This window comes from Schistosoma haematobium, chromosome 3 (genome assembly GCF_000699445.3).
Source record: "Schistosoma haematobium chromosome 3, whole genome shotgun sequence".
NCBI lineage: Eukaryota > Metazoa > Platyhelminthes > Trematoda > Strigeidida > Schistosomatidae > Schistosoma > Schistosoma haematobium.
In genome coordinates this window covers 22,090,366-22,162,454 of record NC_067198.1, presented here as the reverse complement: position 1 = coordinate 22,162,454, position 72,089 = coordinate 22,090,366, and the positions used below count along the sequence as shown (strand labels likewise).

At 34.8% G+C, this 72,089-nt stretch overlaps 4 protein-coding genes across 5 annotated transcripts in view; 3 read left to right on the top strand and 1 right to left on the bottom strand.

Annotated features, from left to right (window-relative positions):
- THOC1_1 (THO complex subunit 1) overlaps positions 1 to 12,268 on the top strand; it is a 13,026-nt gene extending 758 nt beyond the window's left edge. The window contains exons 5-12 of one of the 2 annotated variants that reach the window (XM_051219617.1): positions 1 to 314; positions 1,322 to 1,422; positions 4,972 to 5,193; positions 5,274 to 5,483; positions 6,371 to 6,515; positions 8,008 to 8,289; positions 9,240 to 9,272; positions 11,961 to 12,268. The exon at positions 1 to 314 is cut by the window's left edge and continues 150 nt beyond it. In XM_051219617.1, coding sequence (XP_051069247.1) covers positions 1 to 314; positions 1,322 to 1,422; positions 4,972 to 5,193; positions 5,274 to 5,483; positions 6,371 to 6,515; positions 8,008 to 8,289; positions 9,240 to 9,251 — 1,286 coding nt within the window. In that variant the 3' untranslated portion in view covers positions 9,252 to 9,272; positions 11,961 to 12,268. The remainder of the gene's footprint in view (positions 315 to 1,321; positions 1,423 to 4,971; positions 5,194 to 5,273; positions 5,484 to 6,370; positions 6,516 to 8,007; positions 8,290 to 9,239; positions 9,273 to 11,960) is intronic. The other variant, XM_051219618.1, reaches the window with a different exon arrangement.
- An 8,968-nt stretch (positions 12,269 to 21,236) lies between these two features.
- MS3_00005256 (uncharacterized protein) lies at positions 21,237 to 46,284 on the top strand. Its single transcript, XM_051213284.1, has 8 exons — positions 21,237 to 22,290; positions 25,896 to 25,993; positions 26,732 to 26,845; positions 31,068 to 31,223; positions 34,160 to 34,361; positions 35,066 to 35,151; positions 37,892 to 38,077; positions 41,795 to 46,284. The coding sequence occupies exons 1-8, from the start codon at positions 22,158 to 22,160 to the stop codon at positions 41,870 to 41,872; spliced, it is 1,053 nt and encodes a 350-aa protein (XP_051069246.1). The 5' UTR covers positions 21,237 to 22,157; the 3' UTR covers positions 41,873 to 46,284.
- Positions 46,285 to 50,353: 4,069 nt separating this feature from the next.
- On the bottom strand, positions 50,354 to 63,208 carry YEATS2 (YEATS domain-containing protein 2). The gene is made up of 3 exons (XM_051213283.1): positions 62,840 to 63,208; positions 53,762 to 58,480; positions 50,354 to 50,420 (listed from the first exon to the last, which is right to left on the bottom strand). The coding sequence occupies exon 2, from the start codon at positions 58,478 to 58,480 to the stop codon at positions 57,809 to 57,811; it is 672 nt and encodes a 223-aa protein (XP_051069245.1). The 5' UTR covers positions 62,840 to 63,208; the 3' UTR covers positions 50,354 to 50,420; positions 53,762 to 57,808.
- On the top strand, positions 51,271 to 51,849 carry UFC1 (Ubiquitin-fold modifier-conjugating enzyme 1; the record flags this gene model as incomplete). Its single annotated transcript, XM_012940891.3, has 2 exons — positions 51,271 to 51,528; positions 51,561 to 51,849. The coding sequence occupies exons 1-2, from the start codon at positions 51,320 to 51,322 to the stop codon at positions 51,847 to 51,849; spliced, it is 498 nt and encodes a 165-aa protein (XP_012796345.1). The 5' UTR covers positions 51,271 to 51,319.
- Positions 63,209 to 72,089: the final 8,881 nt, after the last annotated feature.

Sequence of the window (72,089 nt, the reverse complement as noted above, 5' to 3'; positions counted from 1 at the left end):
ATCCCGACCCAAGTGCTTTCAAGCATCAGGTTTCTCACGATCATACATCTGATGATTTGGAAGAGGGGGAAATGACTGATTCATCTACTCCCTTAGAAGTGGATGCCGGTCTTTATGTCAAATTTTGGTCTCTTCAGGAGTTCTTTAAGTCTCCGGCTTTGTGTTACGAGAAAGCTAAGTGGATGCGTTTCACAAGTAGCACAGACACAGTGTTAGATGTGTTTTCGAGTATTAAACTAATGGCAATAGAAGAAGGCGATATTTGCTCTCAGAGTAGCAGCGGAACGTTTTCCAAGTACCTTACAAGCGAGAAAGTAAGTGTTCTATGCATATGATTCACTGTATCAGTAAGCTAGTAACAAAGACTTTGTTTCACAGTTACTACTTTTTAATGATTGTATAACGTTTTCTCGCAAATAAATGAGATGTATTATTTCGTTAATATAGTGCAGCTTCCAAAATTTAAAAACGTTGAGTGCAAAATTGAGCATCTGAACTCAGATTATCTCAACGACAATGAATTCTAAACGTCTTTTATTTTTTGTACTTACCAGATACTAGACTTGAGAAAGATTCAATAAATATTTCTTACGCTCCTGGTCATCGTTCTCACCGTAACTAACAAACTAATAGTTTTTTATCAGATGGTACCAGTGGGTTAGTACGTTTTCATCATGAATCATTAATTAGTCTATCAGATCTTGTTGGTTGTCTTGAAAGTCTTGATCGAGTACATAGGTCTCAGCTACAACCAAGCTCAATATATAGATGTCCCAGAAATAGCTCCTGAAAACATGTATGTAATGTTTTGTTATTCTTGAAAACAACATAGCCACACTAGCCTGCTCAGTGATATATTATTAGTTTATGTAACATAGGTATCTTTAATACTTACAAAGCTCTCCGTTACAGACCGTAGGGTTTTTTGAAGAGCGATCGAAACTTCTATAGCGTTCATATCGAAGAGCTATGTCATACAGTACGTGAATTCGACTAATCCATGTTAATGTATCATTTCCATCTGAAATCGATGCGATATTGGAAATATTTGCGTAGTCAGTCGCAGTGACACAAATGTAGTTTCTTGCTGTCCACCCCTAGATCTTGATATGAAAAGTCATCCTGTACTTGCCGCTCTGGTGCATTGTGACGAAATCCCCCGATGCACACTTATTTCTGGTCCTTACGTTGCTAATGATATTGTCTAATCACTTACCTGCTTTTTATCTGGTCAGTAAGCAGTGAGTTTATATTTTATGCTGTTCGTGACTAATTCATTCTGACGGTGTCTGAACTTTCGTAATAATTTTATTTATTCTAGCTGCTGGATTTGCAACTTATGGATCCTAGTTTCCGGCGGTATATACTTGTTCAGCTACTAATCCTGTTTCAATATTTAACAACTACAGTTAAATTTAAAACGTAAGTCGAATAGTTTTCCTTCTCTTTTCCACGGTGTTTTGTGACATCCTTCAGTTTTTTAGTCAATTTTCAATGCTATATTAAAAATTCCCATATTGTAAATCTAAACACTCAGTTAGTCAGCTACAACGTAGGACCAGGAACATATATGCGTCGGTCCAAGTTCCCACACCTCACTAGTACAACAAGATGGACAAATTCATAGTAGTCAATTCAATGGTAGTAATGTATTAAAAAAACTGTGTATAAGGATATAGTACAGGAAGAAAGAATTAGTTCGTAGAAAAGAGCCTACACAAGGTTTGTATACTTCTAAGGTACACTTTTCAATGACAGACATTGTCACAGAACCTCTTGGCCTACAGAGTCAAATGCTGCTTTTAAGTCAAGAAAAACTATCATTGTTGGACGCCGATAAGCATGCCTGTGTTCTAAAATCTGACGAATGGTGAATATGTGATCGATACAGCCACGATCAGGTCTGAAGCCAGCCTGATTTCCTCGTGTTTGCAGTTCACGAGTCTGATAATTATTGAGGCTTATATTCTAAACACTATACTAGTCAAACTAATCCCCCTATAGTTACCATGGCATGATTTTAAGCCCTTCTTATACATTGGGACAATCAGTGGTTGTGATCAGTCAGATGGGACTACATCCAACTCCCAGATTTGAGCTTAAATATTAGTCAAACTAATCGTTGAAATTGAACCACCATACTTAAAGACCTCTGAAGCCAATCCATCTGGACCAGCTGCTCTTCCTCGTTTTAGATTAGCTATAGCTTTTTGAACTTCAACTAGAATGGGGAACCTACTTCAATGTTCCATTCACACTGTTTGGAAATGGTGGGTAGTTGCAGAGTAGCTGAACTGCTCCTTAAAATTTTCCTCCCATCGTTCTAAACGTCTGGGCTGGGGGCGCAGATAAGTGTCGTCTTTTTCCAAGATAGTTTCACTTACACTTGACTTCTTAATTGCATTTTCTTTTGTTAGTATGAAAATCTGTCTAGTGTTACCTACAGCCGTTGTTTTTTCCATCTCTTTTGCTTTCATTGTCCACCACTGCTCACTGTCATTCCTTAGACTTTTGGTTAATCTAGATCCGACTTGTTTTCGTTCTTCATTGTGTTCATAGCCTGATGAGATGAGTTTACGAGAATCTATCAGTGGAATAGACTTAGTGGAAATTCACTGGTTTTTCGTGACCCTTTGATTTGAATCACTAATAGATGTGTCTGCTGTTTCCACAGCTGTTCGTATATCTTTCCAAGTAACATTTGGGTCAGCCTTGTTTTCAGAAGTACCTAGGTGTGACCTCAGTTGTTCCGTTAATCTACTTGTCAATCTAAACAACACGTAAATAGATAATATTGTTTGCAATTACATCATCAGGCTTGACTGTTATGTAGTACTATATATATGCATATATAAATATACTAGACCGACCAAGTCAGTGATAACATTGAGAGAGATCATGTAAATAAACGCAACAATTAAAGATAAGAAATTGGTAGTGCGATGAATGGCGTACTATTTGCGATAAGAATATAAAAAGCTTTAATCAATACCTCACAATACAAAGTCAAAGACGTTGAAATAAGACTAATCAAAAATTACTGAGATTACGTGATGAGAATTGTCCAAATAATTCAGTGAATCAACCAGTTTCAACATAGAACCTGGTACGTATGTGCATCAGTTCAAGCTGTCATACTTTATTACACAGAGATGAAATTGTCAAGCCGAATCCTAGAGTAGTAGAGTTATTAGCAGTATCAGTGGTAATAGAGAAGATTAGGCATCGAAGATACGATTCAAGAAAATATGAATTCGTAAAATAAAAACCCTGTTCACGTTTACTGTAATTCTTTGGTACACCTTTTAATGTCAAACATTGCCGCAGAACCTCACTATCGACCGAGTCGAACTCCGCCTTTGTGTCGATGAATAGAACTGTCGTCAAACGCCGAAAAGTTTGTCTATATTCCAGAAATTGCCTAAGGTGAATATTTGGTCTGTACATCTACGTTCAGGTCTAAAACCAGCCTGGTTTTCTCGGGTCCTCTCTTCATGGGTTCTAGTTAGACGTTAAAATGTTATTGAGGTTAGCATTTTATACACCATATTAGGTAAACTGATTCTTCTGTGATTGTAAAAAAGGATTTTTGTCCTTCATAAACTGGGACGATCAGCGACCGTGACCAATCAAACGGGATCATGTCCAGTTCCCAGATTTTGGCTGAGATTTCAGTTAATCTAACTGTTAAAACTGGGTCAGTGTCTCTAAAAGCCTCAGAGGTCAGTCCATCAGACCTTGCTGCTCTCTCTCGCTTTAGATTACTTATGGCCTTTTCAAACTCGCTAAGAGTTGGGAGACTTACGTTAATTTGCCACTCAAGTTGCTTGGAGATAATGGGTAACTCAAGTGTGGCTGAAAACCAGTTGAAATGTTTTCTAAAGTGTTCTACTTATCGGTCTGATTTTCTGGAGTGTGAAAGGTAACCCTATTTTTTCCGAGGTGGGTCTTTGTAAAGTATATCAATTTATCTTTGTCCGTTGTTCTACATAGAGATCGCTACTTTAAGTGATTTTATTTGTTTTACAAAAACGCTTTCCAGATATTGAATGGTTTCCTGGAACGGCGAAAATTTTCTTTAACGTTGTTTTTCATATGTATTATGTCTTGTGAGTTTGTCTTCATCTAAATGGTGTACGGGGTTCCTCAATTAAGATCGTTAGGTTTGTTTTCATCCCGAGTATTTCAGTACATTTGTTATCTACCAACTAAAGTTGTCTTATCTTTACAACAGTCCTCCCTGGTTTATGTAATTGGCTAGTGTCAATAGAATAGGCGTATGAGTGTCCTAACTTATTTTTCGTTTCAAAATCCAAGAAAACTTTTCCCACAGTCTAGATGCTTGATTTTTGGTATCACGACCCGTCACTATGGTCGATTCTTTTGTTTGTTATGTTTTATTTCATAGGTATTTTATTTCTTGTTAGTTTAATTCACTATAAAAGGCATCCTTTATAATAGAATACACTCTGATATCAGGTTTGGGTAATGTCTAGTTCGTATCTTAGTAATAATTAACGGTGAAAAACATTTACAAAGCCGTAACTCGTTTGCGATTGTGTTCTAGTTGATATCCATTGTTCACAGAAATGTATTTCTTAATGATCAATCATTAGTTGTCAGGATTTTTTTTCACTTATTAGGAATGAAAACAATTCTTATGAGTTTATTAAGCTGTTTGGTTACGATTTGACAATATGCTAGCGCCAGTTTTTAGATGGACATTTTCCCCAGCATAGAGTTGGTATAGTGTAAAATGAATTGTCAGTCGAAATCATATTAAACTCCTTTGCCAATTCATTTTTGTCCCTGAAAGGGTAACTTTGAAATCGTTACGCTACTGGCTGTTCTAAAGCGAACAATTGCTAAGGTCGATTTTGAACAAACTTTCTTGTTATTATACATTTGTTTACCTTCAGTGAGCATTTAATGTAATCATTTAGTAGCTGGTATTTTTCCCGTTTCCCCTAGAATTGACCAAGTACTTAGTGAGGATCAGTGCGCTTGGGTTAATCAAAGACATGAAGTAGTGTTACGACTGTTATCCTCTAATAGTCCAAACAGTTCTTCGGGTGGTACGTTTGTTTCTACAGTAGAACGCATTCTGGAACGTGAAAGTTATTGGAATAGATGGAAGAACGATGGATGCCCTTCATTCGTACGAAATCCTGAAAAATCTAGGTTATCTGTTAGGCAAGTTCTACTTTTTGCGAGAAGTTATTTTATTTGGGAAAGACGTTTGACTTATGGTAACTTCATGTTTGTTCTTGTAGGAAAAGGCATATAAACCCTTTAGTTACTCGTACTGGTCAGAAAGTTTATCGTTTTGGGAATCGAGAGCTAGATAAATTATGGAATGTATGTCCGGATAATTTAGCTGCTTGTCGGGACAAACGGCGAGTTTTCAATCCGGATCTTCATTCCTATTTTCAAGATGCTATCATGGAAATGGACCCTGCGGAAAAAGTCGAAGAGGAATACAAGTAATTTATTCATGATATATCCTCAGTTTTTGAACTGATAATCTATCGTTCACTATTTATACTTTATGTATTTAAATATTTCACGGTTATTTACACCAACAAAGCGGTGTTGGACTTGGTGGCAGTTTAATTTAGAAGAGGCATCAAAGAGAAGTTAATAAATTATGAGAATAAAAACCAATAATAGTAATTATTGGTAGTAAAGCACTAGAAACGCAAAGTCTGAGATCGGAGATAGAGAAGGTTCACATGACATTATCCACTATTTGTGGTATATGTGCCGGTGGGGTACATTCCAAAAAATATTTTCTTACCTGTGTTTTCAGAGTGCTTAGCTTTTAAACAAACATACAAACTATTATTAAGTCTGATGAAAGTAATTAAGTTTTCCTAAAATATCTAGAGCTCATAACCATATTCAAAGCTTTCATGATGATCCCAAGGGTAAAATGTACCGCTGCAATTTGGATTGAATGTTCTACAACCATAGGATATTAGTCTCAATGACTTATGGAGCCAGAGTTGTTCGGATATATTTGCAAACGCTGACGGTAGCACGTAAAAAAAAACTAATTGATTTGACTTCTTAATTTTACTGTAAGGACTTCTGTGAATATTTCATTTTGATCTTCACAGCCCCTTTAAAAATTTAAGAGACAGATTATGTTGCATAAAAAGAACGTAGTTTCAATAATTATTCAGCCTTCCAACATACTAACAGGGCATATATATATAAGCAATGTATTTCTGTTGTTAGTGAAATTTTCTCAATAAATTAATGAAGTTAAGAAAATGCCAAACATTTTGTGTTTAGCTACCTTTTTACACTTACCTGAAGATGTACGAGATTTATTTCCTAGCAATTGTACGTTTTATGCATGTTTCAGATCGATTAATAAAGATGAATGGAGCTGGCGCGCTCTTCGTTTTCTTTCAAGAAAGTGTCCACATTTTTACATCAACTGGAACCCACCTGGACGACCTGTAAAGGACTATTTATCAGTTATTCTCACTGAGAAAATTCAATCTGAGGTTAGTTACCTTCAAACTACGTTTTAAGGAAAAAATTCCCTTTTTGAAACTAATAGATGACTATATAATTCATGACTGATATAATCCCCCCAAAGGTTAGTAGTTACAGTTATTTCCGTGATGAAGTTTATGCTTTTCATCTGATTTTCATTGCCCTATTCAATGTGGATTGTTGTCTGTTTTTAAAAGACAATAAATTTTGAAGGACTAAAATGTGGGTTAGTTCGCTATATCCATGGAAGAATATTGAACATCTGTGAGTGAACTGGTTTATCTAACGTGTTTGTATTCATGTTTTCACACATTCATCATGTTCGTATTAAGTTTGTCTATAAAATTGATTTAAAGAGATATAACTTTCTAAATCTATAGACTAAATTTCTTCTGACTTTGGTGTTTTACAATTTTAAAGTAAACTATCCAAACATTTTGATTGTCTCTTACTTCAAGAATACATTTATAGGTTGAAAGGGAAACTATCCTAGAACTATATTTTCCTATTGATCCTTGCAGTTTTTGTGATATTCTTGTAACCCAAAGTCATACACTGTTCCAACTCAGTTGACATGTTCAGTGTTGAACTGCATCTCCTGAAACACCAGTTTTTCATAAGCATTTTTCAGAAAGGTTCGAGCTCATCAGTCTTCTGTACTTACATTGATATCTCATCACTAACCAATCATTTATGTTCATTCGATCAACATGATTTTTGAGTTTAATATCCTTATATCTACATTGATTTTCTCTTACAGTACCATTAAAAAGTGTGGTGATATGAACATATAAACGTTTGTCCCATGACCTACCTCAATACTGTTTTAAATGTGACTCATGCGTCAGGTACTGGTTTATGTACTTTGATCTACATTATTTGCGCAATAGCTTGTGATACCACTCGACTGATCAAACCAAAATTGGTGGAACTAGGGTTCGAATCTGTGACCTATTGACTGAATGCGTTCTAAATCCCGACTGTTGCTGTTACTTTGACGTGGTGGTCGAGTTTGCCTATCGTGATGAAGCAATCGGACTATACTGGCTGAAACGATTGTTCCTCAAGGTCCTACCATGTCAGATAGATGCAGGTCCAGTTGCCTAACAGAGGGCATTGTTGTCAATATTTGATTAAATTGTAAGGTCACGAAAACCTCTCAGGTTTAGACATTAATTATACATGTAAACGTGTTTGAACTGAAATAGTTTTAATTGTTCTCTTATCAGAAGAATCTCAACCTCAAGAAAACAACAAGATTTATCAAAAGTTTATCACGAAATAAAACTGACTCTTTTTTCAATAAAAACCATTTACATTATTTGAAATTGTATAATTGCATTTCTTTAAATATAAACTACGTTTTTAACGTGACCTCAGTAAAATTTAATGTTGTTTCACCATAATGGATGACTTCCGGTGACTAGCGGTAACATTTTTTTTATTTGGTCACCCATTATTAAAATAATTTATCTTCTTTACCGGTCTTTTTGTTTTTAGGAGGATAAAAAGGGTCCCACTATTAATGTTTCTGATTATGACAATCGTCGTGGCTCTGATGGCAGTACTGGCGACTCCATACCCAATAAACAACCTAAACTGGAAGAATCAGTTGATTCAGCAATACTAGATTCTACTGTAAAGTCTTCCAGCTTGTCACGCACCCGATCAGTTCCGAATACCAAGCAGTTACAGGAACATACCTTAACTAAAGGTCAAACAAATGCCAAGTCATATGGTAGCCCAATGAGAACTCGGTACCGTGATACATTAACAGCAAATGTTAGTTATCTGTTATATTTACTAACCATTCTCAATTTAATTAATACAGCATATTATATAAGTTTATTAATTCATGAAATCTATTGAGTTCGTGACATTGTGAATTGACTCTTCCTGGAGCCTTTGCTCTTTTATGTGATTTATTACACAAACTATTCTATGGTAACTATTAAAAATTTGTAATCCTAAGGTTATGCTTGAATTTCAAGTGCAAATATGCGATTTTAAAGGACATGTTTTAAGATGGTAGAAATTTCATTTTTAATATACAAGTAACTGGTAAAAATTGTCAATATGCATTACACGACATCGTTATATAGCCTCGAGTAACCGATTGTGACGTTCTGTGAAAATGTTTTCGTATTGATCCCTCATCAGTCAAATAGGCATATGTTTTCTCATTATGTATTTTGAATGACTTAAAATTCAATCCTCAAATCTCTTATTACATATTTCACTTTTGACTCCATTGACTTGGTTTCTAGTAACTGATATTTTAGAACTATTTCAAATCAGCCTTACTGGAATCCAACAAGGATTAAAAACTGGTTATCCATAATTCACTAATTACATCTGAATTGCTTAAGTCGATACTCAACACAAATTTAAATTTATGAACACTAAATAGTTGTTTCAAATGTTTCCTAAGGCAATTTAGCATTATACATTCGTGATCATTTACAGAGTTTATTTTCTGTATGCATACGTTGAAGACCGAAATTTCAATCTAAGTTGACTGATAATTTAACTGTGTTTATACCTTATTATGTGTATTAATCAGACTTCGAGGCATTTAAGTAATTTGGAGATGCGTTTCTGTCATATCAGGTCTCATTCAGACTGAACTCTTTTACCACGTATAATTTCTTTTATGATCGAAATCTGCAAATATATTCTCTATAGTTAGTAGCAACTAGATACGTTGTATTATCCTTTCACTCTTTATGTAGATTACTCGCTAACTGGTCGGAGAAATCACAGTGGTACGATAATAGTTGTTTTAAGATAAAGTATTGTGTTTATGTGATTATTTAATTATTTGGTGCCTTTGTGTGTGTTTTTAACACTAACATTTAAGATTTTTTATGTTTAGTAAATAACAAATAGCATATATTAGTAAAACTTGCTAAATAGTGTAATAATAGTAGTAGTATTACGCCTTGTTTTTATAGCGCTAAAATTCTTCAAGAATTTATTTTGTTACTTTTCACATTAATCTATAAAATCCTGACCGTAAAGAAAAAAAAACAAGCATTTCTGTTACTGTATTAAAAATACCACTTTCATGTTTTGTGATAAACAAACGTCAGTTTATTGTATCTGGGAATGTTTGCATAACATTAAGTTATTTTGAATGTAATATTATAGAGGCTTATAAAAAAGAACTTTAATAATAATAAAAATATTATTATTCATCATCTATATATTAGTCGACTTTTAATGAAAATTATTTCGTGGTTACGAATTTCTTTATTCCTCATGCTGTACGCTTAATTGTTACTTTAAATCAGTGTGACTGAAAACTTGATCAGTCGATCAATTAAGTGGCGATATTTTTTTATAAGGCATTTAATATGTCCAAAAATCAATGGTTTATTGATTGTATAACTTTGTAGTAGTAGTAGTAGTTTCACAGTAATTTTTCCAGAGATATTGTTGGCCTGTGCTTTAACTACCGTAAGAATCTGTGATTAAGAAAGTAATGAATTTTTTACGCTTGATTTTCATAAGATTATGTATTACATAAATAAATTTGTTCAGTTGTCTTCGGATTTCATGAAAACCTTCCTTAGTGTATAATTATAAATAATTCACGTGTTTAACCAGAAGTGGTTTGGTCTTATTTGGTCCTCTCCTGTATATGGAATTTTCTTGTGTTCTGGTATATTTTCCGATTATATGTGCGCAGCCAAGGTTCATAAGAAACGATAGTGCTTCATCCATCATAAATTAAAAATATAGATTTATCACACTTGTGTTAACGTTTGTCAAATTAATCCCTTACAATTTAACTTTAACTTGTCTAATATATGTTAAGGAAATATCGGTTCTTAATTTCACCTGGCTAACTGCACCGTAGATCATTTACGATCAGATGACTAGTGACTATTTTAAGTGTAGATCTTGCAATCTAAATGATGAAAATAACTCTGAGTGCTTAATTTGAAGTGCATATACCAAAACTATCAGTTTGATATTTTCAGTGTAAAATTAAGTGCAATAATTAACTAATTATAAGTAAGCTAGCAAGTAGCCAAAAAGAAACAGACACCGAAGCGTGTGAAAAATTATTAGGTGTCAATGAAAAATGTATCCAGATAACATGGCATACCCACCATAGAAACATTATAATTCTCTATGACTAAGATTGTACTTTGCTCATTTTCCGTTTCATCTGTTGTGAAAATCAATTATATATATATAACTTGAGCTACTTGATCATGAGTATGTTATATCTCAGATTCAGTGGTAATAAGATTGATTTTCCACATTTTTTCTTACTTTGGTTCGATAATGATAGTTCATTGAACAATGTCTTTCTGTTTGTAAGTAATATCTGCTTTGTCCATTCCCCGAGAATTATTACCATTTAGCGTTCGAGTGATATCTCTTATAGATAATGATAGATGTCGTTATTTCTTCGTTGTTGTCGTTCAAATTCTTGCATTAATTAGCTGCAGTAGAGTTAAAAAGATCAACGTTCAATTACTACTATGAAATTACTGTTTACCTCAAAATAAAACGAAATGCCTATCTAGACTATAGTTTTACAACTGGACAAATTTCTTAGCTTTTTCGTGTAGTCTATATGCACAACTAGTTATAGTCTACTGGAACTGAAGGTAGACAATAAAATTTAAAACCATTTGCTTCATGTAAAGTTTCTAGTTGATTCTTCTTAGAGTATAGTCCTTTCTGATACGAGTATTACTTAAAATCTTACTTTTTTAGTCTTTTCATGAAATATGCATAGCGGTTAACTGACTAGTTACTTTAAGCTCAACAACAATAAAGAAACCTTGTCAATTATTTGAAGCTACATCATCATACAATATTCGGATAATTATTCTTCGATAATCAATATCGATTACACAGTGATAATTGAAAGTGTTCTTAAAGTACAACTCTTATGAATATTCTTGTTTTTATAACAGCAAACGTTTACTTACGCGCTTTATTTGTAAAAAGACATTAAGATCTTGATATGATATCAGGCGAATCGATCATTTAACCTAATTAGTATGCTTCATGTGCTATCCGCTAATTTTTAGACTAACCTAATGGAATTTACTAAATCACACATAAAATAACTAGTTAAATGTCTACTAGTTTTACGTACTATGTTGAGTCACTATTCTTTCAATTGTTGATTTGTGTCAGCTTTATTCAGTTCACGGAAAAAAAAGCATAGTGAGTACTAATCTCTGAGTTTACATTTGATTCAAAGCCATATTAACTAATGTTTTCTAAGCAAGATACATAATATATTCTAGTCGAATGAACTAAAAATACTCAAAAAGACGTGATATAGGTGTACTCTTATTTTATTTATTCTTTTTTAAGTTACGAATTGATGAAAGCGTATTTTAATCGTTTATTTTCAGTTCTACATAATTTAATGACATATTCTCATGTATATTTCTTGTCTCTTTGTCAAAACAATTTTTCAGGATGGAGTTGATACAGCCTCAGGGAGTGATAATGATGCCAACGGTGAAAATGATAGTGAATCTGATTCCATTACTGAATAACTGTGTGTATCAGAACATTGTGTTTGTAATTATAGATCAAAATTTTGTTTCATCATTTATGAGTAGTATATGTAGCTATGCAAAAATAAATTTTTTGTTTCGCTTCTCTTTTTTTAATTCCCTCGTGTTTTTATAAACTTGTGTCTTTATTTTTCCATCTATTCACGCCTAGAAACAGCCATTGTGAATATTTTTCATGTTTGTGAATAAATGTGTATATTTATCAACAATGTTTTAATTTGCTTGTTTGTTTTCAAGACATGTTATGGTTGGTTATAATTCTTTTTCATTGCATAATTTTTACAAACATTAACAGTTCATACTTAATTATATACATCATATCAGTACCACTTATGAAAGATAAGGACAAAAAAATCAGATCAATTCGCTTCTGCGATGAGCTGTTACATGATTTCTTTCAGAAGTACCATCATGCAATTCAACCTGATGCGATATGTACAAGTAATTCTAATCAGTTTGTGACTCACATAAGTGTATTTAATTTATTATTTGAACTGTTCGCTACTAGTGTTTTAATCTTTCTTTGATTGATTAAAATACTTGTGTGCTGCACACGTTACACCTGGTTATAAGTATTACCCCAACCAGCACAAGGCTATCTTTTTCGTTAAATTATTCAGCCTATCTACATTGAAAGGCTTGTTGTTCGACATTCTGTACCATTTAAAGAACTGGTTAGGTATCGTTGAGATTGGAAGTAGGCACTTTTCCGTTGTCACAATTCATAGTATATTAATTACTTGGCGGTGAATTTATACAGTGGATTCGACTGGTGGTTGGTAGCTCTTACTTACTTTACTTACGCCTGTTACTCATAATGGAGCATAGGCCGCCGACCAGCATTCTCCAACCCACTCTGTCCTGGGCCTTCTTTTCTAGTTCCACCCAATTCTTGTTCATTTTTCTCATGTCTAATTCCATTTTGCGGCGTAATGTGTTCTTTGGTCTTCCTCTCTTCCTTTGGACTTGAGGATTGCATGTGAGGGCTTGTCTTGTGACGCAGTTGGATGCTTTCCTCAATGTGTGTCCTATCGACTTCCAGCTCTGGGATCTGGTTTGTTCTATCCTACAGGAGGTTGTTGCTAATAGTGTCTGGCCAACGGATCCGAAGTATTTTGCGTAACCAGCTGTTTACAAACACTTGTATCTTCTGGATGATGGCTTTCATAGTTCTCCAGGTTTCTGCCCCATACAGTAGAACTGTCTTGACATTTGTATTGAAAATCCTGACCTTGGTATTGGTTGACAGTTGCTTTGAGTTCCAGATGTTCTTCAGTTGTAAATATGCTGCTCTTGCTTTTCCGATCCGCGCCTTCACATATGCATCAGATCCATCGTGTTCATCAATGATGCTGCTCAAATATGTAAAGGTTTTTACATCTTACAAATCTCCGTCAATTGTGATTGGATTGGTGCATGCTGTGTTGTATCGGAGAATCTTCCCTTTGTGTATATTGAGACCTACTGCTGCTGAGGCTGCTGCCACACTGTTCGTCTTCTCCTACATTTGTTGTTGCGTTTGGGATAGAAGGGCCAGATCATCTGCGAAGTCTAGATCGTCCAACTGCATTCTAGCTGTCCACTGTACCCCGTGCTTCCCTTCAGATGTTGACGTCCTCATGATCCAGTCGAACACCAGGAGAAAGAGAAAGGGTGAGAGTAAGCAACCTTGCCTGACACCGGTCTTTACTTCGAACGAGTCCGTCAATTGTCCTCCATGCACGATTTTACAGTTTTATCCAACACAGGAATTCCGTATGATATTGACTATCTTCTGAGGCACGCCGTAGTGTCCAAGAAACTTCCATAGTGTTATTCTGCTCACGCTATCAAATGCTTTTTCGTAGTCAATGAAGTTGATGTAGAGTGATGAATTCCATTCAATTGATTGTTCCACAATGATCCGTATAGTTGCGATTTGGTCTGTACACGATCTATCCTTACGGAATCCTGCCTGTTGGTCACGAAGTTGGGTGTCTACGCAGTCCTTCATCCTGTTCAACAATACCCTGTTGAAGACTTTTCCCGGTATTGAGAGAAGAGTGATGCCCCTGTAGTTATCACACTTGCTGAGATCGCCTTTCTTTGGTATCTTGATCAGGTGTCTTTCTTTCCAGTCTTTTGGTACTTGTTCTTCATCCCAAATCTTATTGAAGAGAATGTGGAGTATCCTTGCACTTGCCGCTACGTCTGCTTTCAATGTCTCTGCTGGAATGTTATCTGGTTCTGCTGCTTTCCCACTCTTGATTTGTCTGATTTCTTCAATTGTTGGTGGGCCAACATTGATTGGGAGGTCGGTGAGTGCTGCTTCGATGTTGGGTGGGTTCAGTGGAGCTGGTCGATTCAAGAGTTCTTTGAAGTGTTCTACCCACCTGTTTTGTTGTTCTCCAATGTTGGTGATTACCTCACCTTCCTTGCTTTTCACTGGTCGTTTTGGTTTGCGGTGATTTCCAGAGAGTTTCTTTGTCGTGTCATACAATTGTCTCATGTTTCCTTCTCTTGCAGCCTTTTCCGCCGTCGTTGCTAAATCTTCCACATATTTACGTTTGTCGGTTCTGATGCTCCTCTTCACTTGTTTGTTTATTTCCGTGTATTCAGCTTGTGCCTTGGCTTTTTCTGCTCTTGTTCGGTTGGTATTGATTGCTGCCTTCTTGTTCCTCCTTTCTTGAATCTTATCCAGTGTATCAACAGTGATCCATTCCTTGTGATGGTGCTTCTCGTGGCCCAGAACCTCATGACATGTTGAAGTGATTGCCTCTTTTATCCCTTTCCAGTTCCTCTCCATAGTAGTTTCTTCTCCATTGAGTAGGTCATGAAAGGCCTGGAATCTATTGCTGAGGGATATCTCAAATTTGTTGAGTTTGTCAGTATCCCGAAGAAAGGCCGTATTAAACTTTTGTGATATTGTCCGCCCCGTTGTCCAGTGCTTCTTGAGTTTCAATTTCATCTTGGCGACTAGCAAGTGGTGATCTGATGCTATATCAGCTCCTCTCTTGGTTCTCACGTCTTCCATCGTCCTCTTGAACGTTTTGTTGATGCATATATGGTCGATTTGGTTTTGCGTAGTGTGGTCCGGTGAAGTCCATGTGGTTTTGTGTATGCGTTTGCGTGGGAATATAGTACCGCCTATGACCAGTTTATTGAAGGCACATAGGTTTACGAATCTCTCACCGTTTTCGTTCCTTTTTCCCAGTCCGTGTCGTCCCACGATATCTTCATATCCGGTGTTGTCCATTCGAACCTTGGCATCTAAATCTCCTATCAGAATGGTCAGGTCCTTTGTTGGGCACTTCTCGACGATTGACTGCAGCATATCGTAGGATTAATCTTTAGCGTCTTCATTGTAGTCATTGGTAGGTGCATAGCATTGGATGATGTTCATTATGATGCCCTCTTTCTTTGTTTTGAAGGAGGCTTTGATGATCCTTGGTCCATGAGATTCCCATCCTATACGTGCATTTTGTGCTTGTTTGGACAGCATCAATGCAACTTCTTGTGTATGTGGGACATTTTCTTCATGGCCAGAGTATAACAGAAGTTCCCCTGAAGCTAGTCGTTGTTGTCCAACTTGCGTCCAATGTGTTTCACTGATCCCAAGTACCTCTAGGTTGTATCTTCTGATTTCTGCAGCAATTTGGAAGGCTCTCCCGGTGTCCCACATTGTACGAACATTCCATGTACCTAAATAAATGGTTGCTCTGGTTGTCAGAAGGGGCATCGGCCTCGTAACTTCCGAAGGAATTCGGCTTTCATCATGAGGCGTCATAGTTCTTCTAAATGAAGACCTTCTAACTCCCAGGGCAGAGTTTGAAAGGTTTGAATAATTTTTTCTGGTTGGCGTTTTTTAGCGAGTTAGTTTTCTACGGGATGAGGACGCTAACCCCATGCCCAACCCTCCTCCTTTATCCGGGCTTGGGACCGACAGTAGCCCCTCGAGGGACTCCTGGCGGAGTTGGTAGCACTATTAACGCGAAAAAGAAACTTTCATTAACAGTCGTAGTTCTCAGCAATATCAATAAGTTTTTGGAGGTCTTTTATGGAAGTTGTTACATCAGTGTCCTATGGAAATTTTATCAGCTGTATTCTACTTTGTGTTCATCATAATGTCTTGTCGTTTCTTCCGTATATTCACAGTGTATAACTTCACTTAAACTCTGTAAGTTGGTAGTTAGTTGGTTACAGATTGTTCAGGCCATGTTCAACTATCAAGATAATGGTAAATTTGCTAAGTTGTCGATGATTTATTCTGAAAGATTATGACCTATAAATTTGTTTATTTAATGTTCGCTTACTCATTGTCTGCAGTCTAAATGACATACTGGATGCGTTCTACCAAGGGTGTTACCAAACATGTGGGTGTAAGAACTCTCCTAATCATATGTTTGTATACCAAGGGTATTGTGTTTATTGAAATAAAAGATATCGTTTATTACTGTATTCTTATTTCAACGAACTAAAGAAATGCTAGGTTTCTTAGTTTTGCTCAGAAGCCTGCCTTCTCGTCTACAACGTCGCTAACAAGGACAAATATAGTTTTATTAGGCTCCTGCCTGAACTATCCCAACATTAAACATGTACATATTATTAGTGTTAACGATTATTCAGTGGTACAAAACTTAGATTCTCTTGTTAAAACATGAAGTCCGACTAATCACTAATGTCGAAACTTGTCTATCTGGATCACGAAAATCCCAAAAGCACCCAAGTTTCAATATTTACCCGTTGTATACGTAGGATCTGATAACATTTGGTGTGTAGCGTGAGGATGGGTTTACACAATGACTGGACAGTTTTGGGTATCCAGAGAAGAGAAGTTAAAGACAGTTGGGATAAGGTGTAGATCCACTCGTATGTCATATTGAATTTGTTGGAGGCGACTAATGACAAATATGACGTTCAACGAGGATCAAGGTTCGACAAACTATCTCGGAACATCTACAATTATAGTGGCCCAAGATTACCTGTGGGAAGTGCTTACATTGCATGCAGTAAGGTGAGAGCTAATACTCTGTGATGTGCTCCCACTGTTACACGTCACTAGAAAGTGCAGTAATTCCTGTGTGATAACTTCAGGTGTATCATTTCGATAAATGTTGTTTCAAAATCCTTATACCTTTAATCGATTATCTACTAACTTGAGTTTAAGAAAACTGGATCTTAATGAATCAGATACCTTTGACCACCGATCATTCATCATCAAGTACTAACTCTCTTCAAAGCTCTATTATATGGAAATCTTCGGTGCTCTATTCCTCTCGTTCGTACTGGGAGCCCTAGTTCACTAAAATCATTCTGAAAAAACCTATCATATATCTTTACTACTAATTTCTAGGATACACTGTGTTCATGAGTAAATTAGAAGTAAGCTGATATAAGCCTTGATGAATTTTGACCAGAACGTTGTTAAAATTATGTAAAGACAAAAAGTAATATATTTATAAGTTATTTCACTTAAAGTAAAACATTCGGTTATTCAGCATCTGAAGCATATTTCAGCAAAATGTTATAATTGTGTATCAATTTTTTTACATTATTTACCGAAATACACACTAAGTTATTTGTTAATTCATTCTTCTGTAAATTTTCCTAATTTACACAGTAGTCTATCTATAATCTCTACTTCAATGGAATAGTACTGCACGCTCATAAATAATATTAACGATCTACCTTAAAATTTTACTATAAGAAGTTATTCACCTTTTAGCAACCTAACTGTATTTGCAATTTTAAGAAGCGGTTCTAGTAAATATTTACGATAATTGTGTTATCCTATCAAATGTTTTGTCAAAGCCTATGCAAGTTAACAAAGTACCTATAACTGTTGGTAGAAACATTGCTGCTTGTTTTTGTAAAAAGAATAGGTTCATTGCACTGAATTAATGTTCAAAATAAACTTAAAAGGGACACTTTGTGATGAAAAGCTGTGTGTTTTTTCCAATCAATATCGTGTGGTAAAAGTGACATTATACTGATGAAAGTTAATTCACGTCTAATATTGATATCTGTAGGTACCGGTTCTAGCATTAAAAAGTTTTCCTATGGTTTCTGTATGGGATAGAAATGTACGTTTAGTATTCTGTTGTTTACAATAGTTGTTCAACTTGTATTTATTGATTTTGGGAACCGCTTTCAAGTATTTTATTCTCGATTATGTTTTTCAACCAACTACTAAGCAATTACGTAAACAAAGCAACTGTTATTGTAGTGCTTTATTTAATAAAATTTCATTGTGGTAATTAACACTAGTAATTGAGCTTTTCCCATTTGTTGGCCACAGTTGTTTCATAAATCTAAATTTTAAGCAAAATTTGAATTGCTGAATAGTCGTACTATACGGGCAAAACAGTGAATATTTTGTCAGGAATTTGTAAAATTATTTAAACTAATTATAGATGACTAGTGTAATACTCGTGATGAGTTGTTATCTTTGTATATCTTGTCAGCTTAATCAACAAGTCTAAATTCCTATTTTTGAGCTTCAGTCTACAAACTTTTAAAATCCAAAACACAACTTACATGGTAAGGTAATAAAAGTATTATTAACAACAAAAGCTCGAATCCTAAATTTATGTGTAAGTAAATTCTCACACTTAAATAATAAGTATTGTACAATCAGTTTACACGATCAGTCATTCAGTCAACTACAACGTAGAACCAGAAACATATATGCATCAGTCCAAGTTTCCACACCTCACTAGTACAACAAGATAAACATAGTAGTCAACTCAATGGTAGTAATGTATTAAAAAAGATTGTATATAGGGATATAGTACAGGAAGAAAGAATTAGTTCGTAGAAAGAAAGGTATAAAGCAATTTTAATCACACAGTTTAAGGGAGGACAACGAGTGCATACACCTACACCATTGTGATTGATTCTGAGCCATGTCACTCAGAGTCTGCAACCATTGGTTATGATAGTCACACGGACCCAACCAAGTAGTCTGTATCTATCCAAATGGCTCAGACCAAAAGTTAGTGACTTTATAAAATATTGTAAAGCAAAAATAACAAAACGTTCTGAGATAAGGTAAATTCGAGTGCATATGTAGATAACTTACAGTAAATGAAATGAAATACCAGTGCTTCCAGGTTTTCCCTAGTGGTCTAGCGCCAACTGACTCATGATCTCAACCATTGAAATTAATGATTTACTGTATGTTAATTTAATTTTGTGTGAAAATATCATTACCCTATTTGTAGTTCTATGATGTACAAAAAATATGATGATAATATTTACTGTAATTGTAACATCTTTCTCGTTTACAATTACTAATCTTTTACAGGAATCCTTATCGCAGATAAAATTTAGATATAATTTTCATATTTTTAAAAAAAAATAGATGTTTAATTATACTTACTATATACAAGCATTCGATGTATATTAAGTGAATTGTCACAATGAATTACGTTTGTATCAATTCTGCTTTAGGGAATACCTTTTTGTATCGCTTGAAGTAATCCTAAATAGTAAATATTCAGTTTGTGTTTGTGGAGTTTGATTGAAATCGTGAACCGATCAATACCAGATCAGGTTTTCGGTGTTGGTCTATCATTGATCGGTCCATGATTTCAATGAAATGATAAATAATCGACTAGGCGTAAATCTATTCCTGCACTCATAATTGGCTAAACATTTCACTTCATTATACTGTTAAATCTTTTTTTAAATATTAGAACATAAAAAAGTGTTTGGAAATATTTTCATCGCTTTTAAATTGTTAATTTTTAAGTCAGAATTATATTAAATTCACTGTAACAAATATTCAACTGCATACATTTTTCACTTAAAACAGTCAATCATTCATTGTATGAGAAGACATGTGTAAAAGTATCATCCAGACGAATGAGAAACCAGCTATATTGCTTCCACTATCATCATTTCATTTTTAACAAGAGTATGACTTTTGTTCGATTCTACTTGATGATTTCAAGCATAAGGAATCAGAGTAGAATCTTTCAAGTTCTAGTTCACTGTATTTTTAAAAATATATCTTATTATAATTAGTTTATTGTCATGGTTTTGTATACCTTTGATGGTATACACAATAAGGAAACTGTTGTATTCTTATAACATGGTAAAATTTATTTCTGGTAATAATATGAGTTTTATTGTTATTACGATACCCTTCATATTACTTATTTTGTGTTAAATATGTGTATTATTATTATTATTAGCTTTATTCAATATTATATTTTTGGTACAATATAGAATTCTCAGCGTAAAGTATTTCGAAAAGTTTCCATTTCTTTCTTCTTGGTCGGTTCTGGCGATAAATATTAAGTGATCGCCAGTTAGATGTTAGCAGTTCACTGAATGAACATCTGAATAATGTGCATTCTTTTCGTTGTATATTGCCAACAACCACATTGTCTCTTATTGAGTTTTTTTGTAACTTTGACAACGAAAGGTTGTACACTTTTCAGAAACGCAGCAGAATAGGTTATGCGATTAATAGACGTAACGATATATTAAAACAAACAAAAATAGGTAACTTGTCGAAATATCTAGATGGCAGGAACAGGTAGCCCAGATGCTCAAGCAGGCCGCCCTTGTTGTGCATTTCATTACATGAATTAACTCTAACTACATTTGACTTTTTAAAAAAATATTACAAAATATTTTTTTGGTATAAACATAATTTCAATAGTTGAAATCATAAGTCAATTGAATCTAGACCACAATGGAAAACCTGGAAGCACTGGACCGCCGTTTCGTCCTAGTACGGGACTCCTCAGCAGTTCGCATCCATGATCCCGCCCTCCGCGGGATTCGAACCTATCAGTCTCGCGCGCGCGCGCGCTTAACCACTAGATCACTGAGCCAGCCGGCATCCAATAGTGTTAATGTCTAACTTCAACCAATCCACGAAATTGCGCCACCGTACACCATTGTCTTCAGTGAGCTGATATCTCACGCTTCATATTACTTATTTTGTGTTAAATATGTGTATTTCATTACATGAATTAACTTTAACTACATTTGATTTTAAAAAATATTTTCAGATATTTGTTCTTTGGATAATTTATGATAAATACATAATTCTTCAGACAATTTTTGTTTTAATTAAGTTACTGTGAAACGTTTATGTTTCATTACACTACTAAAAATGCGTTAGTAGATAGTTTCCTATCATGGTAATTTTATTATCTTTAGTAATTATACATTTTTCAAGATTGTTAGGCTACCTGAATCTACTGATTTAATTGGTGGAGGTATCATTGCCGTTTTGAGTAACGTCATTATATGTGTTCTAGTAATCTCCAGTATTTCAGGATGTACACGTATACCTTGTGCATTGGTTAGACTTGTCTAAAACAAAACTTAAATTCGTCTATTTTTTCATGTTGTATATAGAGTTTTCTACATTCAATGAGTTGTAAAGTGATTATTAAAGCGTGGTATCTTCTGTTACTAATAACTTTTTATCAGTTATTGGTCTTTCTTGGTATATAAACTGAGTGAATTTTACTGTTCTCAAAATTGGGTAGATTGTTTGTAGTGACGTGCAATGAAATACTAACAAAAATTGATCATCCCGATATATTTGTATTAATTTGATTGTGTCAACCCATAACGGAAACTAATGTATCATACTAATAATTAACACACGGATCGATCATTATAATTCAATGGTTTAGATGAGAACACTAGTAGGTTTTATTGTCATGTTTCAGATTATTCACCATATAAGTTCTAAATAGCATGAAACGTATACTCTTTGGCCTACACTAATAAAAATACAATACGGTAGTAAAATTGATATGAATATAAACTGATTAGTAGATTACTCTATTTGCAACAACGCGATGCTATTAGGTTTGATTTTCAGACTAAATTATGAAAATTTTAATGATTATTTGACTACAAAAATCTTTGTTATTTGTTATCGATATTACGTAATTTTGTTCAGAACTATATTGTCCTAATATTGTAGATTCAGTTCATAGTAAGACCATTTAATCTCGTCCATGTGTTCATTTTTCATTGGCTTACAGAAATAGCTTGAATTTAATTTACTTTCTGCTTATTGGTCAGTTAATCATATATATATATATAAAGGCTTAATTTTGCTATCGTATTCAGATTCGCGGAATGCAGAAAGGCAATAAAGGAGTTGTACTGGTAACCGGTGGTTCCGGGTTCATTGGAAGTCATACAATTGTAGAACTGGTCAATAATGGTTATTCAGTTATCACTTTGGATAATCTAAGTAATTCCAGTATTAGTAAGTTTTTGCTTTTTATATCCATGTTATAGTTGAATTATTCACTGTTAAACTTGGAGTTACGTGTTAATTGTTGAATATTAATTACCAAGTGATATACATGTCCAGTACTTAGCTTGTCGCCTACTCTTTTTAATCAATTACTTTTTTTATTCGTAAATTCTACAATCTATTTTTCTTATTCTATGCATTAAGAAATGTCGAGTTGTTATTCTTCATTGTTTATCAAGAGAAGCGTCGGGTCAAAACCATTAGAATAGTTTTATTTGCAATTATTAGTGTCATTTTCAGAATTGCTGTGTGATACACCATCATAGAAACTACTATGGAGGACAACTGGAAAGGCATCAAAGAAGCATTAACTTCAACGTGTCAAGAGGTTCTGGGCCTAAAGAAACACCATCATAAGGAATGGATCTCTATAGAAACACTGGACAAGATCAAAGAAAGGAAGAACAAGAAGGCAGCAATTAACAACAGCCGAACACGAGCAGAGAAAGTCCAAGCACAAGCTGAATACATAGAAGCAAACAAACAAGTGGAGAAAAGCATTAGAGCCGACAAGAAGAAATACGTGGAAGAACTAGCAACGACGGCGGAAAAAGCTGCTAGAGAAGAAAATGTGAAACAGCTTAACGATACAACGAAGAAACTATCAGGGAAATACAGTAAACCAGAGAGACCGGTCAAGGACAAAGAAGGCAGGCCAATCACTGAAATTCAACAACAGTGGAACAGATGGGTAGAATACTTCGAGGAGCTCCTGAATAGGCCGGCTCCAATGAATCCACTGGAAGTCGAGGCAGCACACACAGGTCTTCCTATAGATGTCAACCCACCAACGACGGAAGAAATCAGAATGGCCATCAGACAAATCAAGATCGGGAATGCAGCAGGACCCGACAACATGCCAGCTGAAGCACTGAAGTCAGACATCGAAGTAACTATAAACATGCTTTACCTTCTATTCTAAAAGATTTGGGAGGAGGAACAAGTGCCGATGGACTGGAAAGAAGGACACCTCATCAAGATTCCAAAGAAAGGAGATCTGAGCAAATGTGAAAACTACAGAGGCATTACACTACTGTCAATACCAGGGAAGGTCTTCAACAGAGTGTTGCTGAACCGGATGAAAGATGCAGTAGACACCCAAATTCGAGATCAACAAGCTGGATTCCGTAAGGATCGATTGTGCACAGACCGAATTGCGACACTACGGATCATCCTCGAACAACCAGTTGAGTGGAACTCGTCACTGTACATCAACTTCATTGATTATGAAAAGGTATCTGACAGTGTGGATAGGAGGACGTTATGGAAACTTGTTCGACACTACGGAGTTCCTGAGAAGATTGTCAATATTATCCGGAACTCATACGACGGACTACAGTGCAAAGTAGTGCATGGAGGATAGCTGACAGATACATTCCAAGTAAGGACCGGAGTCAGACAAGGCTGTTTACTCTCTCCCGTCCTCTTTCTTCTGGTGGTCGACTGGATTATGAAGACCTCGACATCTGAGGGAAAACACGGAATACAATGGACAGCTCAGAATCAATTAGACGATTTGGACTTCGCAGATGACCTAGCCCTCCTATCACGTACACACGAACAAATGCAGATAAACACAGCCAGTGTAGCAGCAGTCTCTGCATCAGTAGGCCTCAACATACACAAAGGGAAAACCAAGGTCCTCAAATTCAAAGCGGAGAACAGCAATCCATTCACTCTTGATGGCGAAACTCTGGAAGATGTAGAATCCTTCACATACCTGGGATGCATCATCGATGAACAAGGAGGCTCAGATGCAGACGCAAAGGCAAGGATTGGCAAAGCAAGGACAGCATTCCTACAATTGAAGAACATATGGAACTCAAAACAACTTTCAACCAATATGAAAGTCAGAATCTTCAATACGAATGTCATGGCAGTTCTACTGTATGTACGGAGCTGAAACTTGGAGAACTACAACAACCACCATCAAGAAGGTACTGGTATTTATAAATAGCTGTCTTCGCAAGATACTCAACATCCATCGTTCGGATACCATCAGCAACAGCCTTTTGTGGGAGAGAACAAACCAGCTTCCAGCTGAAGAGAAAATTAGGAAAAGACGATGGAAATGGATAGGACACACATTGAGGAAATCATCAAACTGCATTGCGAGGCAAGCCGTAACTTGTAATCCTGAAGGGAAGCGGAAAAGAGGAAGACCAAAGAACACATCACGTCGGATAATAGAAGCAGATATGAAAAGGATGAATAACAACTGGAAGGAGCTGGAAAGGATTGCTTGGGACAGGGTTGGATGGAGAATGCTGGTGAGCGGCCTATGTTCCTTCACGAGAAGTAGCAGGCGTAAGTAAATAAAGTAAACACCATCATAGAGCTAAGTACTAGGTCACAATTATCGATTTGGGCTAGGTGTATTACGGTTAATTTCATAAGGTAGCATAATTAACTGTAATGTTTCTGAGATATTTATCAGTCTACTAGGAAATCAGAATGTGAATTCTTTGACGAAGTTATTATAACAAAAGATTTAATTTTGATTCCCATAACTGCACTTAGATATATCGTATGGTAGTTAAGTTTTATTGCCAACTTATACGGAGACCGAATGAGACAGAATGCTACTCCACAACGTAATGGGTGATTGTCGCACTGGTCCGTTGTTAGCATACTTTTTTACGATACTCTGAATCTGTGTCGAGAATTTATTGAATGCCAAACTAGGGTTATTCGTGGAATTTTTCGAAGTGGTTAACATGCCCAACTAGTTCGCTTTATATTTCAAAATTCTGTGGAAATAGAGGATATTTCTGGCACTTCATGCGTTAAATTGGTGGAGAATGCATAATTTTTTTGCCTCAAAGACCTTATACCTTAATGATATTTTCAGCTAACAAACAACATCTCTACGACAGGTCATACATATCAATTGTTTCAGTGTGCTTCATATTACTTTTAATACAAACAAGGTTCTTCATAGTTTGGAATTTTTGGTTTAAATCTATTTCTTAATTTAGTTCATTTTTTTACGATATTACGGTGAATCATTTAATACGGCTGTGAACGTTTAGCGATCAACAAGATTAAAACATGGTACACCTATACAACACTATTACCGTCGCGTTCGATGCTGGTTGATTTAATCGACTGAATAATGGTTTTGGGAGGCCAAATAAAGCATCAATGTCAGTTCATTGACTGTTCATTTGAGCCATTCTGTAAGATATAAACTTGAGAGTCCACATTATAGTTCCAAGCAATAGATGAGAACATTAGATGAAAGGGTTAAAAACCAGTGACAATAATGTAGTTGTATGCACTCCTTATATTTTAACTCTTGAGTTCGGCTATTACTCAATATTATTGGCTGCTTCATTTGGATTATTCTGTACAAACTACATTCTTTCTGTTCAGTACTCACAAACATTGATGTTATTAGTTCGATTTTTGAAGCAACTTATACCGATTCATTTTTATGTCTGGGTCTTTCGCTATTGTTAACCGATTTATTCTTATTGTTATTCAAATATTGAATGAATTAATTTTTTTTTGAGATTATGTTATTTCAATGAATATCTTATTTTAATTTACAGAATGTATAGAACGTATTGAAAAAATAATTAATGAAAAATTACTTTTCTATGAAGTGAACTTATTAGATAAAAAAGCTGTGGATGATATCTTTGAAAAAGTATGTTCATTCATCTACCTATATGTACTTCTTTTGATAATTGTTTTACAAAAACAAAGCAACACTAAACATTACTTGCAGAAATGATAATCCTACTAGATTTATGAAAATATCGTGATATTGAACATTTTATCTAACATATAAGTCATTTTTTACGAAGTTTTATTCTTAGACAAGGTTTTAATGAGTTTACTTATTAACATTTGATTAAAAAGTCAAATTGTACTACGTAAGTTTAGCAATACACTGAGAATCTGTGAACATTAAAGATCAACCATGTTAGTTGTGAGACACTTACTCACTAATGATGCTGAAAGTTGACTGCACAGTATCATGAAATGAGTACAGTTAGAAATACAAATCATTGGATTCTAACTCAGTATTTTAAAGATTAAGCGCTTACAGTAAGACTTAAAGATTACGGATTTAATTTTCTATGAAGAATGATATCAATTGAAAGACAAGAAATATTACAATGACTGTTGTTCCTTAGTTTTATAGTCTTCATTACTGTACAACCAATACGAAAATAGGAACCATCATCATGAATGAACAATACTTCTTAGTAACCTGATAATCTTTTTTTAAGACTAATGGAATAAATGTGTTTCTAGGTAAATTTGTCGACTTTTTTTCGCCGAGATATTCTTCTTATTACTATTGATATATCAGTCTATTTATGAGGAGAAAAAGATGTTCACTATTCACTGTCCGTTCACTATTTTTCTATAATTTCAGCATAAAATTGATTATGTCATACACTTTGCCGCTTTGAAATCCGTATCTGAATCAATTGAAAAGCCTATACAATATTACAACAATAATTTAGTGGGTATATTAAATTTATTGCAGGTTAGTCAAATTAGACATTATTATTATTGGTGATGCTACAAGTAGACGATTGAAAATTGTGATGACTGTAATTTATAAACGACCTTTGAGCGACGCCAATGACCTTGATGATGCCCACCTACTGACTAGAACTAAATGAGTATAATAAAGCAATTTGAGAAATTAGAATTATGATTTACAGTTTATGATTAGGGTCAGGAACTAGATTTAGGGTTTTCATCACGAGCTGACACCAGCTAAAAGACAAAAACGCTATTTAGCCAAAGGGTTGAATGAATTTCGCGCCTAAATCCAAGACCTGCTATCTTACATCTGATTGGTCCGTCCATAAATCATAGTCTCGCTAAAATTGTTGATCACCAATTAATCCATCAACATAATCAGATTCATACATTTGATATTTCTATAAGTGCTTTCTTTTTGTGAAATGAAACTTATAACTTGACTTGTTGTTCGAATATCACTGTAATGTATAAAATAATGTGTATATCATATAATCTCTAGTCTTTTAGTATGTTACTTTTTTGTTCCCTAATTTTTTATACAATGTAGAGTTTAATTGAAGTGAATACAATTTCTTACATTTCATAGATATAAACAGATTTTCCATTTATATACATGTATCTTATAGCTTGTAAATACATTCTATGACTAGGATCAAGTTATGTTTGCGGGACGACACCACTGACTTTAAAGAGACTACGATACTGGATACAATAAATCTTTTCTTGCTTGTCTCCAGCTATTTCAAAAGACAAATCTTGTAAAGAAGACTTACTAGAGAGACTAAATATAGTTAATTTATCTGTATGTAGAATAAGTCCAATGATTATTAACTAACAAAATTATCAATTGAGCAATCGTCACTTTAGCCAAATTCACATTAAATAAATCAACATAATGAAATTACATTGAAAGTTGGTTAACTAACTTGATACTGAATGATCTAATAAAATTGAAAATTTACTGGAAATAAATTAATTGATATTAAAGTTAATGTGTAAGAATCACTTTACTTCAACTTACAAATTTTACGGTTGATTTTTCCGTCATACCTTGTTTTAAAGGATTAGCACCCGCAACACCGTCACCATGACATATATATATATATAGTCTGTGATCTTCAAGTCTGTTAGCAAGCATATTGTCACTGTGAATTGACTCATTAGGTTAGAATCATTCTGTAAAAATTATTAATCACACATAGTTTTGAGACTTGAAAATAGTCGAGTGTAACGAATCATACATCAAATCAATTGAATCTTGTCAGATTCTGGTGTACCGCTCAAAATTGTACATTTTGTATAAACAGGGAATTCGTAACGTTTTTAGGGGTGTTTTGTTCTCTGAGTTATTTGGTTCAGTCGCGAAGCTTTCATTGCCTTTCTTAACAGCATCATCAGCGCACATCTTAATAAGAAGCGGGTTATCTGAATTTCTCCACAATTGACTAGCCACTTGTTTTGCCCATCTAGAATCCGATTCATTGTTGTCTATAGGCGTGCGACCGCTGTTTGCATGTTTGCAGTGTCTCCACCTTTGACTTTGTGGTCGTTTATCCTTTTTTGTTATTGGTTGGTAGACTGGATCAATCTCCATATGTCTATTGGTCAGCGCGTTGCTAGAGAACTCTTTAGTTTTCTTCCTTTTTCATCCATCCAGTATTCCAACGTTTTCCCAATCGAAATCATGTCTATAGTTGTGCACTGTCTCTGAATTTGTAAACTATGATAGCATCGACCGACGTTTTTTGTTTATTACTATCATTATTCATGTGAATAACCGTAAACATTTTCAAACTGGTACAACAATATCATTGTGTTACGATTATGTAATTTAGAATTGTTTCCCGTAAAATTTCTTACTCTCGAATGTTATAATACAGATTAATTTATTCCTCATCAAAATATCAGTATTTAAAGTGATGATCATTACCACTTAGAGGATAGTCTGTGATTTATCTTGGGAACTGCTGTTACTTTATTAAATCTACCGTACCGGTTATGTTGTTTAAAATAATTTCAAACATAAATATCTCTCTTTATATGGGGTCTTGTAGAGATTGTATATCTCAAAATGGATACCTGGAGTTAGCGTTTATTTTGTAGTTATAGTTATACTTATAAACTAATTGTGTTTAGTTACAGTACTACTTAGAAATAGGATTTCCTTTGTTTCTAAGTAAACACCATTGTTGTATATGTATAATTTAACAATTAACTTATAAATTTAATTTAATTATAAATAGGGGAATTGTGACAATGCAGTTAATGATATATATTAACTTATTGCCTACAAATTCTCTATATTTCAATCATTAATCGATTGAAACCATAGTTAATCAATCAGTCAGTTGAAGTTGTACTTTAAGTGTAGTGAAATGCGAAATATCGGGTTGATCGCATTGAACATAACACAAACAAAAACAAATAATCATGAAATATTGAAATTGTACAATAATTTAATAATTTATGTATTTATAAATTGGAAAATAAAACATTCACATGGAAGATGAACTTTCATTTGTGATATTCAGTTAATTTATTGATTTTCAATTTTTCTATTAAGAAAATACAGTTTAGATTTTCACTTAATCGACTGACTATATAGTTAAGTACATCATATAGATGACCTGAATTATGATAATTGATTTAGAATATGGCTAAATCATAGAATGTTGCTTATCATTTAGAAAATCATTCATTTTTTACATGATTTGGGTGCATTTACTAGTCAGTTTTTGGCCATTAAACTTTATAATTAGTTACTAAAGTAAAGTAAAATCGTTATTAGTCAGTGGTAAATCAATCTATTAGAAAAACAACCATTGGAACAGAATTAAGGAGTGGACAACTCTATTATCCTAGTATATGACTATTTAGCAATGGCGATCTTGCATTTCTAATGAGAAGTTGTGACCAATGGAGTTGAGTCATATCGAATATAAGGCAGTTAGTCACTAATGTCATTAGGTGGTTGGATTGTACCAATAATTGATTCAAGTCAGAAACAAAAACCATTGGGTTCAAACTCAATTGTTTAGAAGTTAATTACCCATTGTGAATTCTAAAAAAGATCATCAGTAAGCTATTAGATACACACTGCCGAGGAGTCCTATACTAAAACGAAGCGACTCTTGAGTTATTGTTAGTTTTCTCTGTTTTTAAAAAAACAACTAAATTCAGTCTGTTATATAAAGTCTAAAATTTGACAGCCTCTACAAACAACATGCTAATAATCACGCATTAATATATTGTATATATATATATATATATATATATATATATATATATATATATATATATATATATATATATATATTTATTTATTTATTTATTTAAAGAAAGGATTGAGGGCATAGAACTTCATTTTGTTCATCATTACTTGTATATTGTATGCGTACGATACATAAATTAGACAAAGTATAGGATACCTACTTTGTTATATTGAAATTTTTTATACTGCACGTACTCTACTAATTTCTAACTATCTGTCTAAGTGGTTTTAATTTTTTTTCCGACTGATTAATTAATAGATAATTTCACACTGAACTGTTTGATAATCTTGTTTATGTTTCTTCTGGTTGGGATTGTTTAAATGATAAATTTCCCTTATGAAATTCAGTAGTTGCTCAGTTTATTATGTAATGCATAGAAAGTATACATTCTGTCTGATACAGACAGCACAATGATGCTTTTATCAAGGAGTATTTTTCTACCGGAATTAAACAACCAGTCTATCAAAATAATCATATTTTGGGAGAACTAAGTCCAAATTGAAGCATATAATGTGTTTATTGGCTGATGACATTACCATAAAAACAATTAAAAGAGAATACTCTTCCTATCCATTATATAGAAAATACAGACCGTTATATTTTTAGAGTTGCCTATACTTCATCAGTGAAGTATTTTGAAAGTTATTTCAATCTGAAGATGGTATTCTTCACAAGACGAGATCTTTCAAAGGATGGGAGCTTTGTTGTTTTACATATAGTTGTTTTTAATGTCATCTGACACAAGGTTCTTGAAGGTGTGTATTTACTATTTCAACTTGTTCTTGTATTTAGTTTAGTGTTTACTTCATTATCACTTGGAAAAGCACTTCATCTCCATGTATCATTTCTGAAACAAATAACGCTAATGAAACAGTGATCATTGATTTCAACTTCCCTTTTTATGATTTTAATGAAATAAAATCTTTTAAATTATTTCCTATTCAGGCGATGATTGCGCATAATGTTAAAAATTTTGTTCTGTCCAGTTCTGCTACTGTCTATGGTGAGCCTCAGTTTTTACCACTTACGGAAAAACATCCAACTGGAAATTGTCAAAATTCATATGGTAATACAAAACTTTGTTGTGAATTGATCTTGAAGGTAAATCAAATAGTAATATTACTAATAATAGTAATAATAATAGTTCTTGTTAATGCATTAACTGTAAAATTAGATTTAAAAAACCAGATCCTTTGATAAATTTAAACAAAGCAAGAACAACAAGGTTTGCAGAATAAAACAAATTCCTTCTATTTCACGGTTTCTCACCAGCTGCATACAATCTAAAATTACAATTAATAATATGAATATAATTATTAACAAATGTTTAGCTTACTTGTCTGTGAAGTTTAGATAAATGTTTGGAAAGTAACCAAAATCATGATAATGGTATGAAGAATACAATTCAAAGGTAGACCAATACATTTCCGACATCACCTTCAATCGCGTTTATGAATTTACATTTACCTGCTGTAGCAAGTACATAAGAAGGACAGAGAGAAGAGCCTTTACAACATTTTCTAAACACATTCCTAGGAACCTACGGCTGAAAAGGAGTAACTTCTTTACACGTGCAAGTGCCAGACGTCTCGATACTGGATATGAAGTGAATGTAAGTGATGTATCCAAAATAATTAGCAGACAAAAACTAATGTCACCCCGTTTCGTAGAGATGATCGCTAACAAACGTTTCTGACCTGACCTATGTGTATACAAAGAAAGTTTGGTTAACCTTCTCCTTCTATGATGATTCAATATTTGTTTAAGAACTTTTGTTAATTTTAATTTTTTTCTTTTCAACCTTTTTGTTTCCATCATTCTTTCGTTTTCTGCTATTTATCTCTTACATAATCTGACTGATGTTCACATATTTGTTTATTTTATCATGTTGAGTGATTATCCAATCACTTAGTAATTTCATTATCGTTACATAACCTTTTAATGATTAATTCCCAGCGTATAAATACACATCGATGTTACCTATGTTTATTAATACACTTTGTATCCCTACTTTTTGAATATTTATCTAAACTTCACAGACACAAGTATGCCAAACATTTGTTAATAATTATATTTATATTAGTAATTCTGAGGACAGCTGACAGATGCATTCCAAGTAAGGACCGGAGTCAGACAAGGCTGTCTAATCTCTCCCTTCCTCTTTCTTTTGGTGGTCGACTGGATTATGAAGACCTCGACATCTGAGGGAAAACACGGAATACAATGGACAGCTCAGAATCAATTAGACGATTTGGACTTCGCAGATGACCTAGCCCTCCTATCACGTACACACGAACAAATGCAGACAAAGACAGCCAGCGTAGCAGCAGTCTCTGCATCAGTAGGCCTCAACATACACAAAGGGAAAACCAAGGTCCTCAAATTCAAAGCGGAGAACAGCAATCCATTCACTCTTGATGGCGAAACTCTGGAAGATGTAGAATCCTTCACATACCTGGGATGCATCATCGATGAACAAGGAGGCTCAGATGCAGACGCAAAGGCAAGGATTGGCAAAGCAAGGACAGCATTCCTACAATTGAAGAACATATGGAACTCAAAACAACTTTCAACCAATATGAAAGTCAGAATCTTCAATACGAATGTCATGGCAGTTCTACTGTATGTACGGAGCTGAAACTTGGAGAACTACAACAACCACCATCAAGAAGGTACTGGTATTTATAAATAGCTGTCTTCGCAAGATACTCAACATCCATCGGTCGGATACCATCAGCAACAGCCTTTTGTGGGAGAGAACAAACCAGCTTCCAGCTGAAGAGGAAATTAGGAAAAGACGATGGAAATGGATAGGACACACATTGAGGAAATCATCAAACTGCATTGCGAGGCAAGCCGTAACTTGTAATCCTGAAGGGAAGCGGAAAAGAGGAAGACCAAAGAACACATCACGTCGGATAATAGAAGCAGATATGAAAAGGATGAATAACAACTGGAAGGAGCTGGAAAGGATTGCTTGGGACAGGGTTGGATGGCGAATGCTAGTGAGCGGCCTATGCTACCTCACGAGGAGTAACAAGCGTAAGGAAGTAGTAATTCTAGGTTGTGTACAGCTTATAAGAAACCGTGAAATAGACTGACGAATTTATTTTATTCTACAAACCTTGTTGCTCTTGGATTTAGTTTTATTCATATCTTTCTAGTTGAATTTCTCTGAATTATGGTGGATAATTGTTAGTGTTCTCGTTGAAACTTGTGAATGTCATTCGCAAATCGTTAGACTAACTTAAGTCTCAAAGTGATTAATGCACAATCTAATTTTTAATTAAAACTAATATCTGTATTTAAAGTGACCGGTAGATTTGATTTGTTTCTGATAATTTTAATATAAACGATGACTTTTTAAGAAAAAAAATGTGGAATTCAATTTTATTCAACATATTTCTAAGGTATTTGTACCATTTTTTTAAAGCTTGTTTTGATCAAAATCTGTAATTAGTTCTATATCTGAATAAAAAATAGTGTTTATAATGGCCAAAATATGGTGACTTTTTTATATTGACTGTAAATTGAACTAATCAATGGTCAGCCAATCCTAGTTGTAATAGTAGTACTGGTAACCGTAAAATTCATAATAGAAAATCAATCAAAGTTAGGACATAATAAGTAATAGAAAAACTCGTGTCAGGATAAACTCAATACACATATACCTCTGATTTTATTTGACGTGTTACAACTGTATGTGTTACGTGAATAATTTAAAGCTATTATGGTTTAATATTTTAGTGTTTATATGTTTATGGTAATGAGTTATCGATTTCACCTTATTATTAATTGGACTGAACACAATTAATGCCTCCTTTTCCATTCTTTATAACTAAATAATGTTTTTGTTCGTTTGTTAAGCTCCATAAAATCTTCATTAATTTTTCATCTAAATTGACCATTATTTCCAATTACTAATAATTAAATACAGTGACATCTATAGGTTATACTTATTCTTTCCAAATGATATGTCTTACTCTTAATTAATTCCTAATTTTGTATACTCTTCATTGAATATTGTTCCTGTTAAGGATTTATATACGTCTGATCCTACATGGAATATTATAAGTCTACGGTATTTTAATCCGGTTGGTGCACATGCCAGTGGATTAATTGGTGAAGATCCACGAGGAATTCCAAATAATCTCATGCCTTATGTGACTCAAGTAGCCAGTGGTTTATTACCTTACGTAAATGTGTATGGAAACGATTATCCAACAGTCGATGGGACAGGTTAGTATCCAGAATTTATTCATGGACCGATATTTTTATGTAAACAAAGGTTATTAGTTTCTTTTTATTGCACTCATCACTTTAGAAGCCATTGAAGATATACAGATAGTAAAAATAGCATTTTTCAATGTTTATTCTCAAAACAGATGTGTAATTGGTCTAACTCTTTTGGCAAATGAACACCCTGAAGAGATCACCTCAACATTACCATTAAGTTATAGTAATTTTTAGGCAAAGTTGAATAATGGACAGTATTATATTTATGTATACAATGAGTAGAGTGTAAACAGTATTATTCACGTAATAATAGATATAAAGAATGTGAAGGGAAACCAAATAGATATTGTCACTAACAAATTATTATCATGTATGAAGAATTAAAGTATCGTTGGGACCACAATGATATGAGATGTTGAACATGTGGCTTTCGTACACGATGTGAAAGTCTAAACATTAAAAACCTGAATATCTTTCAAAGAGAGTATCATAGTGAAAAGCAAAGTTTTTAATCACCTCATTTTACTCACTTTTTCATCTTCATAACTTTATTGTTGTTACTTTTTTTCCAAAATATTTCAATGAAACTGTTCGATACACTGAAGTTATTGGAATTATTGTTAATATCTTTGGTTATTTTAAAAGTAATGATCGAATTAGTTCATCATTTTTAACATTATTATTTCTCTTTTCACACCGTTGTCTAGGTGTTCGAGATTATATTCACGTTGTTGATCTAGCTGAAGCCCATACTAAATCATTGGATAAAATCAAACAGAATTGTGGTTTCAAGGTATTTATTTCTCTTTTTTATTACAAATTGAATATGTATACGTGTATGTTAAATAAGGTTTGGTTTGATATTGATAATTTAATATTGTTCCTTTGATATAATATCAAATACAATTTTTATTCACAAATTTACTCATAAATTCCTTTATACTTATAATCCTTACTGGATAACTCAATCAAATAGCTTTAAATAAAATGTTTTATGCATAAAAATAGAAGATATTCAGTTGTAAGCGGTTAGACATTTAAGACATATCAATAGGGACACATCTTCATCATTACTGTTGACTTTGAACCATTTCAATTAAACTTTAACCGCTAAATACAATTTTATCCTACACAATCTAGCCAATAAAATTTCACCTCTTTTTACGGGATTTTACTAGCTGCCTTCATATATTGATACCATGTTTTAATCCGGTTAATTTCTGCATTTGTCTAGACTATCCGTACTCCCCCTTCCCAATTTGTCGTGGCAGCATGGTAAACAATGAACAGACATGTGTAATATATACCCTAGTTTTCTCGTTTGAAAAATTTATATCACCACCTCAATTAATTCTCTTATCTTCATCAAATACTCTACATTTAACTTCAGTAAGAGCTACAAATCATGCATTTCAGAATTCAGGTTATTTACAATTATCAGAAGGGGTTTTGTGGAGATTTTTAGTAATTTCAATAGTTGAAATCATGAGTTAATTGAAGCTAGACCACCATAGAAAACCTGGAAGCACTGAATGGCCGTTTCGTCCTAGTATGGGACCTCTCAGCAGTGCGCATCCACGATCCCGCCCCCCACGATATTCGGACCCAAGACCTATCAGTCTCGCGCGCGAGCGCTTAACCACTAGACCACTGAGCCAGCCGGCATCCAACGGTTTTAATGTCTAACTTCAACCAATCCACGAAGTTGCGGCACCGTACACCATTGTCTTCAGTGAGTTGATATCTCACAAAATAACCTGGTTGAACTCCACTGGTAACGGCTTCTACCTAGAACTCCAGGAAATGCCTCTTGACGTCAGTCACCAGTGAGCAGGTGATTATTATCAGAAGGGGTTTTGTGGAGATTTTTAGAAATTTCAATAGTTGGAATCATGAGTCAATTGAAGCTAGACGGCCATCGACAAAAAAGACTGTGAAGATTACTGATTATCATTATTTTTAAACATACCGAAAATTAGACATGACAATATTAAACTATTTCTAATTTAGCATATGATAAATATTTTTGGCATTTGTATAGTCGAATATTATAAATATTGCAAACTTGTACTATTAATATGTGATAGTCTAGTTTCCTATGACCTTTTGTTATATCAATAAACAACTTTTTATGTGAACTAATCTGTACGGATTCAAATGACATCCTATCTTGTGTACAGTTTAACTGTAATGATCCCGCACTATGGCGTAATAAAACAATCTTCACAACCGATGTACATTTATTTATTTATTTCAACACATAAGTATTGGTACAAGAGGGCACCAAATATATATGCGCCACACCATGTTTGTGTGTGTGTGGGCTGTGATACTGCCGGGTGCCCAGACCGAAGCAGGTGGTTTTCTTACGGGACCACACCCCCGATGTACATTTAAGTTTATTCAAATAAAGTTCTTTCATACAGTCTTTAGTTATTTGGTGATAAATGTCTTTTTTTATAAATTTTTTGAAAACAACTGGCAAACCTTATTTTATCAAATTCAAGCCATACGCTTTGCTCAAAAATTTCTCGTGTACTATTTACCTAGTATAACAAGACTCAAGTACATTAGAATCCATACTCACTAAGACTGAAATATAAAAACTTTACGATACTTTATATAGCAAATGTTTACTATGCAATAGGAACTTTATGAAATTAGATTTAGGCGTAAAGTTTTGTAGTTAAAGATGCATACCTGTGAATCATTCTGGTAAAGAATCTCTAGTTTTTATTGAATATATATATATATATATGTATATATTCTACAAGGTTAATAGAAAATGTGATAAACTTATCGACCACGCGACTTAGTTACTAGAAATTAAAAGCGTGAACCACTAAACTACCACTGGAAGCATTTAATATTCAATAAAGCAGTTATTATTACTCTTGTGTCTGACGTAACGTTGAGCTATATTTTTTTTCTATATGAATAAATGAAGTTTCAATGAAAGAGATTTTAAAAATTCATATTTTGAATTACAATTATCTAATGTAAAAGAGTTGAACAATCGTGTTAACGGATCAAATATCATCGATAATCACGTAAGAAAATAAAAACAACTAGTAACATAATTACATAAGAAAAGAAGGATAATGAATTTTCTGAATTAAAGAATAATAAGTCACTTGTAAGTCGCTCTTGTTTATTCCATAAAGTCGTACATGGAAATATTAGGGGTTTGTTGATGATTATATCAAAGAAAGTAGTTATATATATATATATATATATCCCTTCTCTCACCGCTCTTCAAATTATATTTATCGTCGTTCTTCCTTACATGAAGTAGCAAATAACATTTATATAATTCTTAGTAACTACTTTTGTTATCCTGTTGCTGATATTCACGACCTACTTTGAACAGTCTTTTTTGACATACTTGCATCCTGTTCAAGCGCTGATTACTTCGGTATATCCATTTTATTACAAGCTATTTTGAATAACTGAGCTATGGCTATTCTAAACCAACCAATCTTATTTAAGAAAATGAATTTATTCAATATTTTGTTATTGTTTTTTTTCGTTAGGTTTATAATTTAGGTACAGGGCAAGGATGTTCTGTATTACAAATGATTCAAGCGATGGAAACAGCAAGTGGTAAAACAATTCCTTATACAATATGTTCAAGACGACCTGGTGATTGTGCAACTGTTTATTCAGATGCATCATTAGCTCAACAAGAGTTAGGATGGAAAGCAAAATATAACATTGATGTAAGTGTGATTACGTGTAAAGAATAAAGAAAATAAATTGATTCGGCCAGACTATAATTTATGGACGGACCAATCAAATTTAAGATAAAAAGTCCTGGATTTTTGCTCGAATTTCATTCGTTTATTTGGTCAAATCGCATTTTGGCATTATAGCTGATGTCAGTTCGTAATGAAAATCCTAATTATAATTTCTAATCCTAACTTCTAACTCTAAATCCTGATTCGGATTTCTTACATCAATCTATAACCCTCTTTAAACCCTTATAGGTAGGTGAATTTTCTTAAGGTCACTCTGGCGTCACTCACAAGTTGTCCATAATTATAGTTTCACCATTTATTCTTCCACGTCATAGTCGGTTTTTGCTTGCAAAAATCATTCTCAATGGATAAGTTCGGTTGGATTAACAATTGTGTTGTTGACTGCTTTTTTATTTCCGTGACTCTCGCTGAGCTGCTAACCTTCTCTTTAGCATAAACATCGGTAGAACTTCTCTTCGCTGTTGTATATAAGTGAATCGAACGGGTTAATTTCAATAGGATTTTACATGATAATTTATCGATTAAAACAGTTAAATACTGTAATGAAGCAACTAAAAAAATCAACAAAATGTGTTAAGATAGGATGTGGCTAGCAGTTGAATACAGCACGCACGTTTCGTCCTATTCTTGACTCGTCGGTTGGATATGCCTGCATCGCAGAGTTGATGTTCACGCCGAGTCTATATCAAGTTGCATTATATTAAAATGACCTTTTATTGCCTGTGTTGGTTCCACTGACCTACAGCATTCTTGATCGAAACATATTTTCTCTTGCTGATTAAGTCAAATAATTAATGATTAGATTATCTTGTAGTGAACATTTTATGATATAAATTAATAAAAGCCTTATCTCAATCACAGAAATACTGAGATGACATTTCATCGGCTATTTTATGAAACTCACTTGTTAATCAGACAAGTGATCGTTTATTTTTTCTATAGTGAACTTTAAAAAATGTATCATATTTAACATCAACTAATTGTCGTAAAGATGAAAACCTTATTGTTTGTGAACTCTGATTGACAAGTAACTAGAATTTGAGACTAGTAATCAGATATCCAGTTTTCTTTATAGGATTATAAATTTGTTTATTCCGGTTAACGCATTTTGATAAAGTTGTTTTCCACGGGGTGGAGATGCTGAACCCATATTTAAGCCTCCTCCTTTAACCGAACTTGTGACTGATAGTAACCCTAGAAGAACTACAGGCGGAGTTAGAATTATAAATGGTTTGAATATATTTTTATATTTATTGAAACATCTATTTGGATAACGCCAGCAACTTAATGTTATTCTTAATGTTACAGCTACTAAATGATACATTCATTTTATATGTGAATGAAGATATAACCGTTTTAAATGAAAGTATTCTACCTCTTTATACGTCTTGATCTTATATTACTGAATGGAATAATTAATTATTTAGTTCATAATTGTAGTCAGTCATATCATATTTTGATTTACAATATGATGGTTTCATCATTACAGTTTTTATTTAGTTAAATACTGTAAGAATCATTGAACAATGATTCATACTTCATCAATTTCAATTTAGCTTAATATTTATAACTGGGTTTTTTTTCTAAATAAAACAGTTGACAACCAGAAAACAAGTCCATATATGGTTTTTAAATTAAATCAAACTTTTTTTCTGTATACTCGAACAGATCATTATTGTGGATTGTTTTAAATATAAACACATTTATAGATAAGACATCAGACTACTGTCTATCGTTGACGGCATGGGTCTAGATAATAATAATAATAATAATAATAATAATAATAATAATAATAATAATAATAATAATAATAATAATAATAATAATAATAATACTGATATTATTATTATTCTTTAAAGAATAAATTATAAATCAACTTAATATATCAACATTTGAAATGATAAAATAAACAGATTAACATTCATTAAATAAAGTGAATTATAAACATCCCATGATAATTAAAACAGATCAAACTATAAAATGTTAAAGTATCATAATCACTGTATATTTGTTCATTGTCGATTTAAGATTTTTTTCTGAAAAAAAAAACTAATATAATTACTGGTTTCATCATATAAAATGATAGAGAAAACTATTTAGTATGAGTTGTAGTGTTTGTGATTATGTTAAGCCCATATACCTTATTCTGGCTTTCGGACAGGCCAGTCTACTCATTCTACTTGAGCCATATTTTGACCTTGTTAATTATTCGCTTACCAATCTTGACTGTTTTTATATGAGCGCATACGTGTGTGTACATTTCTTATCTTATTCATCACATGTCTGTACCTTATTTTTGTGTGACTGTAAATATTGATTAACACTCGACTAAATAGGAGTTGGCTTACCCGCCATCTCCACTGCGTGTCGTTTGGCTTTTCTCCATTCTATTTACTTCATATACAAAATATATGTATTCAGAAGTCCATTCTCGTTATTTGACTTATTTATTTCCGTTATTGATTAACGCTATTTAAGTCGATGATTATATACGAGGATAAGCGAAATATGTATTTCGATAACAATCATTCATGCGATCAAATTGGAGTCAGATCCCGGGCCACTAAAGAGCATTTAATTATCCAAAAAAATCAAATAAATAAGATCTGATTAAAGTTTTAGAATTGATTTACTTTTACAATTAAAATGGTTTGTTATATAATTTAAACTGGATCAACTTTGAAGTTAGCCTTAGTAAATTTAAAATTGTGGTTTTAGTATATTCATATGTATTTAGTGTTGATTTACTCAAGATACATTAGTGTCACTCTCAAATCTTATAGTTTATTAACTTTTCAGCATTCATTTGTATGTATTCAATCGAAGGAAGTTGTGTTTCTTTTAATTAACAAGCTTTTTAAGTTGATTAATATAAATTAAAATTGTATAAATACTCATTGTAATGAAGAGGAAAACTTCTCTGTTTATAATAGTTTTTATGGGACTAATTAGAAATGATGAATGAGTTTTGAATTGTTAAAGTGAAATGAATAGAATCCTGACTGACAGACAAACATAATGATACAGTATGCGTATGAGACCGAATGATTAACTCAAATCATTGAATAAATAAACACCAGATATAAGACTATTAGTCATAGGAATAAGTTAGTTTTTATTGAATAAAGTAACATGGTTATATGCAAATTATCAACAGATAAATAATGAGTGATATTTGTCATACATGGTTGGAAGAAATCGCCTTTCTAGATCACTCGTTTCCCAATAAATTATGACCCGCTTGCTATACTGAATTCTTCGTTCATGTCAACAATAAGTTCTTGATCAAATCTTCAAATACTTAACTTGAAATTATTAGGTTGTGAATTTAAGTTTCTCCCTACTTTTTTGTTTAAGTAAACGGGTACACACTATACATTTATAAACTAGTAGGTTATAATTAGTCTAGTTCCAAGGTTTACTACTTTCAATAAATTAGGTTTTATTGTTAAGTGTAATTTCTTGAAATCCTAGTGGAATAAAACATGTTTTTGATTAAGATCATGAACCGAATGATGTTAGACCAGCATTGGAAACGACCGTCCAGGTTTCCAACGGTCGTCTAACATCATTCGGTTCATGATCTCAATCAAAAACTTAATAATCTCCACAACCCCTATACTAAAATATGTTTGTTCAGTTATTTTTACTTAACCTCATCTCTTTTATTTTAAACAGAAAATGTGTGAAGATTTATGGAATTGGCAGGTGAAAAATCCACAAGGTTATCTCACTTCAACACATTCTAATAATTGATTGATTTTCTCAGGTTTTACTTAATTTGTGCCTTTTTCTTCATTTTCTATTTTATGCAATATCTTTAGTTGCAAAATTGTGTTTCGTATGGGCTTTCTCTTAAATTAATTTGTTTTTATCAGGTTCTTTGTATGATGATTTCGCTTAATCTAATATGTGAATAAAGTTTTTCTAATAATACAGTTGGTAGTTTTTAGAGAAATTCATAATAGAAGTAGATATATTGTTTGTCACGCATCATAGTAAGTTGAAAAAAATTTCTAGTAACCAGTAATTATTGAACAACTTAAAATCTATAGACCCCTTGGTGACTTCTGCTATTCACCCTCTAGTGAATTAAAGCTGAAACATTTAAATCTCGTCGAAAATACATCATGCTATCGGAAATTAATGCTGCTGTCGAAATGTATTCATTTCAGGTTTTTCATAATAATAAATATTAATATTTCATCATATTGTGCATTGTAATACTATTTCAAATCGAATTTGAATCCAATGGTGTATTCTGTTTTAACTATTCTCCACCGAACATTTCTTTGAAGGTAGATTCAGCAGTTCACACGACTTTGTATACAAAATTACCTTTTCTCTTTTCTGTTTTGACTTTCCAAATAAGAGTAAGCGTTTTTTTTGGGGGGGGGGTCTTAAGTGCAGCTACACAAGTTTCAAGAGTTTACATATGATTCATGAATGCGTATATTTTGGCTAAATAACATATGTCAACTTGAATAAACTAGTGATCTACTTCTTTGTTTAGTGGCTGATAGTAATTCGTCTTAATTTATGTTTGTTTGAACCTGTTACTTTTAGGATGCTGATGTCATAATTATGATTTAATACTGTTAATTTGGGAACTGAAGTTGTGCTGCGGCATCAAACCAGAATTACACCCATAAATCTCTTATTATGTTTTCTCACTTAAAAATTTCTGATTTTTTGCACGTTTATACTCGATTTGGTGTTGTCTATTTTTGTCAGATCAATACCTGAACATAATTTTTAATTCCGGAAGGATTCATGACTTTAGATATGTACTAGTAATAAACGTAAAGAGGTTACTATCACTAGCCTACCCGACAATCAGAAACTGCTATAAAGGAAAGCCAAACATGGTCCTAAGAATTTCAATATTTCGAAATTTATATTGAATCTCAACCCCAATAAATAAGTCAGTAGAGTGATGTATAGCAATGATGGATAAAGTATAACTGAAAGTGCTACAATATGTTTACTTGGAGTTCCGGTATACAGTCCTCGAAACCACGAAAGAGAAGCAAGAAGTTACATATTTGCAAAATTGATGAAAACCATGGGTTTACAGTTGGTGTTTCGTTCTTATATACTGCTTAGAACAAAACTTGCTGGGAAAATGACTCGTTCCAAACCACTGAATGTGTGGAAATGTTAACATCAAAGTTGTGAGACTGTATTGATTTCTCAGAATATAATCAAGATCTAGTCCCTGAATAATGGGACATCTTTGAGTCAATATAGAACAAATTTTAAAATTGGTCATTGTAAACCAAATCTTAAGGACTTTAACATCTTAGTACTCACGGTAACTGCCTCATAAACATTATTTGTCAAAGCACTTCTGAGTAATTAATCCTCAAAGAATACATCTAAGATCACAAGCCGACATAAACTAGACAACTGGAAACAAAGAAGCACCTAATAGCTGTTTTGACGTAATATACGTCACCCTAGTAGAGCGTGTCTACCGCTTCATCGGAGTGGATGCCGACTCAATTATTTCATTGATAAATACTTTCCGCGGGGTCTAAAAACTTTTGTTCGATCCTCAATAGGACCAAAGATGCCCACTTCTAGTGAGCTTCATACGAGGAGGAAGCAATCATCCAAGTTTTGACGAAGGTCTAACTTAGGTCAGTTCACGGTCTCAGTAATATCTAAACGTCTCCACAAACCCTTTTACTTCTAAAAGAATAGTCGGTTCGGGTAATCTCAGTACTTTAATCACGCTTATGAAAAACAGTTTGTAATAATTACTACATATCAGTTAACTTAGGCGTGTTGAAAGAGGTTTTTATATCTGTCGTCGAAGTTACGTTTCAAGTTTGCTGGTTTAGTTGTTCAGATGCTGTGGTCATTTGAATTCGAATTGGAACGTTCTGAATCAAATTATAATTTTTGCTAGTTTACTGTTCTCGTATGAACTGGTTATTGAGCATATTTATTACGAATATTTAATACAAGGTACATGCTCCTTTACACAAAATACTTGGATATTTTCGCCGAAACTGTTGATCTTGGACGAGTATTCTTGTAGTGTCAGTCATTATTTTAAGCCTATATATCTTATATTCTAGCTTTCGGACATCCCATTCTATTCATTCTACTTGAGTCATATTTTGACCTTGTCAATTATTCGCTTATCAGTCTTGACTGTTTTTATATGAGCGTATATATGTGTGCCCTTCTTATCCTATTGATCACATGTCTGTAGCTTTATTTTGTCTGACTATAAATATTGAGTAACGCTTGACTAAAATGGAGTTGGCTTCCCAGCCATCTTCCGTGCGTGTCATTTTGCTTTGCTATGTTTTATTCGCTTCATATTCAAAATATATGTATTCTCAAGTCAATTCTCGTTATTTGACTTATTTAATTCCGTTATTGACTAACGCGATTTAAGTCGACGATTGTATACGAGAATATGCGATGACAAACATTTATACGCCCTAAATGGAGTCAGATCAACGGGTCACTAAATTCTTCACATGGCACATCGCGAAAGACTTTATGATCTATCCACATAAAAATCTATGAGTACTGAGGCTAGTCTAATCATATCCATAGTCTTAGATTGGTAATGTTGCATTTGAGCTTTCATAACTTTCAGAGACTTTCAACAGAAAGTTCGAAGATACGCTTGTTTTGGTAAAGCTACTCCAAAAATCTTTTATTTAGGAGACATAAATATACACCCTTATGATTGTAGTGGCTTAGCTTTGCTAATCGATCACCTTGATAACCGTTATTATATAAATCCCAATGGTGTTTGAAATCAGAAGGCGATAAGAATCGGCGACTACGGTTTGTTAGCGGATAGCACAGATAAGAAAGCTACAAGCACATCGAGCGAATTTAAAGCAGAGAGGCGAATGTGTGTATGTGAGCAAATACAGAAGCGAATTTATTGTCAAATCGAATAAGGCGCAGCTATGCAAAGCAAATTCTATTAACGTGATCCAAGTACATGTGTAGATGGAGAAGAGAATGATCTATCAAGTGATATTTAAGCTAGAGTGAGATGTGTGTAGGCTGTCATGTGGTCAAGAGTACACGTTTATGCAGACAAGATATTGATCATAATAGTATAAAGAAATATGAGAATTGTTGCTGTTCGAATAACAATGTCTGTTAAGTAAGTTAATAAAAGGGTTTAACAAAACTAACCATGATCGAAGTGGATTGCAGGAGAGTTGCTATACGATGCTAAAAGTTGTCCATAAGTATATAATTTATATATCAACACAATGCGAAATTTGTGAGGAAGCATTACTGAAGCACCGAAAGGATCGCATTCTTATGTCAGGTTACCATCTACGAAATAAATCCTACCAAATAAACATCATTAGCTGATTATCTCAAAACTGGATGGTTTTCATTCTATTATTATTATTGAAAATTTAGTATTGGTAATGTCAGAAACAACGGAAAGCGATTTCAGAACGCTGTGAGAATTGGTTGTTTTCCATTTATCGTTTTATAAAGTCTGAACCATTGCTACTCACTAGAAGCGTTTATCTGGCAGTCAGATATGAAATGATTTGCGTCAGATGTGACAATCTGAAGTCTCACACAAAGCCACACTGAGGTGAAAAAGTTGGATACTTTAAGCTCATGTAATATATTGCTTAGTCGCTGTGATGAACAACAATCTCAGGGTTGCTCGGTCTCGCGTTTGTTTTATAATAATTCTTATTGATTTCGTATTGCAAATACAATAAGTTTGGTCGTGCTCATCTAATATTTATTGGTTAAATTGCGTTATTTCTGGGATTCTTAGTTTGTACTATAATTCAAATACTCATAATCATCACATTGGCGTCGCGATTGAGCCTGTTATGGGATGGATGTGTAGTGGCATTGAACAATAACCGCACAATCCACAAAGCTGAACACGAGACTACTCAGAAAATAGATATTCAATATTTAACGCGGAGAAATACCTAACAATGGAGAAGGCGCGAAGAATGAATTGAATGGACTGTAGTTGATCGAGTGGCATGGCTCGGCCATGCAGGCGTGGTCCATCTGAATGTTACCTCATATCTTCTATTCATATTAAATATACTGTTCTTTCTCTAGCCTAACCTTGTTCTACATCATGTATTGGTAATTGATACGATTCAGTGAGTTGGTGTAGTCGATGGTGTGACTTCCACGTAAGATCTTATAGATTAGGCAGTTATATCATGACAAATCTACAAATTTAGGATTAGGTCTATTATTAGAGCAGTACTAATATAATGGTAGACCATAATTCAACATTGGTGAGCCCAACTAAAGAAACGCAACCTATTATTATTAATCCTTATTTCCACTTCAACTTTCTCGATCGATTTTATATTTATGTTAACCCTGTATTCTAATAGTCCTCTGATTAATGCTCACATGCATTATCGTAATGTTATATTGATTAGTCCTCATGACAAACTAGCTCAATCGATAATAAAAACTGGTCGTCTATATTAACTAATTAGCTTTGATGGTTTGTTAACAAGCTGTAATAGCATTTACATGCTTCAGCGACATAGACTTGTTTAAACATCAAGCTCTAGCAAATATGACCTGTAAATAGCGCAAATATACATTGACTAACAATGCAATCAAGGACTAAATAGTTATCTGGATCTAATTCTCAGTGTTCCTTCACTTTACACCTCATCCTGTTTTAAACTACGCACTATCCTGTAATATCTTTTCTCCCGACCACTGCCTGCCTAATTTCATATTCTCGAGTTCCATTGCCAAACAACAAGGATGACACTTCTCCAAAAAAATACGGTGAGTTCCAGCTATAAGTTTTCTGCAATCATAAGTTCATTTTAGATGGCTCATTCAATGGCACACACAAGTATCTGGATTCATTCAGTTGTTCTGATCAGAGCGAGTCCCAAAAACCTCAACAGCATCAAGCACCCTGGAAGTGATTGCCATACTGCATGTTTTATTCTGGATGCTTTTGGATCATTACTACTCACGAATGGCGTTATATATGTCGTCCACTGAATAATCTACTTTTCAAAAATAATCAAGGCGAGTTCAACTATTTTACTGGATGATTTTTTTGTACTTAACATGTATATGTTTTTCAGTTGCTTTTGCCATATATTTGTAAGTGTCACTAAGCTAAATGCAGTAACTTCTTATGGAAGGTTTATAACGCATCATATTCCTGCCTGAAGTTTCACAAGCAGTCTTAACTTTAAAATTATTTTCTGGTCATGTTCATTAGTTTTAAATCGTCATATACGTCAACAACCTGCATGTTAACCTGGCCCATACATACGTCACACTATATCTCCATGTCTTCTAAATTTAGAAATCATCTGGATCGCCTTTAACATTTATCAATAAACCCATCATAGTCGTTGTTGCTAATCGTATTTGGGTTTATGGATTGGTTTATCATATTAGTAGCCTAAAATACGAACATAGTTTAGATAATAAGATTAAAAATTTAGGTACTATCAACTGCACTAGTAAAATAACTAAATCCCTAGGTAGCTGTTGGCTAAACAAACGTTTAAAATCAAAACTCCTTAGCCTACTAGAATTAACACTAAACTAATCTTTCTGATATGAAATTTATAATTAAATTAGGCGTCTCGAATTCTTTAACGTTATAAGTTTCTGATGACTTCGAATCACCTAAAACAACAATACCTATTTTTCCACTGACTAATCCTCAGTCAACACTATAACTAGTTAAATTTAATAGTTTCAGGATATCGTCATAAAGCATTGTCATGACTTGACAATCACGTGATATGATTGATAAAATTAATGAAACTATTAACATAGTCCGTCAGCAAATTGACTTATAATTATCACTAGTGTTGTTTTTCTTTCATCTTCATTCACTACAGATGATTACAGTAGGTTTCTCTATCAGTTGCTCATTCAGTAAATATCTCAAAACCTTGTCAGTCTAATTGATGGTTTAGCGACACAATCATGCATGCAAATAATCAGTATAAGCAGTCGAGCAAATCTCCTGCAAACTGAAAACATTAATGTCGAATTTACCCCAACACTGACTAAGGTTCAAGCCATTATCATAGACATGAGTTGGGAGTGTACTCCCCCTGGTTACAACTTATGTTCTCCCTGATAATCACATGAGCATCACTAACTATTAATCATCTTGTAAAAACTTATTTAGCTAAATCCATCTTGCAGCACCACATCACTTCGTAATATGACACATAGGCTTAACTGATTTCAATAACTTATAACTTATATCTCAATTAAATCGTATTTCGCCTTATGATAAACTGCATACTTCCAACTAACTTGTATGCTTAATCAGCCGTCAAATATAAATATGTATAAATAGTCTATGGCAACGCAGAACATTGAGTCTAGAACATGTCTCTAACGAATACACTCATGTTTAACGATTTGTTCCTAGCTATCTGTCCCAAATTCATATAATCATCACTCACGTATTCAAATTTTGTTTTGATAACCATTCATGTGTATTAGTAGTATTACTAAATTCTATCACGGTCAAGTAAAAATGAGGTTGAGGAAATCTCCCCGTAACTAAATAAACCGTATCAAACTAACTGGAACACTAGTTGGAATTCTCCACGGTAATACTTTTGTTCCTTCAGTTAGCCTACTAATACAGATGCAATTGGAAATCAATTCATATGGACAACTTACCGGCATAATCGTTATTTGATTTCATAAGTTAAACCAAAACTAATACCAATATTAACATTTCTACAATATTCATTGCTTTAATATTTCTAAACACAAAATACTTACTACCTATACGTTAAGTTATTAACCAACGGCTATTAACACGCATCGTTTTATTATTATTACTATAATCTCATTTTTCATAGCTCAAATAATCTTCACCCAAATTGTCATTTCAAGCATGAAGGCAGATTTTTTTAAAAATTATTACATGTATTTCCCGACCAGATGCTGCCGCCTTCTTTTTGATTTATCTTTCAGCTTATCGTTACCCGGGGGATTCTTCCTAGTCTTGGTAACCTTCGGCGCACGACGATCCCATCCAATTCGGTATCGAACCAACATCACGTTGATTCTGGTGGGAGAGTAGTGTAGTGGCATTGAACAATAACCGCACAATCCACAAAGCTGAACACGAGACTACTCAGAAAATAGATATTCAATATTTAACGCGGAGAAATACCTAACAATGGAGAAGGCGCGAAGAATGAATTGAATGGACTGTAGTTGATCGAGTGGCATGGCTCGGCCATGCAGGCGTGGTCCATCTGAATGTTACCTCATATCTTCTATTCATATTAAATATACTGTTCCTTCTCTAGCCTAACCTTGTTCTACATCATGTATTGGTAATTGATACGATTCAGTGAGTTGGTGTAGTCGATGGTGTGACTTCCACGTAAGATCTTATAGATTAGGCAGTTATATCATGACAAATCTACAAATTTAGGATTAGGTCTATTATTAGAGCAGTACTACTATCATAGTAGACCATAGTTCTACAGATGCACTATAATTCAGATACTCATAATCATCACAAAAACATCTTCAATTATAGATTTTGAATTTCTCATCACTGAACGTAAACCATCTACACTAGGTCCAGAAATTTTAAGAGACAGCTTTCCACTCGAACTTGTTCCAATGAACTGCTTGATAACTTGTTATTGACGGAATTGAGGTGCAGAAAATTAAGAACGACTCCACAGTCCCTTCTTTCTCATGTAAAAGTATGAAACCCCAAAACATTGAAAACAAAGGCCAATTATACTACTGCTGCAAAGTTAAAAGACCCAAAAAGGAGAGCAAAGAAAGCTACACAGTCAGTCAGTCAGTCAGCTACAACGTAGGACCAGGCACATACGTGCATCGGTCCAGGTTGCCATACCGCATCAGCACAACAAGATGAACACCGGATTCATAGCAGTGGTTAGATAAAGGTAGTAATATGTAAGAGAAAGGTTGCATATAGACATATAGTACAAGAAGAAAGAATTGGTTCGTAGAAAGAAAGATATGAAGCGATTTCAATCTCTTAGTTTAAGGGAAGACAGGGAGTGTATACACCGACGCCATTGTGATCGATTCTGAGCCATGTCACCAAGAGTCTCCAACCATTGGTTACGATAGTCACGCGGGCCCCAATCAAGTAGTCTGCATCTACCAACATGGCTCAGACTAGAAGTTAGTGACCTCAAGCATTGATGCCACGTTTTGGTTTGGCCGCCCCTAACTTTCTTCCAACCATTTCCAATACCGGATAGCATTGCACGTCGTGGTACACAGTGCAGATGTATTAGGCCTTCCACTAAAGAAACAATAATGAAATTTCTTAAACAAAAATGTATTCGTAAAAGACTTCGAAACCTTTCCAAAAAATCCTTAAAAGTATCGAAATCTGAATGTTTGTGCGACCATCCCATCGGGACCCCAATGTGGTGATTATGTATGATAATTAGAAGTATTTGAATTACAGTACGAACTATGAATCCCAGAAATAACGCAATTGAATCAAGAAGTATCAGACAAGCGCGAACAACTGTACTCTATTTAGAATCCCAAATCAAGCATTCAACAAGTAAAAGGGATTCTTTGTTTCTTACAAGCGCCACATAATGTCCATTTTTTACAACATTTTAAGTTTGTGTAAACGTTGTAATTACACAAAGAAAGCTAAACAGAATTTCTTTTCTCTTATATTGAGTGAAGTAATGGACTTCAGTGCGTTCAGCATTTAGAACGCCTTGATTATTAACCTACTATCATACACAGGGAAGCTTGAGAAACCAGACCTCATCACTATAATACAGCAGGTTATGAAGTGATCAGATTTTGATGTACGGAATAACAAAAAATAATTTTGGGCCGGACACGTCCTCTCTGTTTCCTCCTCTCGGATCAGGATAACTCATAGGGCATAGAAGGCGTGCACAAGAACGACGAAGGAATAAATTACCTATGACATACAGGTTTTTATACCAACTCATCAATTCTTGGGATTTTTGCACAAAGATGTGGTATCTGCTTCTCCAATTGACTAATTGAAAAGAAAGATAAACACTAACAGAAGCTTACTAGAAGATGAATAACGTAGCCCGTAGGCCCACTGTGCCCAAAACACAAATACGAATTTGTTTGGACAATTCGCAGCGGGCTATGTAAACCACGTGCTACGTGATCGGAAACTGGTGACGTATTGACTTTGTAATGGTTGACGAAGCTACAAAGAAAACTCTTGCTGCAATTCCACTTCTCAAAACAAAAGCTGGTCCTCTAGATGGAGACATGTGGATACAAAGGCTGAAGGAGGAGTACCAAGCCCTAATAAAATACGTGGAAAATAACAAAGCGGCAGACAACGATTGGTTTCGTATTGAATCAAATCAACTTGGGACTCGTTGGTATGGAAAATGTTGGTAAGCCCATTAGTTTGTGAGTCTTTTTGCAGGTATATACAAGATATGAAGAAGTATGAGTTCGATTTGAACTTCGATATACCTGTTTCATATCCCAGTACTAATCCAGAACTTGCATTGCCTGAGCTTGATGGAAAAACAGCGAAAATGTATAGGGGCGGAAAAATATGCCTTACGGACCATTTCAAACCCCTATGGAGTAGGAACGTTCCTAGATTCGGGATCGCACATGCAATAGCACTTGGTTTGGGTCCTTGGTTGGCCGTAGAAATTCCTGATTTGATATCAAAAGGAATTGTTAAACACAGAGATGATCAGTAATATATGTATTTCCATACTTAATTTGATGTACTAATATTGTTTTTTTAATTGTGGCACAAATTGGCTTTTGTAATAATTTATATGAACTCAGTTTTAGAGATTGATACTCATAATTCACCTCTAGCTTTCAAAAGATTGCCTTCATCAACACAATAGTCTTTTGTATTTGCAAAACAAACCAACGACATTGCTTCGATTTCCTTGCATGTGTTTAGCACTACATGATAATTTTCTTGTTCAATGTATGAAGAAGCCTTTTTCCATGTATCTAGTAAGGCGTGTTTTAGTCTGAATGCAAGTCTTAAGTTGAACTAGGGTTGGGTTGCTACATCCTCAAAAGTATTATTGATGTTTTAACTAGGTAAAGTTATTTATCACATTAATCATAAGCTTCAGACCACCAAAAGTCGTGCTTTCGTTAGTGGTAATAGACCATAGATAGTTACTATGCTATTTATTATTGAGATTTCCGATTAGTCTAAATGAGCATGAGTCACCATTCAACTACCTTATTATTTAATCCATTATTGTCTATTATATCTGACAGTACACTAATAAGTACATACTTTCACGTGGCCTTTTGACCACACACTCCAATCTGTTTAGATGGGTGCTCAGATACTTGATTATTAACTGGTCTTACTGCTCAGACCCACTTTTCACGTAATTTATGAGGAGCAAATTCAATCCACAGAAACGCTTGTCTGAATTCAATGGAATATATTTGAGGCAATTTTTATACTATGTATATCATTCGTTTTGATAGCCGTTATTAAATCAAACTACGAAGTAACAAGTCCAGTTCGCTATCGTATGACACATCAAAAGGTCAATAACACGAAGCGAGGACAAATAAATGAATACGATTTATGAAGCACATGTGTATATAAGCAAGCAAATGAGTCGTTGAACGATATAAGCAAATAAGATTTAAGCTAGTATGAGGAATTTTTGTGTGGTCTATAATACGTGATTACTCATGCAAACATGATAATAATGATAATAACATAAAGTTACACACAGATTATTAACGACCTAGTGGTACTGTCCATTAAATTAATTAATTAAAGGCCTTATTAAATTTAAAATTTAACTCAAGTGTAGGTCAGGGGGCTACATTTTAAAGCATAAATAGTTACCAAACATTGTTCAGTGTATATTTTGGTTTTTGCAACAATCACAAAATAATTATCGGGATCGAACACCAACAGTGACCATATGTGCATATTGTGAGGAAAAATTAATATTAAAAGTTTTATCCAGAATAATGATCCACACGACCAGGCATTCAAACAGCCATACAGATAAATTATATATACATAACATTTGATTTACCTCAATTTCATGGGTCAGTCTATTCGTGGATAATAACCCTGTCTTAGTAACACTATCGAGAACTAGAACATATTCAGTGAAGTATGAGTATTTTGAAGAAGTTTAAAATACTGTGAAACCATAAACCGCATAAATTACTCAGTTACTCTTTGATATTACTAATATTTCAGTTAAAAGGAACCAAAACACAACTTATTAGTCAACAAGATAAGGAGAGTTCATTATCCGAAGAAAGTTGTTGTAGTGTAACGTAAGTGCATTAGCTTAAGTTCTTTTTATTTCTCCGGACCGCAAGTGAACAAACCGATTTTCAAAAAATTACATGTCTGAATATAACATCTTAAAATGTGTGGTGTGTGTACTAGTTGCAAAAATCCTATTAGATGACACAGCATATAACCAGTGAAATATTTCTAAACCTGTCAAGACGAATAATAAACAGTATAACGGAACAGTGCTACATCATACAGGTGAAGAACTTAGTATTTGAAAATATGAAAGGTTTATTCGGTTGCGACTGTGTTGTGCTTGTGTGCACACTTTCGTACAGAAAGACAAACCAATTTTAAATGCCTACCTACTCAATTGACTATAGCGCCTCACGCATTAGTTAATGTTCATCCTGGTAGACTGTTATTGTAAGAATACTCCATCGATGGAGTCATTCACGTTCAAAAACTAAATTCAGCGTATTAAACATCTGATAATAGAAATCCGTAATGGGAGACCCCAGGCGGCTTTGTAAGAAACTTATCATAATATTTAATGCTTCATATGTTGTGTTGCAGTAAATTTATTCGTTTTCTTCTGAGTGTGAGAACTTTAACTGCTGCAATTTCGTTACTGGTTCATTTTGTTTGGTTTCTCAATGGTCATTTGTTTAACAACTAATTGTTGCTACTAAGTGTTTTGTCTTCACTTTCCTCAAACGACGATAAAGTTTTGGGGAAACGAGTAAAGAAATCAAGAATTACTTCAGTGACGTTTATACCGACATTATTTTCACAAAAATAATGACGCTCTGTCGAACTGTCTAGACAAACGAAAGAATAAAACAAATATAGTCAGACACTAACCATTCTGCATGTTACAAAACAAAAACAACGCTATTTACAACTATTGTTGACAGTAACTAGACGCAACCCATCGCAAACTCAATACTGCATAGCTGCAGACACATGACCACGCGGTGAATCTGTAATAAGCTCTAACATGACATAAGTAACCCGCCTACATAATCATTCGGCATATGAATGACTGTAGGACTGGTTGGCCCACAGTCTTGACCATCTTTCATTACTGTGTTTTGATACTATTCTTGTAAGAGGCTCATATTCAGTCCTTTATCATTTTCCCCGAAAAACCTTGTTAGCTAGCTCTCTGTTGTAATAGGTAGTTGACAGTTTTCTATTATTAATTTGATGCTAATCATTGTATAAAGTCTTTGTTATTCTGGTCCAGGCAAATTGCTTCGTTGGACATCATACACACCGCTATCGAAATAGTTACAGTGATATCCAACCCTTCATTGACTTTAAGTATGAGTTATTAGCAGACGAATAATTGACATGTTAACATACTGGACATACTGCTTAATTAGTTCAGGACGATTATTGATATGTTATATATTGTAGTTTTACTAGTTGTTCACCAAAATTATATTCAGTATTGGTATTAATTTGAGATTACAGTCACTTCAGTGCTGTTTTTGTGCGCTTGTTAGAGTTCATCTATATCCATGACCAGATTAATAATAAGAACTCAGTCGACAGGCACCTATTCGTATTAATCTATAGCAATACGATCAATCTCCATCTACTGTCCGCATGATGAATCCTTAGTTCAGGTGCTGCCCTAAATTTCTCTGTAACTGCTACATTGATGTGGTGATCGGGGTTGCATACCGAAATGACCCGATTGAGCTACATTGGCTGGGACACTTGCTCCTTTATATCCTTCCATGTTGGGGAACAACAAGACTAGAAGGAGCAAACTATAGTCGTACTGTTGATTTTATAGAAGTGTGACAGCAGTAATTGTTTCCTTCAAGCAACCAACACCTGCAGCTATGCTGCCTTCTCATAACAGAAGGGGCTAAAGACAGTCGACCATAAAATTGTCACACTTCACCTTACTCCATGGTTTTTCGTCTCCGTCGGTTAAGCCCTTTGGAAAATGGAGCCAACACATTGGAAACTTCTCGTAGGAGGGTTGTATGTGACCGACCTCAGACAGTTGCTCGTTGGGCTGCGTGGTCACCTTTCCAGGTCGCTTTGACGATTAATCTGGTTCCTCACCCAAGTATCCCACAAAGATATATCCCTCTATGGTGTAGAGATCCGGGAAGTGACAACCATCCTCATACCTCTAACAGCGCGCGAGATCACTTCATTCACGGGCAAGCCACATCATCATCTGTCTCAATAAACTCAATTGTCGGGAACCTAATTTAATCAGTGACTATTTAATGGAAACGACAAGTTGACAACTGTAAGGATTTATATTTGACGACTCCCATACAATACGAAATTTCTTGGGATTGATGAACAACGTACGCTCCTAGTAATTTCCAACGTACTGGACTTGTATTTGGAGGTCACTTCCGCTCTGGCTGAATAAATACATCACACCTGTTTTCTATGAAAATATCATGTCGCTTTCTATTACAATATACGTTAAACTCAAAATATTTTAGAAATATATATACATATTTGCCTTTCCTTTTCGATCTACTGAAATACATTCTATTCCTGACTATCGTTATATACTACTTATGTGTATATAAGTAGCGCACACCACACAGCGTAGGGATAAAGTTATCTGTGCTTCACGTCTAATTATATGCTTCGGAATTAAGGAACTTTTATCAATATTTTACCAGTTTCTGACCGTCAGATTATCGAATTCAGATATATATGTGTATAATTAGAATAAATATTAACATTAATTGGTGAAGAATTTTAGTTTACTTACGTCGATGTTATGTAAAGCCCATCCATCAACCACAGAACTCCACAACCCAAAGCTTAATGTGGTACTAAATAAACATGTGGTTCAGTAGGTAGTAGGTCAGTCGGAATTAAAACAGCCAAATTGAGTTAATTGAATGGTCGGCCTCTTTAGTTTGGTTGTTAACCAACGTAAGGAGTAACAAGTGGCTACATCAATCAGTCAGTAACAAAGTGGAACTTCGTACGTACGTACATCAGTCCAAGTTATCATACCACATTAGCACATCGCATCCCCAACATACTTGCATTGTTGCTTATCTAGTGGTCAGAAGACTCTGAATTTTGTCAGCGTCTTCACCAAATAGAACTGTCATCGGCATATTCTAAGTCGACAAGTGAATCTCCTGGTAAAAGTTCAACTCCTGGAAATTTAGATGAGGAAAGTATTGTCGCTAAAATCACACCAACGACGAAGTTAAGCAAGAATGGAGAGAGTGGACAGCCCTGACGAACACCACTTGAGGTAATCAATTATGATGAAAGTTCACCATAAGCTCTCACTCGACCAGTTTTGCAAGAGTAGAGAGCCTTTATAAGGTTGATGTACTTCTTTGGTATTTGTTTCAGTGGCAAACACTGCCACAGAACCTCACGATCAACGGAGCCAAACGCCGTCTTAAGGTCGAGAAATACTACGACTGCCGGGCGTCTGGATGTGTATCTATGTTCTAGGACTTGACGTAGTGTGAATATCTAGTCTATACAACCACGTCTAGGTTGAAAAGCAGCCTGGTTTTCTCTAGTCTGTTCTTCACGTCCTTTGGTTCGGCGTCGAAGTATTATTGAAGCTAATATTTTAGACACTATATTAGTCAAACTTTTGTCCTTTCTTATAGACTGGTACGATCAGTGATTGAGACCAGTCAGATGGGATTACGTCCAGTTCCTAGGTTCCACCTAAGACCTCAGTCAATCTCGCTGCTAATACTGAACCACCATCCTTAAAAATCTCAGGAGTAAACCTGTCAGGGCCTGCTGCCTCCTACGCTTCAGATTTCCTATGGCTTTTTCAACTTCGTAAAAAGTTGGAGGACCTACAGTAACTTGCCATTCAGATTGACTGGAGATCGTGGGAAACCGAAGTGTGGCTGAAGGCCAGTTGAACTGATCCCTAAAGTGTTCTGCTCATCGATTCAATCTCCTGAAATGAGAATGAATTATATGTTCATCTTTTTCTGAGATAGTTAATTAGCCACATAAAAACCGTTGTCTACGTTTTTTTATAAAGTTGATACTTCTACAGTTACTTTTTTGATTCAATTACATAATGAGTTTATTCATCACTTCGCACATGTCTTAAAGTTGGCGCGTAATCAAAAAGCTAGTGTATATATTCACTAAACCCCACTGCATTTTCGAATATCCTTATGATGAAGCCATGGCAATAAACGAACAAGCTAGTAAATAGGCTCAAAATGTCTCCTCAGACCAACAATGTTTTTCTGAGTTCTTTATGAATCCCTGAAATATATAGAAGTTACCTAGACGTTATTTTACAATCTGGAAATTATTTGAAATGAAGCTTTCAGATGTAGAACATGTACTTTGCATCTTGAGATGATATTATTTAGTTGTCGATAAAAAATAATATACACATATTTATATATACATAGTTACTGCAATATGGTCCCAACAGTCGCAGAATCTACTTCGTTTACGATCGACTTCACTTCTTCAATAATTCCTTTCCTCGAGATAAGTTGCTTTTTATAAACTTCAATTGCTTCAGTAACCTTTCTGTTTAGTTCTTGTATAGAACACAATGCTTGACGCTTTGTTTCTTTAAAATCAGTTTCGTGTGCAATTGTTGGTACGTTTGGAGGAATTTGAGATCTGCTCATCAACGCCCGATAAAAGGACGGAGAAGGATCAACGAAAACCATTTCGTCGTAGATCTCTCGGACTAAGCTTTTATGACCCATCATTATTTCATGGTCACAATGAAACAACTTAATGAGATGAGTTATTATCAGGGGCTTTTCATTAGGATCGGTGAATATGACTTTCATTGTAATGTCAAATTCTCCCCAACCAGTTTCCGTCAATTCAAACGGTGGTTTGTTAACAATTCGTATGGGATTTGAATAACTTTCATGTAATTTAAACTGGACTTTTCTTATAAATGTCGAGAGGTCTTCGCTAGGATTATACGGTCGCAAAAACGCAGTCCATTGATGAGTTCGTCCATCTTCCTCACGTTTTTTCCCCAGATAACGTGAAACATTTCCATAAACTATAGGTTTTACAACTGTTGTCTTTAAATTTTCAACAACATCTTCAGACATCTGCAATAGTTAGGAAATCAGAATAAATAACAGTTCAGATTGGAAGAAAAATGGATAACTGATCCTATTTAATTCAGATTGTAAGTTATCACATACTCAAATGTAAAAACAAAAGTTGGGTGAACTTATTGTAAACCTAGTGATAGATGCCTCCATGAGACTTCCCCAGCGATGTAAGATGATGCCTCTAGGTCAAATAATACGACAATAAGTAGCTTTGTGTTCTGAAACCTGTCAGGTTTGTCGTTACGCATTCTAGTTAAACAAAAAGTGATTATGGGAACTAAGGTATTGGAAGCACTGAGACAAGCTGCTTCATTTGTGGTTATAAAAAAAAGAAAGTCAGAAGAGTGGAGTCTGTCCAGATGAACTGACGTTTAATTCTCAAGCTCTGATGCCTCAGTCACCATTTTAAACAGTTGTGTGTTACCATCATTAAGGACCTGTAGAGCTAACTCACTAAGACCGATAGTTTTGACATTGTGTTACTAATGCTATATACATTATGCCAAACCTTTCGTACCTCATCTATATTTCATGTGTTCTTAAGACTGTTGTATATTCCGTCAACAAAGTGTAATACCCTGAGTTTATGAATGCCATTACACTTTTTCCGGCGTACTGTTGTAAATTCGTGTTATCGAATTAGTATTTATATTCATTTTGCATTAACTACATCATGGACCGTTGAGAAAAAAACCGGGAAATCATTAAACATCTATTTCTAAATGAGTAAAAATATTACTGAAGAAATGCATATATCTTTATTTTCCTTCAATAGACCACACTATTTGTCTTACGTCAGTTTCCTAACTGTAGAGATGCGTAAATATAGATATTACAAGAGTGTAGAAGGTAGAGCAACTCCGCCTGTATCTCTTATAGGGTTACTGCCGGTCCCAAGCCCGGGTAAAGGAGGAGGGTTGGGCATGGGGTTAGCGTCCCCATCCCGTAGAAAACTAACTCGCTAAAAAAACGCTTACCAGAAAAAATAATCCAAACCATTTTAACTCTGCCCTGGGAGTTAGAAGGTCTTCATTTAGAAGAATTACGACGCTTCATGGTAAAAGCCGAGTTCCTTCGGAAGCCACGAGGCCGATGCCCCTTCTAACAACCAGAGCAAAAATTTTTATAGGTACATGGAACGTTCGAACAATGTGGGAAACCGGGAAGACCAGTCAAATAGCAATGGAAATGAGGAGATACAACTTAGCAGTACTGGGAATCAGCGAAACCCACTGGACCCAAACTGGACAGAAAAGGCTAGCTACGGGAGAGATGCTGCTATACTCCGGTCACGAAGAGGACAATGCTCCACACACTCAGGGAGTTGCTCTAATGCTGTCCAAAGTAGCACGAAATGCACTTGTAGGATGGGAATCTCACGGATCCAGAATCATCAAAGCATCATTCAAAACAAAGAAGGAGGGTATCACAATGAATATTACCCAATGTTATGCACCCGCCAATGATAGCAACGACGACATCAAAGATCAATTCTACGAACGGCTGCAATCAATCATAGAGAAGTGCCCAAGAAAGGACCTCACCATTCTAATGGGAGATCTAAATGCCAAAGTCGGAATAGACAACACCGGATATGAAGATATCATGGGACGACATGGACTGGGAGAGAGAAACGAAAATGGAGAAAGATTTGCAAATCTGTGTGCATTCAACAAATTGGTCATAGGAGGCACAATATTTTCATACAAACGTATAAACAAAGCTACATGGATCTCACCAGACCACACTACAGAGAACCAGATAGATCATTTTTGCATCAACAAAAAATTCCGAAGGACAATGGAAGATGTGAGAACCAGGAGAGGAGCTGATATAGCTTCAGATCACCACCTAGTTGTGGCCAATTTAAAACTAAAGCTAAAAAAGAACTGGACAAACAGCACTACAAAGGTTCAATACAGCCTTCCTTCGAGATACTGACAAACTCAATGAATTTAAGATAGCTCTCAACAACAGGTTTCAAGCTTTACAAGATCTACTGAAGGAAGAAGAAACTACTATGGAGGACAACTGGAAAGGCATCAAAGAAGCATTAACTTCAACGTGTCAGGAGGTTCTGGGCCTAAATAAACACCACCATAAGGAATGGATCTCTATAGAAACACTGGACAAGATCAAAGAAAGGAAGAACGAAACTTCTTCGACACTACGGAGTTCCTGAGAAGATTGTCAATATTATCCGGAACTCATACGACGGACTACAGTGCAAAGTAGTGCATGGAGGATAGCTGACAGATACATTCCAAGTAAGGACCGGAGTCAGACAAGGCTGTTTACTCTCTCCCGTCCTCTTTCTTCTGGTGGTCGACTGGATTATGAAAACCTCGACATCTGAGGGAAAACGCGGAATACAATGGACAGCTCAGAATCAATTAGACGATTTGGACTTCGCAGATGACCTAACCCTCCCATCGCATACACACGAACAAATGCAGATAAGGACAGGCAGTGTAGCAGCAGTCTCTGCATCAGTAGGCCTCAACATACACAAGGGGAAAACCAAGGTCCGCAAATTCAAAGCGGAAAACAGCAATCCAATCACTCTTGATGGAGAAACTCTGGAAGATGTAGAGTCCTTCACATACCTAGGAAGCATCATCGATGAACAAGGAGGTTCAGATGCAGACGTAAAGGCCAGGATCGGCAAAGCAAGGACAACATTCCTACAATTGAAGAACATATGGGACTCAAAACAACTTTCAACCAATATCAATACGAATGTCAAGACAGTTCTACTGTATGGAGCTGAAACTTGGAGAACTACAACAACCACAATCAAGAAAGTACAAGTATTTATAAATAGCTGTCTACGCAAAATACTCAACATCCATTGGCCGGATACTATCAGCAATAGCCTTCTGTGGGAGAGAACAAACCAACTTCCAGCTGAAGAAATTAGGAAAAGACGATGGAAATGGATAGGACATACATTACGCAGATCGGCAAACTGCATCACGAGGCAAGCCCTAACTTGTAATCCTGAAGGGAAGCGAAAAAGAGGAAGGCCAAAGAATACATTACGTCGGATAATAGAAGCAGATATGAAAACGATGAATTACAACTGGAAGGAGCTGGAAAGGATTGCTTGGGACAGGGTTGGATGGAGAATGCTGGTGAGCGGCCTATGCTCCTTCACGAGGAGTAACAGGCGTAAGTAAGAAGGTAGAGCTACCTTGATAACGTAAATAAACTGTAATTAAGGGTCCACATATTATTTTAAGAATCGTCTGATGGGACAGTTATCGTTGGACGATTTTTCAAGTTACGTACGTTAGTGGTTTACGCATAAAACTTTGCGGCAGCCAACACCTTTAAATGGCAAATAGCAGACAACCAGTCTTCTAATGGCATGAAGCTTGCGGAAAAATGCATTATTAGTTGCGAAAAGCGGGAAAATATCTTATGCAGAGGTAATTTGGTGACGCTATAATCAATGGACGACCTTTAGCGACGCTAAAAAGGCTTTGACAATGTCCACCTACATACTATGGTTGAATGAAGTTTATAAACCAGCGTGAGGAATTAGGACTAATATCTACAGTTGAAAGTTAGAGTTAGGAATTGGATATAGGGTTTTCATCACAAACTGACATCAGTTATAATGACAAAACTCTATTTAGCCTAACAGATTAATTAATTTCGCGCCAAAATTCAAGAACTGTTACCGTAAACCTGACTCGTTCGTCCATAAATTATAGCCTCACGATACTTGTAAATAATTCTTAACGAAAATGTGCATTAATCGGACAAGCAGTTATGCAAAATGTTATTACAAACTATCATTTTTCATAACCCAAACCATTTAGCCAAAAAATTAAAATATTGACTTCAAGAAACCTTAAGGTTTGTAGCCGCATTTTCCTGGAATTTCTAGTGAAGCTTCTTCGAAATTAACTAAAATTCCCCTAACGTTGGAGCATATGTACAGAGAACACTCTCAGCGCAACATACAATCTGTCACAAGAATCAAATAAACACTGATGTTTCGAATTGTAAATAGCCCTTATGATAGGAATTTATAAGATTTTCAAAATTTTTCAATCCCCCTATTTCGAGGGGAATTTTTTCCGTGTTCAGTAAATTGTGGGGGAGTAGCACAAAAACTCAGAAATTTCCCCATGTCGTGGGAAAACTCTCAAACTTGGGGGAAAACCACAAAATAGGGAGATCGTGTGTGTTCCGTCGTTAGCTTAGACCAGCTAATTGATCCTGGGGATTTGTAATTGTGTGTTTTGTGCCGGTAAAGAAAACGAGAACTCTAAAGTTAAAAAACGAAAATACTGGACTATCGTATAACACATACTTATCACTTTAAAACCAATAGTAACGTACCTGTAGAAAAGTACTCCGAAGATTTAGTACGGGATTCAATGGTTGCAGTTGGGATATAAGAGGCTTTAGCTTTTTGAGATTCCATATCAAGCTGCAGTGGATTACTTGTCCCGGGGATGAGAAAAATAAAACAGATAAAATGTGATTACAGAAAGCTTAGGCAACTGAAGATATTTCGACTAATATGACCTTGAACTTGAAACAATTTATGTCGTGATTTCCGCTGCCAACATGTTGTAGGTATAATAATTTACTCTTGGTAGAGTTAAAAGTTAGTGTGGTTTCTACAGTGGTTATCAAATTCGTGATTTCGCAGCAAACGTTTCTGAGGCCAAGCTGTTACTCTACGAGGAGATTCACAGATGAAAGGTGATGTAGCGGTGAATAAATCCCCAAAATAAATAGCTCTGTAAGCTTTTGACATTGGATGCTGACCATATGTTTTAGTGGACTCATCTAGCTGAAGGCGCTCTGTCAGGCATCCGCACCAGATCACGTGTGGTAACGCTGTGCTCAACATCTACTGCAATCGCTAGCCAGATTAGATCAGAGAATTCCGATATATTGGTAATCGCCAAATACACTCTTCCGATCTCCTCGACTCTGTCTTTTGATTTCTCTCGGTGGGCACAAATCATATTAGAAGGTGTTACTGGTAGAAGCGTTGTCAAACACTGAATACCTGTGTCACCATCAGTGATATATCTGCTTCTTGATTACTTCTTACTAAGTTCTTAGTTGCTTTCTTTATTGCCAACCAACTCTTACACAAAAACACGGACCTTAGATAAAGTGACATAAGCATAACCCTAAAGTTAAGTAATCAGTCAATCTTCGTTACAAAGATGCCACAACCATTTGGAGTTTGATAACACCTTTACCAGCAACACATTCTGTAATCTTAACCTGTCAACCCAGTGAAATTAGAAGTCAGAAGCGAACAGGTTCAAAGATATGTTATACCTTGTTTTTGGAGTCGTTCGAAGACAAAGTCCAGATGCCGGATATGTGATTCACTGTCCGAAATTGCAACCGAACATTCATTAAAATACGCATGTACGAAGCTGAGACGTCGAAAAATTTCATTGATAAATCTTTGAAAGTATGTACAGCATCGCTCAAGCAGAAAGGCATGCGCGCGAATTCGTAGAGTCCGAAAGGTGTCATAATAGGGGTTATAGGAATGTCGTCAGCAGCTATGGGAATTCGATTATGTTTTGACCAAGCCGATTTTCGAAAAACACAGCTGTACCTTTCAAGGTAGCTATCAAATCGTGAATGTAAGGTAACAGGTAATGATCGGAAATGGTGTTTGCATTGAGTTACCGATAGTCTCTAGTTGGACGCCAACCAGGGGAGATGCCCTTGGGCTATTCGACGGCCAAGTGATTTTAAAGTCTATCATATGTTTCAGTTCGTTTTTGTCTAACTCCAGCTTTTCGGGTGTCAGTTGGTGCGCTTTCAAGTATAAAGGTGGTCCTGTAGTCTTGATGTGATGTGTAACATTTCTGGTTACACAAGGTAATTCCGGTCGCGTTTGGTAAATCTCATGGTGCTTATCTAGTATTTGTTGGTAGGATTGATCATTCGTGTATTTTACTGTGACTGAAGTTAATCTACAACCAAAAAAGAAAGTTACACAAACATATAAATTAGTATTTCCGTCTACTAATCTCCGCTTGCGCGTATCAATAAGTAGATTATGATGTTGTAGCAAGTCTAAAACAATGTTTGGCATAGAAACACCTGAAACAACAAAAATCCAGGCAATGTATTTTCGTGGAACCACATTAAGATAAACAAATAGCTTACCATATTTGGCAATCGGTTTCCTACTTGCCACCTGCAATATGAAGACTGGTTTGTTCAGTCGGTCGCAAGAATTCGTCGGAAGAACGCTAACTTCTGTGCCAGTATCGACGAGTTGGGGAACTTTCGTAATCACACCAGTGATGTATAATAGAAGGTTATGTTTGACGCCGTTAACGCGTGCAGACTGGGCAGTCTCCCAAAATATTTTTCGTGTCCGTCGGCATGGAGGTAGGAAAATTGCAGGGTTTTCTACAATTTCAGGAAGACTTTCCGTACTGATTATAATGCCAGCACTAAACAGGATCATCTGTCTCTCGTGATCTGGAGACAGATCGTCTTAGTGAAGTATTACTTTGAGGAGTTTGAGATTGTTTAAGGTCATGACGAATATCGTGGTAACGTGTCAGAATTTGAAAGAGTTCCATAACGTTTTTTCGTGTCGTTTGAGGTTTATCTTTGACTAAATAGACCTCGGCGCTAGAAGGTTTTGTTGAGTCGGTTTTCCGAGAACTGCAATGGAACCTTCAGGGGCCCTAGAGGAGCTGAAGAGTCCTAACCAATCAGAGCTTGATGGAGCTATCTAGAACGTCAACGTGGTGTGCTACTATTGGTCAGTAGCATAATATGTCTTTTAGCGGATTGGCTAAAATATTATGTTGATTTAACAAATGTTAACATCTATAAATACCCGTGTTTTCTGTACGAAAACGAACCTTGGAGTAAAGTGCTTCTCTCATGATTTGCGTCTTCTTTCTGGTATTCAGGTCACTGTATAGTTCAAGAGTGCGGGTTATCAGAATAGCTTAGAAACGAATATAGAGTCCAATCAGCAAGACATAACAGTTCTGGCGATCTCCAGTTTACCATCGGCAGATGCAGCTAGCTCGTCTGCAGCGTCGTTTCAAAATGAGATAAGCGCTGCCTGCACCTGATGAGGAAGCTTAGATAAGAAATTTTATCGAAGCAGACTATTGTCGAACGTCTTCTGGTCAAAAACCTAATCCGTTCTTAAAACATGTCCGTTGCTAAACCATTTTGCAGATTGATGCTATTGAGGAGTTGATCTAAACATTGTCGATCAGTTACACTTTCGCATCTAGGAATAGACTTTTTTAGAGTTTCGTGAGTTTTCGAGAAATCAGTAGTGAACATACTAGGTGTGACGTACCTGTTGAATTCTCGCGGCAGTGCTTTCAATACTGTGAGAAATTGTGAACGTGGATCGATCACGCCGTGCTCCTGGAAGTCAGCTTCCGCATAGCAGGACCACGCTTTGATGTTGTCGGGCCATAATGGCATTACATAGAATGAGGGTGGCGTAAGAAATTTGATCTTCAGTAACTTAGGAGTTTGTTTGGTCATGATGAATATAAAGTATGGGAATGAAGGAGAGGAAGAAAAAATCCGAAAATAAAAAATATCACAGTATATAAAAATTAAAGTAAATAAATAATACATGACGTTTCAAGAATAACAGACTCACAGTTTGCGAGTCGGTGTACCAGATCACGTCGAGCTCACCACTAAAAATGCCACAAATGTTTGGAGTTTGATAACACCTTTACCAGCAACACATTCTGTAATCTTAACCTGTCAACCCAGTGAAATCAGAAGTTAGAAGCGAAGAGGTTCGAAGATATATTTGACAGGCTAAATATTTATAGCGAAGTGACTGGTCGAAGTTGGCTAGCAGTCGTAGGGGAAGTTGGGCACAACGTTCCTACTCGCGATCTGGTGTAAGTGCGTGCCGAGCGCCTTCAGCTAGGTGGGTTCATTAAAACTGATGCGGTCACTATCAAATGTTAAAGACTTACAACGCTATTGTTTTTTAGGGATTTGTTTATTGCTACAATCTGTTTCCGAGTGATACTAACTATTGATGTTCTATTAAAGACACATTGAGTTAAGCCGCAAAATAAGTTGCTATCTATTTAAAAATGTGATACATAATCTTTTGTTCATACTTAAATAAGTTTTTACTTGATTTAAACTGAACGAGGCATCTCCAGACTTTTATGAGCTTCTAAATATTTCATGGAAGAATACTCGTTTATTTTCGACGACTCTCTTCCTTTAAAGAATTTCGCCTCCTTTTGGGATCACTTTCTGGCCAGGTGAAGACTTTCATTTAAGGAGACTTTTCATAACGTTTTGTATTTTCCTAACCTATTGATCCTTCATGTAGCTATTCATCTTTTGGGTGGCAGCACGTTATCAAAAATCTTTGGTTTGCTTCTTTCAAATATGACTTCCATGGAAAACTTTTATTTTGAGGCAGCATGGTTGGGGATACTTCTATTTATGTTAAGAACCTGGTGATTACTCGCCTCTGTATCTATCTTAGTTTCACCCCGTTGCAAATATTGTGCTTGAATAATATATTGGCACTTCAACAAGAACTTAAGGTATTAATGCTGATTTATCATGCAAAATACCTCATTAAATCGTGTTACGAACGTTGAATTAGTTTCAATTCCTACCCAGTAATCCTATTACAAGCAAACTAGACAATTCGATAATATACGAAGCCTACTCAAGACCCTATGATACCTAAAAATTATAAAAAAATTAAAAAATAATAATAATACAAAAAAAGATGAAAAGGGCTCCAACAGCTTCGATAAAAAAAGGAAGATAGTCAATTGTATATCACAATAACTGTTTTTAGCACTATATTTTATGACCACACATAATCTCATACTTTCAGCTCCTTTCTGAATCCGCTCCATTTGTCAGTTGTATGTCCACTCATACCTTGTTTACAATTGTTTTCTTTAACGTAATAAAATGCTCCTGCTTAACAAATACCTTAATAAAAGAAAATTAAACTGAGTAATCATACCTTAAACATTCCTTCATGAATATTGGCTACTCTGCCTCCCGTGTTTTTTCTTTTACTTGCTCCCTCTTTCAGCCCCCTTGAGATATGGAACGGGTGACTTCATCCTGCAGCATCCTTAAAGCCTTGTATATTCCAAATGAACATAAGGTTGCGATTTCTAGAAGCTCATACCTTCAATGGACCTATCCTTGACCATCAGTTGCACATTCGCAACGCGACTTTCATGAAGCGCGCCAACGGTGATACTGACTAAAACCATCTACATTCATATGTTTTAAATTATCAGACCAGCTGAGTAATTTACTACAGTGGGTATTGTATCATTTGTAAAAATTTGATCTTGCCTATAAACTGGCATGCCTCATGTAACAAACTGTAATTTGAGAATAAATTATTATTATTATTATTATTATTATTATTAAAATAGTGAGTCAAGAGAAGCAAATAAGCACACGAAGAGGTTCTATGAGAGTTTTTTGACACTAAAAATAAATCAAAATAGCATCTGAACTAGTTAATTTCATACAATTTGTGTTTAATCACATTAACAATTAGCCTTGTTTAAGTTCAACAGTGTAACATTTTACATCAATGGATCTTCAGCTTACTATATGAACTGACATTTATAGTGTCATAAAATTAAATACCATAACCAGCCGGTATAACTCGTTTGTTGAGTCAAATAATCACTTTTTCTCAACATTTGATTACATGTCACAGATTATTGAAAAAAGACAATTTTAGACTCCCATTTTGCTTAGCACTTTCAAGTTCTTGCTCACAATATCAAGAGGCAGTCAAGTAGGCCATCGTAAACCAGAGAACTCATCCCTAGAAGGTATAGAAAGATGAGTCACCAGACAGCAGTTTTAGTGCTAGTACATCTAATTTGTTTTAGGTTGGGTTGATGAGTGTCAACTTCAACCTACTTGGAGCCACGCCTTTATTCAATAGATATAACAAAAGAACAAGGGTTTAATCAGGAAAAGCATCTCTTTCCTCGAGGCTGGACCTTGCTTGGTCCGGGATATCTTGCAAAGTAAACAAAAATATACTGAACCCTAGTCAAGCCATTCGCCGAGTTGAACTGACCCGTACTTTATAGTGCTACTTCGTTTATGTTTAATGGTATAAGAGATGTCATTATAATCATTCCTGAAGGGTTAATCAATTAGCCTCACGGGTAAGAGCGTTAATGGAAGCTTCGTCATAGTCTGTGTGCACTACCACCCTTTAATTTGTTAACTCAGATAGCTGACCTTATTAGTAAGCTTTTATCCGTCTTCAAGGTGTTACAATCAATAGCTTGGCATCATTCTAGAACGGCTCAAGGTAGTGAATCATCGGACGGTATAGTTTTGATGTAAGATCAATTAGTGAAGTAGTTAAATCATCCCATCTGGCTAGGTGAGGCTATAAATTATGGATAACCTTTGAGTGACACTAAAGTGGCTTTGAGAATGTTAACCTACTTGCTAGGACCAAATGAGAGTTATAAACCTGTGTAGAGAATAGAGGTTATGATTCCCAGTGGATGGTTAAGGTTAGGAATTAGATTTAAAGTTTTCATCACTAACTGACATAAGCTAAAGTCGCTCTTTAGCCAAATGGATGAGTGAATTTCGCTCTAAATTCCAAGACCTGTTATCCTAAACCTGATTGATTAGTCCATAAATTATAGTCTCGTCAGTGTACACTTCCTGTACGCAGAAATCGCTGGCCACTTGATTAAGAAATTTCAGTTGGAGTGAAGAAAACATCAGCCTATTGGGAAATCTGTTGAATTTATATGACTTCAAAGACATATTAGTCTGAAGTTTCTTTACCAAGCCATTTACAGCTTAAAACTGTCTTGAACGAATAAGTGTACTGTAATTGGTAATGACAGGGTGCATAAACATTTAGTAATCAGACAATCCTTGTTGATATTTTTGGCGAAGTAATAATTTATAAGTGTTCATAGATTTTAGAACTTGTTTGGTAAATCATTCAAAGAAGACCGTACGTAGTAATTTTTAGCGTGTTGTCGAGTCGCGGTTGACTATGAACATCGCTACAGAGAAACACGTGCTAAATAAATCCATAAAATCCCCCGGAAGCCAAATATCAGAAAACAGTTAATGGACCAAGTCTAGATATATTTGCTGGCGATCTCGTGGTATCGAAAGGATACCGAGATCGTGCCAGGATACAAGCCTGGTTACAGAACGTAACCGAATTCGCGCAAGGGCACAATCAAAGTGTAAGAATAATGGATGCTTTTTAGCACAGTTAAACAAAAGCACATAAAAACAGTCACTGGTACAATTGGTTATAATAATAATTGTTTTCAATAAACCAATCGTGTTCTCGTGATAAAAGTGAGTCACTACAAATTTTTGACATAAAAATTTCATACACTAACAGAAACTGTTGACACCATACTACGAATGTTTTGAACAGAAATAATACGAAATCCTTACTTGTTCTGTTTTAAGTTAATTTTTCTGTTAAAAGCACCATCTACAATGGTTTACGAGATAGTTTTAAGAAATATGTTTGTCGAGTAAATGTATGGGTTAAAATGTTTTCATCCACGAAGTTTTGTCTATTTCTAGTTAAGTCGCTCTATTACAGTCAACTATTTCTGGTTAGCTTTAATATGGATTCCCAACAGTCATAAAAATTTCACACCTTTTCCAAAAAGCTTATGTCAGACTAATTAAACTGATGACAAATTATAATTCTAATGTTTTATTTTTACTCCATAATTAAGCGATTTCGTCTTGACGTCTTCCAGTTTTTGTTCAAGTAGCTTATTCCCATTTCTGCCCTCAAAATTCACATCTTTAAGGTGTAAGTGATTTCGTTATTTGTTTTGTCTCGAATTTTAATTCTCCATATGTTTTAGCAGGCTTTGTACTCAGTGCAATCGACTAAATTCACAACAACGATATAAGCTACTCACGAGTAGTCTAAAAAGTGTGGATCAAATTGGGGGTATTTCAGATTAATAAAGTATAAATGTAAAAGAAAATCGAAGGGATGACTATATTTATTTAATTCTTCACCCTACCACAGTATACAGATTTAAAAAAAATTGTCAGTCTGTTCCAGAAACGTTCACTGAGAAGACTAGTACAACTGACTGAACACTTCTTCAAGTTTAGTGATATTATTATTTTTACTAAACCACATCACATTCTTGAAGGATTTGTGGACACAACTTGTACCCCCTAAAGAAAAAGAAGTTCAAAAATATTTTGAGTAAATCTGTAATAAACAAGCAGAATTGAATGGTTCTGATACTAAGCTCATTCAAACATTACAACCTGAAGATGATGAAAGAAGAGAATAATTGTCGTATGGAAAAATATATTTAGTCATAAATAGAAATAGGTCAAAAACTTAAGGCACATATGTTGGCTTTATACTGGGCGAGAAGAATGTCTTACATGAAAAGCGCAGAGAAATCCTTTTAAAACTAATTATAACAGCGCAAATTATTAGTGCTTACTAAGGTATTTATTTTGGAAAGTTATTTACCATTACAGGAGTAAAATAAATTTAAACCTATGACAAAAAGACTACATAAGATCGTAAACATTGAGTACCAAACCGATCCATATTCTAAATGTGAACCAGGATTTATCGAAAAATCACTATACTTAGTAGATATCAATATCATGGTTGGACTTGATAGTTCTAAATAAATTGAGCATCAGGTAGAATATTAATAATAAAATAATCATATATTTGTAGAAATTTGGATTCCCGACACTTCATGACTCAATGCAGTCCGCTTCTTCATAGCAAATAAGTCAATAATCTAACTAATCATTAATCAATTCATGTTAATTTTATGGTCAAGACGATTGTGTATGAGGTATCACTATGTGTATTTGTGTGTCTGATAGTGTGTACGAAAAAATGTGTAATTTGTAAAATGACGGAGTACGGTAAATGTTTGGATTTTTGTATGTGTAGATTGTGTAGCAGATGAATAGAGTTTACTGTGGTTATTTCGATAAGCATTCTAAGTTGAATGAATGATCAGGTCTTATTATACTCATAATTAATTAGTTTATGTAAAATTAGTTAATACGAATCTAGAAACTGAAAGCGCACAATACGTTGCAGTGATCGAACTATGAACATATTGCACGTTTTACATTTTCTATTACTTACCGACGCCTGATATTCCTCACAAAGCACAGGCCGTCGGCCAGGAATCTCCAACCAACTGTGTCCTAGATTCTTCTTTCCGTTTGTTGCCAAGTACTATTCATTCATTTTCTGATTGTCTGTGCAGTTTGTTCTTTGGTCTAGCATTTTTCCTTTTGCCTAGAGAATTCCAAGTTAGGGCTTGCTCTGCGATGCAGTTTGTTGATTTCCATATTGTACGTCTTATCCAACTCCAGCTTCTTTTCCTAATTTCGTCTTCATCCTGAAACTGATTTGCTTTCTATCACAGTATGTTACTGCTGATGGTGTCTGATCAACAGATAAATATAAATATCTATATAAACTAGAAAAATTATTGCTTAACACACAAGACTAAAAAATTTAGTTCTTTGAATGACATGTTCAAAAAGCATTATAAAATGGAAAGGAATG

What these genes read in the sequence shown, in the direction of transcription:
- YEATS2 (XM_051213283.1), bottom strand. Translation starts at nt 58,480, where the DNA reads ATGTCTGAAGATGTTGTTGAAAATTTAAAGACAACAGTTGTAAAACCT.
- MS3_00005256 (XM_051213284.1), top strand. Translation starts at nt 22,158, where the DNA reads ATGCAGAAAGGCAATAAAGGAGTTGTACTGGTAACCGGTGGTTCCGGG. An exon ending in TCTAAGTAATTCCAGTATTA is followed by an intron (nt 22,291 to 25,895) that starts GTAAGTTTTTGC and finishes TTTAATTTACAG; the next exon opens with AATGTATAGAACGTATTGAA. An exon ending in GTTGTGAATTGATCTTGAAG is followed by an intron (nt 31,224 to 34,159) that starts GTAAATCAAATA and finishes GTTCCTGTTAAG; the next exon opens with GATTTATATACGTCTGATCC.